Source organism: Malaya genurostris, chromosome 3 (genome assembly GCF_030247185.1).
Source record: "Malaya genurostris strain Urasoe2022 chromosome 3, Malgen_1.1, whole genome shotgun sequence".
Lineage (NCBI taxonomy): Eukaryota > Metazoa > Arthropoda > Insecta > Diptera > Culicidae > Malaya > Malaya genurostris.
Window position 1 is genome coordinate 19,595,857 of NC_080572.1, and position 72,089 is coordinate 19,667,945.

General features: G+C 37.5%; 1 protein-coding gene across 3 annotated transcripts; it reads left to right on the forward strand.

The window, feature by feature from the left end:
* Positions 1–8,805: 8,805 nt before the first annotated feature.
* Positions 8,806–53,800, forward strand: LOC131435318 (MOXD1 homolog 2-like). Of its 3 annotated transcripts, none has more exons than XM_058603054.1 (7): positions 8,806–8,857; positions 24,824–25,296; positions 46,372–46,527; positions 49,224–49,502; positions 50,277–50,462; positions 51,698–52,525; positions 53,020–53,800. In XM_058603054.1, exons 2-7 carry the CDS (start codon positions 24,985–24,987, stop codon positions 53,341–53,343), a joined length of 2,085 nt encoding a protein of 694 aa, XP_058459037.1. In that variant the 5' UTR covers positions 8,806–8,857; positions 24,824–24,984; the 3' UTR covers positions 53,344–53,800. The 3 variants fall into 3 exon arrangements, with proteins under 3 accessions (XP_058459037.1, XP_058459036.1, XP_058459038.1); XM_058603053.1 differs by having other exon boundaries at positions 8,808–9,501; XM_058603055.1 differs by lacking the exons at positions 8,806–8,857; positions 24,824–25,296; positions 46,372–46,527 and adding an exon at positions 48,205–48,682.
* Positions 53,801–72,089: the final 18,289 nt, after the last annotated feature.

A 72,089-nucleotide genomic window follows, 5' to 3' on the forward strand; every position in this document is an offset into this window, starting at 1 on the left:
TAAGTGTACTTTTATAGAAAAGCATCGCAATCGTGATTTTGTGATAATACTAACAAGTAGGTACAAGTTGAACAAAATATTTGCAAATTTATATATTTTTCATCTGAAAAATTTAAATATTTTCTTGTAACTCCGGAACCGGAAGTCGAATCCAAATAAAACTCAAGAAAATGGTGTGAAACTATAAGACCTTTAATTTGAATCTAATTGTGAAAATCGGTTCAGTCATCTCTGAGAAAATTGAGTGACATTATTTGTCACATACATACATACATACACACGCACAGACATTTCGTGATCTCGACGAACTGAGTTGAATGGTATATGATTTTAAATGCACAAAAATGTTTCACGAACAATTTCGTGTTTGATGACATGACCGGAACTACTGAATACAAAACTATGAAATTTGACAAAGTAATCAATACACTTCAAATTAGATTTACTCAATCTTTTAGTTTTTTTACTCACTCACAGTTGAAACAAATGAAACTATGTAGAAGCAGCAGTATTAAAGGAAGAAGTCGTATGAAATGCGTGGTATGTGAGCAATTCCAGAAATTAAAAGTAAGGTGGCAAGATCGGATCGGCATGTTCTGAGTTGGATGAAACTTTGCACAAATCTTTAGTATAAAAAACCACTTGTTATTCTCAGATGGAGGAACCAATTTGACTCAAAACTGATTTATGAAAAGACGTATGTATTTTAGCATAACAATTTTATCAAATCGTTGAAATTGAGAAACTGTGAATTGTACGAAAACGGTGTCCAATAAGAATTTCTAAAAAATCGATTGAACGTTCTAATAAAAATATACACTGGAAGATAAAGTCTGGAACTAACGCAGAAGGCGATAGCACCCAGTTCACTAGCAACTGCTTCTTCGGCATCACAATTTCCGAGCTAGTATTAGGAAAGAGCAAACAAAAAATCTTTCGCCCTTTTCAAAAGTAACTTTTGAGTCGGATTGGTCTCTGTATCAATGAAAAATTAATGTTTTGTTATATTGAAGATTTATGCAAAGTTTCATTTCAATCGGAGTGTGAAATTTAGAAATCGTTTTCTGAAATAGATAATTTGAATATGTCCTAAATATCTTGGACGGTTTTCTAGGGAAAAGAGTTTTCTAAACTTTTTGTGGCAACGTTGGTATGAAAACTTAATCTTTTGACCATAGATGAAGGATCAATTCTTACAAACCAGATCCTCTGACTGATGATAAATAGATGTAACACGAATCAAACGCATACATACAGCCTTTATTTTGTATCCGTCACTTTCCAATAGATGCCTCTAAAAGAAAGTGTTGTACGATTTAAATCGATCGAAATTATCACAATAGCCACGAGCATTGTAGGGTTATTGGCAAGAACAGAACGCGTCGCGAATGATTTCAATGATTCCAGAATGGTGATTTTGGCGTCAAAAGTTCTGATACGTCTTAACTATGTTGCAACAAGATCACGAACATGTTTTTATGTTCAACTGGTTAAAACAAGATGACGGCAATGTTTCTTCAAAACATAAACATTGAACGTATTATCATTTATAAGTTATTGTTACTTAAAGACTGTCCCAGAAAGTATGGACGCAACAAAAAACCGCTGCCATTTCGCAATGGTTCAGAATCTGTCAATTTTTATGGCTGCGCCCTATTGTTTACGCTCTTCTCTAACCATTTGTGCAGTTGTTTTTTCGTTTTCATTAGTTTGTTTCAAAATTCGTTCATCAGAACAACATCGAAAAATTGTGGTGCACAGAACGCGGACTGTCACTGAGAAAGATAGCAAAAAAGAAAGGAGTAAGTGGAAAAGCCGTGCTAAATGCAATCAGGAAGTTCGGTGAGGATAACACCTTTGAGGATAAACAGAAAAGGGAACGAAAAAAAGGTCCTGCTCACCCTCAGTTGGATAAACGTATACTGAAGGCGTTCGAGCAAAAAAAGGAGGTTTCAGTTCGGGATGTGGCCAAAAAAGTGGGCACTTCGAAGTCAAATGTTCTTTGTGCTAAAAAACGTTTCAATCTTCGAACCTATAAGAAGCAGAAACAACCAATACGTAGTCCGAAACAAGAAGCACCGATCAGGCCGAGTGTTCGAAAGCTGTACAATACGATTCTTTCTGGAAATTTGAACTGCATAATCATGAACGACGGAACATACGTGAAACTCCACCAGTCCGATACATCGATTGAAATCGAAGATTTTGGTAAGAAAGCTATGGTCCTGCAAGCAATTTGTAGCTGCGGTAAGATTTCGAAACCCTTCATCACCACTACTTCAATTAACAGCGAAATATACATCAAGGAATGTTTACAAAAACGACTTCTACCCATGATTCGAAGCCACAAGGATCCTGTTGTCTTCTGGCTAGATCTTGCTTCTTGTCACTACTCGAAATCAACGGTGGAATGGTATACTACCAAAAATGTCACTTTCGTCCCAAAAGACATGAATCCACCAAATTGCCCACAACTTCGACCAATTGAGGAATTTTGGGCATTAACGAAGGCACATCTTAGGAAACATGTCTCGGCAGCCGAAACCATTCAACAGTTCCAAAACGATTGGAAAAAAGTGTCAAAACTAGATTGCTAGATCTACGATTGATGTTTGGCGCGCAACGAGTTCAATAAATACTTGACCGTCGAAGGAAAGAATACTAGATCGTTGAAAAATTTGTTTGGCGTTCAACGAGATGTTTTGTGTGAAGATTTCACATACATATTTTTCAGTTTTCAGTTCGAACCAGTTGCTTAATAGGGTATCAAAATTATTGCTCACTAAATGACTGGCGCAATGCCAGAATGTGTGTAATGGAGTCAGATGAATAAATATTGGTCATTGTGATTCAATGAAAAGTTTGTGTTGTAGGAGCGCTAAGGTCAAAATAAGAGATTTTCCTTGCATATAGATATTTTCATAGACACAACTTATATATATATATATATATATATATATATATATATATATATATATATATATATATATATATATATATATATATATATATATATATATGTATATATATTTATATATATATATATATATATATATATATATATATATATATATATATATATATATATATATATATATATATATATATATATATATATATATATAGAATCGTATCTCAAAACGAGAATGAGCGACCGTTTGTTTCTTAAGAGTGAATCCCCACAGCAGCGTGCTAACCCGTTTCACTCTCGCACTGGTGTTTATGCTATGTTAAATGAACAATGCCGGTTTTTTGTTTTTGAGATGATATTCGTCTCTCTTTGATGGCACTGATTGAATCGTGTGAGAAATTGCTAAAAAGCGTTCTTTTATAAGATAAAATATGTTTATGCTCAAATTGGTAAGATCAATATCAACTTAAAACGTAAGCGTCGTCTCTCCAAGTCACAAAAAGTTCCTTCGTATCTAAAATATCTACTTTTTGGGAACGTACAGAAAAAGTTCTGAGAAAACATTATCGATGCTTAAAACCTGTACACATGTTCACATTAATTTTGGGTGATATTTCTTTTTTGGGCAAAACTGAATGTGTGTCGAATTCCGTTGATTGTAGGTTAATTATAATCAGCAAAATATTGGAGAGAAACGTTAACCAGTTAGTCGTTTGACAATTCTACTCTCCGAACATATAAATGGGAATAAAAAATTTTTGGGCGAGACGAAGTTCGACGGGTCAGCTAGTATCGAATAAAATTTGAATATCTAACACTTGTGAATTATTTACAGCGAAATCAAAGTGCGTCCATACTTTCTGGGACAGTATTTAATTCAAAAATATCTTTAATCACAGTTATATTTTAGCTACTAGTTAAAAACAAGTTTAGTTGCCGTTGTGAAACCAGTATGAATGCTCAAGCATGTGTGCAAATTTTTACTGTGAATTAATATAGCAGTAACATAGATATTACAAGATTATAATATACAATTTCTGCCCTGAATCAGATAGCTATCGGTTGGTTTTTGCAACGTAATGATAACAAAAATGCAACCTAGAGAACATACGTTGGCGAGAATATGATGAACACACCATGAAGTCACAAGAAGTGTAAGAAACATAAATAAAACAAGAATAATACTTTTTTCAAAACTATTTTTTGATAAAAATAAGAAATGGCAGAATAGTCTTTTTTTCTATGCACTATCATAGAAAATATCGGTATTGACTATCGATTGCGATAATATTATAATTTTCATGATATATGAAGTTGAAATAATGAGAATTCAGTGTACATGGATTAATTTTTAACATTGGAAACGTAGCGCAACAAAAAACAATTAATTGAAATTGAATTTCACTTGACAGTTTAAAAATATTTGTAAAATTTGTACACCGTGATATGTGTATTAGGTTTAAAATAGTTTACTTAATAGGTTAATAGGTTTTAACTAGGTAAAAATAAATGATTATCATGTAATGGAGAGATAAGTTATTAGCACGGCATTGCAACATAACGACAACATATTTTTACCGATTTCCAATATGTTGCTAGTCACTAGTAGAAACTGCGCTTTTTGAGTTGGTAACAATTACTCAAATTTCTGTTCGCAAACTTATCACAAAAAAACTTACAGAACGAAAATTGTTACTTGGGTAACTGGACTAAAACCCAGAGAAATTGGCAGAATCACTGCGAATGCCTGAGTCTCCAAGTCATGGGAAGTATTTCTCAAGTAAAAAAACCTGGTTCCGTAGCAGAAGGATGGGAAACCCCTGTGAATAGCGACCATATTGAAAGAGATTTCACAGTGTAACTAGTTTGACAAAAAGGACCATTTTGATAATTCTGCGCATAGAATGTCACGAAAAAAACTGCTTGACGTTAATACGACATGTTTTACTATGAGCAACTTTTCAAAATTTACCCTATACAAGAATGGGCAGAATTTTATCTCGAATATCTCTTGATTTACTTAGCCCAACAACATATTTTTTTCTACAAGCTCTCGAAAATGATCAGGAATTTGTGAATAAATTTTCAACAGCTTCTAATGGCTATAAATGTTATCTAAAGAACTAGAAAGATTGCTTCTTTGCAAATCGGAAATTTAAACCATCAGTGTAGTGCAAATCTAGGATAATTTGATTAGTTAGATTCCTAGTGAAAAATTCACAATAGTGTTTAGCCTCAGAGAATTACACAATTTGGCCCTTCGGGATGCCAGAGATTATTCCCGTACAGCCTTTTGATAGTTTCTTGCACTAAAATATTCAAATCCGAAATGAAATAACCGACAACAAAATTCTTTATGTTGCTATTTAGAATAATAATTGTATACCTGAAGAATTATGCGAAATTTCACTTCGCTATACTGGATACGGCCCAATTTTTAACCAGGTGTAGTTTGTAGGAGTACTTTCTTCTGATTTGCTATATACAATGCATAGCAGCGACTCAGAAGCCAGTCATTTCGACTTTGACTGTCGTTGTCAACGTGTTGATTATGGAACGATCCACACATCTCTAAGAGAAATACAAAGCGGAAGCAGCACGAGACTAACGGAACACATTTCAGTATCGCACCCACGGACAACAAGTCAGCCTGGAAATAAATGACGGAAGTCAACTCTCCATCACGAACGCCTTTATAAAAGAATCACCATTATTATATCACAAAGAACTATACATGGTTATTTCGTAATATGTAATTGTGTGTGAGAATGTTTAATGTAACTAATATGTACTTTAGTTTAGGTGTATCGTTTCAAATTTTGGTAGCGAAAAAGAAGAAAGCTTGTACAATTTATAGAATCGATCAACTAATTGATATTCGGAAGTATGAAGAAAGAGTGTCGGTTTTATTCGTATTCACGACATCCAGTTATGTCTCTGACATTACAACCCGCCTATTTTGTAACGAAGCTTTTAAGTCGAAAATTTGTTTTGAAAAACTCAACTTAAGCTCTCTTTGGAGATAAAAAATACTGATATGACATTACCTGGTTCTAATTTGACATGGCTTTATAACGAAAGTAACATTCTCAATTTAATACAGTCATGAACTCACTTTCTTCTTATATTATTCGTCTGTTAGAGACACTTAAGATATTTAATTCGCCTGAGTACTATTCCTTTTTATTCAATTACATTTCACTACACAGTAAAAATATAAGAAAGCTTAGAGGTGACGCAAATCCTTTGAGTGGTTGACGAAGAGCTATTTTACCTTTGCTTTCGATTATTTCATAATTTTGATTAGTGCTTTTTTCGAATTGCTAAACTTGCAAATTGAACACAATAGTATATACACTAAGGTTTCTTTTTACACGGGGGTTACGTACCGTGTTAAAAAAAATCCGTGTAAAATAAAACCGTGCATAAAAAAACCGGGTAGAAAATTGGACGTGATAATTCCAAAAACTTTGGTTTATTTGTTTGTTTTGTTTTTGTTAAAATATAACTGTTATTCATAATAAAAACTGAAATCTAAAAACCAGCCTGAAGTTACAAAAATGGTCTTGTCATGCTTGATAAAAACCCATTGGATGACACGTTAAAATTAGAACACTTAGGAGACGCATTGTCTGGTAGGTAAATTAATCTAAATGGTTTTTGTATTATGCATAAATAAACGATATAATATAATAATAATGTATTATGCATTACGATTTTTCTAAAGAACGATAATACGTTAATACAAATTAGAACGTTCGACTTAAGAAGTGTTAAAATAGAAAAATACAAAAAAATATATGTGAACACTTTAATAGCAAGTCCAATCTCCTTCAGCGTTGGCATGCCATCGAGGCATGCTTTGAGCGAGATTTTGCGCGTATTCTTCTGAAAACGACCTCCAAATTTTGTTAATGCGACGAACAAGCTGCTTTAAATTGTGTCGTCGGTTCTTTCCAAGTTTCATCTTCATTTGAGCCCAAACGTTCTCAATTGGATTTGCATCGGGCAACTGAGAGGGCCAATCCAAGGCCACGATACCATTTTGCTCCTTTGCCCATTCAAAACGTTTTAGCACATGTTTTTCACTCAACATCGGTTTCTGCAAAGTACTTCGAAATTTCAAATTATTTGCGATCAAATGTCTGCGAACAGTTCCGTACGTAATTTTTAGACCTTTTTTGGTCAATTTTGAAGCACCTTTGCCCAAAGTTGATGTCGAATTCTTCAAAAACACAAATTACTTTTTCGTCTTTTTCCGACAATACACCGACAGAACCGCGATATGGAAAGCCGTCGACATTGTCCACCTCTTTAAAACGGTTCGCCCACTTACTCACAAACTGTTTCGTCTTTTGCATGTACTTCGCCGCAGCAGCTTGGGTCATTTTGGGACCTTTCGGGTGCGAGCACAAAAAACTGCTCTGAAACGCTAAGCGTACGCTGTATTCATTTTAGAAAAATGCTGAGCGAAGGAGACGTTGACGTGTAATTTACGGATTACAAATCTGAGGACTGATTAATCATTTTATGGAACGACAGTCAATACTTACGGGAATTGTTGTATAAAAGATTATTGTTTATTACAGACAAACTGTTCAATTGTTTTAAATTTTTCTCAAAAAAATGTCAGAGTACTTTTTAAACTCTCATTAGAAGCCGTGTCAGTTGCGAAAACCGCGTAAATAAAAACTGTGTTAATTCCAGAATCCGTGTAAAAAAAGCCCTGTGAAAAAAAAACGTGTAAAAAAAGCCTTATTGTACTAAGAAATTTGCAGTTTGAGTATAGTATAAATTTTATTGTTTTCGTGCGCATGAAGTCTTACAAAAAACTTCGTTAACTCTTTAGTGCAAAACCAGTTAACTTAAACCTCATGGTAGTCGTGATGTTGGACGTAAATACCAGTTTTATTGAATTAAAAATATACTGCGTACGTCCATAGAACTGGAAGCTCATATGACGGACCTCGATAGTCAGTTCATTTATTTAATAAATTGAAATTTTTTTTTAACTTGAGGATATGTGATATATAGCACAATATATCAATAAGATCAATTATTTTGATAGACCGGCTAACGTACATAATGGAAGAACGGTTATTGAAAACATGTCATTTGGCTGGAACAAACACTCGTTTTATGTCACGGTAAATGTTTTTATTCAGTAATTCTTGGTAGATCGGATAAGTAGTTTGGTAGTGAACAATATTCCCTGAAGTGTGTCAAAGTAATAGAACGGAATACCGAATGTAAACGGTTAGATCAAAAACACTTTTGCCATGCGCACAGGTAAAACGGGTTGACAAGAGAAGAATGGCTGACGAAGGCAAGCAAGCATAGTGGGAATGAAAACAAGGCCCAGCGGGAAGTGCCTACGAATGGGCAAACAATGCAGAGGCGAAGACAGCCAGTTACGCATGGCTGACTATGCGTGGAAAGTTCGAACCAATACCATCCCAAGCGCCAATTTCGGTTTTGTTCGGCTTGGTTCGGTATTTCGAGAAGTGGGGGTAATAAACAAGACGCAAGATAAGTGTGACTGCTCGAAGCAGTACAGCATAGATTCCCCTTCTCCAGGCACTGTGAAAATGGTGGGAGTAGGTTCGTTCCCTTCGTAGCTATCGAAGTCGAATGAGTTCAACATTTTATTTAATCGTGTGCGTGTGTCATACAGACTGGACCTGCTGTATCATTGAAGGGATCAAAGTAAAATGCATAATGACGAACGAGGGAGAGTACGTGTGTGCAATTACAACCCGGTTGTTTATCGAGTCCGAAGGTTGGTGTGTTTGAGTGGCGTTGTGTGGTAACGACTGCAACAACACCATCTAACTTAAGGTTTTCTGTTTTGCTTCCTCCACTGGTTCGGCAAATAAGTTTTAGTTTCATCGTGACATCGCTAGAGTTAAGTTGGGTATTTGTTGCGGGCCGTTTTGTAGATTGTCGGTAGGTTTTCTGTTGCTCTTTCTATTGCTGGAGTTTCGTTGGATTAAGTGCAAGAGGAACTGAACCTAAAGTGTGCGTGTTTAAGATCGCTCGAAACATAGAAGCCTGTCGGTTCCGTGTGTGTTAACGTGCGACGTGTCCATGCATGCTCGCGCGGTATAGAGCCGGTTAAATCCAGGCATTGCGATGTTGCGAAGACGCGCTATCGCAGAAGGAATTGATTTGTAGTTAGTTGAATATAAACCAAATGATTGATGAATTTGGCTGCAGTGTCCAGGTGTGACTAAATCGATTACGGATTATGTCAGCCACAGGCGGAAATCAGTGGAGTGATAAGCGAGAAATGAGATTTGGCTCTGGGCTAGTGTGATAATGATGTGGGTAATATTTGATATTGTGATAAGCCAACCGATGACGAAGTGTTAGGTTGAGTCGAGTGATCAACCAAGCAAATATTTGAAGCGATTTGAGTTCAAGAGTGGGGTGCTAGCAATTGTCTAATATATAGCTCGAGTGCGTCGGGAAGAGGTTCCCTGTGTTTTATCAGTTTGATGTAAATATTGGATTAAGACTACAGAAACCAGCCTAGTTAAAAATCGTGGTGTGCTGTTCATTTCGAGAACTTCCGGTGGTGTCTTATCAAGGTTTGTGTTGCACAGAATAGTATGCTATTATTTTTTCCCATAGTTGCACAGGTGAACCAAAAGCCTGGATAGGAAACAATTTACCAATGCCATAAAAGTTTAAGCGTGGTTTTGCCATTTCCTGGCCTCGTAATTTGATAGCTGAAAGCTATGGAAGAGGGTTCACTTTTAGCTTTTATGAAGTTATAGATAGCATTTTTATGGCACGTTTACAACAGACGCTAGAAGACAATCTGGTAACGAAACTGTTGGTGAACTTGAATACATATTTGATATCCAATCGTAAAGTGGGCATAACAATTTGAAGATCTCAACGCTGGGTGCAAATGAAATGAAACAATGGTGAATTTTTAACAATTATAGCTATTGCGTACCTGTGCGAAGGAAAATTTAATGCTATACAATTTACGAATTTCAATTAGATTACGAAAATGGTTGCACTCATACGCAGAGAAGTGAAATTCTTGTACCAATGAGCTTCGCTATACGCTAAATCTGAATTCCTAGACCAGCACTGATGATGGTTGTAACGGTAAATGCGAGGAAGCAAATATGATGAATCATATGAAAATTAGTTGCTTTTCTCAAGAGCGGCGAAGTGTTGTGTGAAGCAAACAAACAAAGTAATAACACAGTTCGATTATTACCTCCTGAAGAGCAACTAGAGATGCTTGCTTATCCAATGCGCCAGCTCGAACAAAAGAACATTCCACGAGGCATTAACCTAGTTGGGAAGCCACGGGAATTTTGGATAAGTCATAGCTTCTAGAGGCGGCCACCCAACGATGGGGGTTGAGCGCAGTTCCACCGTGCTGTACCGCTGCTGAAAGTTATAATTTATGGACATCGAGATCGCTAATTTGCTTGTGGGAGAAAATGTGTTGGCGTCGGCGCATCTGCCGGGATATAAATTCCATGCCGACGGTGTCAGGAGCAAAACTGTCTCACACTCTCGACAGTGGCCGTAAAAATAGAGATATTTATGTTTTCATAATAGAAAGAATTGCTCGTCTTGTGTGATTAGTATGGACTCTGTTCTCCAGTCTATGTGTGGGAGGTGGTGACATTCCTTTTGGAACTGTAAACAAGTTGCAAGAAACGATTTTTAAATGAGTTGTTCGTTTTTTTTGACAGTGGGTCCAACCGACTGTTTGAACTTACAAATAATTTGCATAAATGTGCAAATCTCAAACCCAATTTAAATGTCATCGACTAGATGGGTTCAATCTTTTGTGTCGGTACGGCGGAAGATAAACATCATAAATATTATGAAATGGTCCATAATCTCGTTCAGACGACGACTCGTTTAGTCAGTTTGTGCCCACACGAGTTCGAAATTGACCCCCACAACCAGCTTTTTTTAAACAGCTGCAACACATTTGTTCTGTGAACCTCGCGCATTCAGTCCAAAATATTTGGTCTGACTTTTTTTTAGAAGTAGGTGTCGACCTCGCCACTTAGTTCGACTAATATCGATCATTAAAAATAGAACCTGTTCGTCATTTCACAACTTTCAGCACTACTCGGCTCTTGTGTCAAGTCAGCATCATCACCGTCATCATTTATTTTTTTCTTAAAGATGCATCTGCTGGCGGACTCGTGTATGTTATTCGCTAAACAACATTTTCGTTTCGGTCTTCAGTAATCATTTGGAGCCGTAGGATGCTAACCTTCGTGAATGAGATTGCAGTTACCAACTCCACCCCCTGTCGTGATAATAATTGATTCCACATCTGAACGAAAGGGAACTATAACTAGAGACACATGGCTGCTGTCGCAGCTCCGGCAAATATCAATTCAATTCGTCCGGTACGCTCGCTTTTTTCAACTCTCCGTTCTAATGGAAAGGGGTCCTTCCCGCGTGCCGTGTGTCATAATTCCGTACGAAGACGACTCCTATTTTTATTGCAATCATAAAACTCTATAAATTATTATTGTAGTTGAAGTGCGCGCTGGCGGCATCGGTATAAAATTTAATAAGTCCTGGAATTCATAATTGATCACTGCGTCATACGGAGACCGACCGACTGTGGTTTTACGACAAAGAACCCTCCTCTGGTCGAGTTATGCAGCAACGTTCATGGGATTGTTTTAAAACAAACAAAAGCCTTTTGCGGAAGAAAACAGGAAATTGAATTAACGTCACTCATATTTCGGTATTTTTAAGGGCGGTGATCACGCCCGACGAGATCAGTTAGTTGAGGCAGAAAAATGTTAGTGTAAATATTTATCTCTTGATCCCGGAGCAGAACGAGTGCGAGAATGAAACTTCGATGAAGAAGCATTCCTTAAACAAAGCACACTCCGGTGCTGGAGTACTCACGTGTTCTTCAACTTAAGCTGTTGATTCCTAAGCGGAGGATCTACCATATGGTCGGATAACATCCAGAAATTTGTATACGTGGTGAAAAAAAACTTACGATTGTTATTCTAGGGTTCTGGAAGGAGGATGAATAATAATCGACCGAGGTTTGCCGGTCGGGATGTACTTGTGCGAGAGTAACAACAGCGAAACACAGAGGGAAAATGACAGACCATAAAGATAATGAAAGACTTCCTTTTGTCGATTGCTGGTTGCATTTTGGAACTGCAACCACAACCGCATTCAAGTGGATACGAATGATGTAAACCATCAGAAAACTTCAAAGTGCAGAAACCGATGCAGTACGGCTGATGAAACTGTAAGGAAGTTGTTTTTGTGTAATGGAGTCATTTTGACTACTGTAATTAGCCTGAAAGATTAGTTACGACGGCACGAAAACTGTTTAGAGCCATTGGTACTTTACTTATAATTGTTTCTATTTTGCTTCAATAAATAATTGGCATATGACAGACTATTTATTATTAGATCAACGAAATGTCAGTATTTTTACCTTGATTAGCATGACTTAATAATGTTACACGCGCCAGCAGATTAGTCTTTTGAAATGCTTTCTCTGTAGAACTGCTTCTCTCTGGGAAGAAAACATCACTTCTACTGACATGTAATCGCGATTGCATTTCCCACTGGACCACCCAAATGGAAACCGGAATACGAATGAACTCACTGTATCGCATTACACAACATCTCGAACAAGTGTGTGCTTGCTCTCAAAGCGGAGTGGAATGGAGTTTCGTAACACGACGCCAGTCGTTCCAGTTTCAAACCGCATAAGTTGGTTTACTTGGAGCAAGGAAAGACAGAGCGAGATCGTAAAAATCCAGTTTGCGACTCGACCAACGCCCGATAAATCTCGTCGAGTTGTTATTTAATTTCGATTCGATTAGAGGCTTGGAAGGCGCTATAATTGGCACCTTGACGGCGGCTAAGATCTCGACAGCATGCGACACCATCAGAGTGATCGCCGGAGGCTATCCAAGGACGTTACGAACTCGTTGCATTGGGTGGCTCGTTACTGACAGCCGAATTGATCATTATCGCTTGATCATGTGAGGTTTGCTAATTCTCGTCTTTGTGTGATGGACTTGTAGTTCAAATTAATAGTACTGAGGAAACATTTGGAGGGGAGTCATGGCCTATACAATTAATAATACAAATTTCAAGATATTGCCGTAGCAATTGTCATGTAAATTGGAGCGATATGTTGTTAATTGGAATATTTTTGACACCTTGTTTCGTGGATCTGATTTTATTATTCGCATAGAGGGATTCGTAACCGCGACCACAAAACCACAACAATCGGGATCATGGTAAAGTCTCCGGTGTCACTCTGGGGAGGAAGTCTCACACCGGATTGCAAAATGAACGAGACCGGCGGTATGATCAGCATCCGAAAAAAAATTATCGCGTCCGTGTTCGATATAAATATTTACATAAAGGACAGGTATTCTTCCAGCATACCGACTGTCAAAACTTCATACGCCACGGCAGCAATTGTGATCTGTTTTGCTCGTTTTACAGCTCTTGCCACCGCAACCGCGCTGACACATGAATGCAGTAATTCAATACTTACCGAAAGGAGCTTTACAGAAAATTAAATTGTACCTAACTCAGAAAACAGAAGCAAAAACGGCCTAATCGTCATCCTTGAAAGTTCCACGAGCCCAGGCCATGCACACCAAGTGGAAGCAGAAATTTTTCTACGAAGTCCTGATTGAACCTGATGCCATCTTTTATTTCCCACATTTTGTCGCCCAATTTCTCCTGCAAGTTACTGCGTGGCTCCTAAGCCGAAACCGGGACTTCACTTGGCAGAGAATGTATTAAATTTCAAGGCAGCCTTCTTGGGTCGTCGTATCCAAACAACAGCAGCAGCGGTAACGCCAGCTTCCACGGCGTAAAAGCAACCAGTACGTGATCCGACGGGTTTAAGTGCTTTTGCTTTCTCACTCGCCTGGCATTGCTCTTGGATGCTCAATGTGAGACCTACGTTGCCGTGGCGTTCTTGATCTTACTGTTGGGATCTTCTACCTTTTCTTTGATGGTTCTTTCTTCTCCCTCACCGCATTAGTGCTTTAGTTGGCTAGCCTCGAAAGAATGCCGTTTCGATGGAAACAGAGAGCACGAGGAAGAAAACAAAATCTCGAAAGCGCAAATATATCTGGATCGATGGACCTCGCAGTGGACTGTTCACGAGTGTACGCGTGTGTGTGCATGGAAACTGGTTTTCGAGAGTTTCCAAAAGCGGCCAAATCACCGTTTAGTGTCAGCCCCGGTACACGGATCGGAAATGTTTGAATATTCGGTAGACCCTCTTCAGTGACTCATGGCGCTCGTGGTTGTTTAATTGATGGGCGGAATATTTTTGGCTTTTTCTGTGAACAATCCAATCAATGGTCGAATACTGGTCTGGTGGAAATTGATGTCTATTTTCAACTTTTGATCGGCAAAGTGGCCGTAGATTTATGTTTTACTCTAAAACTAGATTGTTTAGAAATCGGCTAATCAACGTCAGATCAGGAACTTATTTTATTCTCGAAGTTGATTAATTCCGGCACTCAGTTCACTAAAATACTCTGTGATTGAAATTTTACTTAGTTGATAAAAAGTTATATTCAAACATGTTTGAGTCGTGATCTGGAAGGGTTCTCGTATGTCAGCAAGACTTTTTTCAATTTTGGACGTTTCAACCTTAAGGTCATTTGCCTCTTCGGACCAGAAAACCTTTCTGACCCTATGTGCGGGGTTGGGAATCGAACCCAGTGTGTTTTGTGTGAAAACCATCGACTTACTTATCACGCTATACCCTTACCCCATGTCTGCAATATTGTTGAACTGGTCATGTAATGGTATTCTGCACGCTTAGAGTCGTATGAGAAGTTGAAACAGGTTTAATTCTATATTGTAACACGTAGGTTTTGCTATTTGGCCACTTCAATTCTTGGTCTTCGGTAATTGTGGCCATATGTTCTTGAATTCCTTTTTTTTGTTGTAATTCTTAAGTTTAAACTATCGAATTCAGGTATTTTCTAAGACTAGCATCTCCAAATTGTGATTTCCAAACTGTTTTAGTCGTCATATACAAAACAAAAATTCAACATACATATCTAACACAAACAATGGACTTTTAGACAAATGTAGTCAATCTAATTCCAACATTCAATTTCTGGTTTAAGATTCGCTAAACTATAGTCTTACAGCTGGTAACCGAGAAGCTTTTGCAGCACTTTTGAACACGACTAACGTCCAACCACAAACGTGTAACGGTCAATTTTGGTTCAATTTCTCGCTGGAAAACCGAGAAAATCGAACTCGTTGGTTCCTACCTGTCGAAACGCCTCTCCAGTGCGAGGGAATCGATTTCACATTCCAAGATTTTCTCCACCGTCATCGAGAACGAGAGCAAACAATCGATCTTTCGCCGGAGATAACACACTCGTGGTTTTTGTTATGTCTATCGACGATGTTCCCTGTACTGACCTCGGCTCTGAAGCGAGACCAATCTGCGTGACCGAAAATGAGCTAGTAAATGTGGTTACCATGAAGGCGATCACATCTTCTTATAACACTTCTCGTTAAAAAACAGAGTTCAGGTATTTGTCCAAAATTAACTCAGGAAAAACAACAAGGTAGACTTTGTTTCGTTTACACGAAGGCACAAGGAACGAAACTGAAATTTGGCCAGTTTAGTTTGATTGCAGTGAAGAATGACAACAAAACGGAACCAGGATAATAAAACGAAAAATGAAATATTTTCTTACATCAATATTCCGGCCCTTTGTATTCATAATTCTTTTGTCTGTTTTGACAGCACTCATTCATTTATTTATAGAGAGAGAGACAGAATACATATACTTTTTTTCTGGCCTCAGCGCTCCACTCCAGGAAAAAAGGACATTCCGTGCAGGACCTCCGTCTCCTTAGGTAATAACAACGCCCAGGAAAACTATTCATTCGGTTTGGCCAGCGAAACCCAAACGACCAACTGAATGTTTGTTTATGTTAAATATGATTTTCTGTTTACACGCCTTTATTCAGTTTGACTGGCTGCCTGCCTTCCTGCCTACCTTTTGCGATGCTTGTTTCGCATTCCATCAGGAAAGATGCGGTGATCATAAAATTTCACACCTTTTCTCATTTCCTTCGTGTCATTTTGCACACTCGTCCCACCCGTCGGTATTGTCGTTCTGACAGATGGACCTCAAAATATTGTCATTTCCTAGACAATAGCTGCTCGTTTCTCGGTTGCTTGCTTCTTCTACAGAGAATTCCTTTCTGCTGACTTCAGGCTTCTTCGTTTGCTAAGTAGTAAGGGGCGGAGAAGTAAGAAGAAATATAAATCAAACAAACATTGCTATTTTGCTTCAGTTGTACATTTTGCCAAAAATCATAGCTTGTCTGAATCGTACAATCTTTCATTCAAAGAAATATCTTGTCATGCTCGGACCAAATTGAATTCCGTTCCAAGAATTCTGACAAACTAGACAGTTCCCAGACAATGGTTGAGCATCATAAATTCCAAATCGGGAGGAAAAGAGACACACAACCAAAATGCTTATATTAATGAATCGAGCTCTCCTTTTTTCTTGTTTTTTTTTCTTGGCGAATCGAAAACTTTAAGCTGCTGATAATAAACATCCATTCTGATCATGCGAGCAACGAGAACTTCATTTGATTCCTCCACACCGTCACCAATGCGATGGGCGGGGATGAATCCGTCTGACTTTCCTGATGGTCGGTTGGGATGATTTATCGGTCAGCCGAACCCAGGAAAATTTTGAAGCTGCAACTGAGAAACACTCCCATTCAGTGGGAGAATGAAACAAGAGTCTAAATTTATGAAGTTATGAGGAACACCCTTTGTCTGATCTATACGAACATCGCCTGGGCTTAACCGGAGTACGGCCGAACGTTGATTAAATGATTTCAGGTAGAGTTTAATTACCGAACTCTTCCCCTTCTCTTTTCGATGGGCATAAAAATTTTATTTTTTGTTTAATTCTGTTCGAGAAGCGCAAACAAAATAATATAAACTAAACTCAAACCAGTTGTTTTGTTGCGCTAACGTGAATTTGGTCCCATGATAATTAAATGCACGAATGCTCCAGAAAAATGCGTTAGATTTGAAACTTTTTTTTTTTCTAGTGGTGAAAATCGTGTAGGACGTGCGTTAGAGCCACTTTTAATTGTAGCCGGTAATTATCCCAAATCGTTAAATTAGTTTCGAAGATCTACACCCAATCGGGCCTCGGGTGTCCGGTGTGAAACTGTTTTGAATAATTTTTCCCACTGGTTTTACCTTCAGGCAACGGTGGATGTTTCGGAAATTATCCCATATTAGAGCGATTAAATAATTCACCTTGTTAAAAGCGTACGACGAAAAAATTAGTGTCTGGCAGCTTAGATTGGTGACGACTCGAAGAAGGACAAAGAGAGCACAACAAAAATTACGACTATTTCAATAATTATCAAATAAGAAATAACCTTTTTCTTCGGGCGGCGCAGAACGGCTGGCGGGCTGAATGTATTGGTTTTGGTTGCTAGACTTTCAGCGCTTGTCTGACTCATCCAAGAAGATCAATCTTTTTTCTAAGAAGGCTTAAAGAGGTGAACTGTGGTGTGAAAGAGGTAATTGAGTTAGAATAAATCGTTGGCGACGGTGACAGGTGACCTTATCGAATGATGTCTAGTTTAGCGGATGCACTGCACAAGCCGGTTTTTCGATAATGGAACTGGGCCGTGACATCCTGAGACAGACCTTTTGATAGGCACAACTAGGTTTAACTCGTTAAAAATAAAATGCTCGGATGATGGCCATGATTGCTGACTAGTGGTGAAATGAGATTTTGTAATGAGATAAGTTGCGACCATCTATGTTATTGATTTTTTATACAAATTAAAAAATGAACAAAGATATCAATGAAGATTTTGGTGTTCAAGTCTTGCGATACCCTCATTTGATTCAATCAGTAACTTTTTGTATGCATTAAAACTTGAATAAAAATGGTAACAAATTTATGTTTCAACGCAAAGTGCCTTTGATTTTTTTTAAAATTTATGTTGTCGAGGTTCATTCTATTTATTGCTTAAAATCGGATAAGTGTAACTTGATTTGGAAAACCCATTTAAATATTTTTGAATGCAAAAAACGGATAAAAGTATTGAGAGCAAAAACGGATAAAAATATTGAGAGCAAATCGTTCAAAAACAAGGGGAGAGTCGCTAAACACAAACTATATTGTGCCTCTAAAAAACCATGTGATATACTGTGAATCTAAGTGTGCCACGCTGTGTTCCATGAAACAGCTACTTGTCAAAACTGAGCCCTTTGTGTGCCGCAACTGTGCAACTGTTTGAAAACGAAAGTGCCAGTATTGATAAATGCATCATCGCATCGTGTTAATGTGTGATTGGCACATTGTTCTAAGCGTCCTCCCCTTGTTCAAAAACTTATTTTTGCAAAAACCAAACAAAAAAATTAGATTGGAAAAACCGGACAAAAACTTGACCGATTCTTCCAAAACAAATATTTTTGTTCGGTTTTTGCATTCAAAGTTTTTACCGACTTTCACTAAAACTCGTGTCCGGTTTTGTTCTCAATGTTTTATTCGGTTTTTGCATTCAAAACGATTTTAATCCACCTAGCGGTTAGTAGATACCGGTTTTATAATTCCATTTTGACTTTCTCATATAGAAAGGTTATACTGTGTTATATATCACTGTGAAAACCGTCTTTTGAACCGAGGTCCGGAGGGTCGAACGTCATATATCATTCGACTCAGCTCGACAAACTGAGCAAATGTCTGTGTGTATGTATGAATGTATGTATGTAATTATGTATGTATGTGTGTATGTGACAAATAATGTCACTTGATTTTCTCAGGGATGGGTGAATGATTTTCACAAACTTAGACTCAAATGAAAGGCCTTATAGTCCCATAGATCGCTATTGAATTTTATCTTTGCCTGTCTAACGGCTCCGGAATTACAAGGCAATATGTACAAATCTATGATAAAATGCGTATTCAATTTTTTCGGAAATTTCTCATCCGAATTTTACAAATTAGGATGCAACTGTTAAGGTCTTGAATTTCTTTAAAAATTCCCGAAAAGTTGAGCTCGATCCGTTTTCCGGTTTCGGTATTATAGTGTGATTAGCAAAAATTTCCAATTTTATGAGTATTTTTACACAAGCGATGGCGAAACGAGATGCACATTTTTATAAAACTTACTGGTAAATTTATCTAGTTGGCGGACCTTATTAGTTGGTGGATATATAAATCTTCTTTGGGACTACTAGTCCACGGTTTCCGCTTCCGAACGTATCGGTAATGGTAAAGAAAAGCTCCAAAACAGGAACTCACTTCAATTTCTCAGCAACGGTTCAACCGATTTTTACAATCATGATTCAAATTAAAGCTCACATTGTCTTAAAAGAATGAATTTCATCCAAATACTTCATTATAGGGCGATAAGTATCAAAACTTTCAAACTATCATACAAAATGATGCTAAACCGGTACGCATCGGTAGGTGCTGGTACGGAAGAAAAAGAAAACGCCACCACCTAGCGCACAGCATGCTTAGTTCAATTTTGTATAGCGTGCAGGGTTGCCACATTTAAATCTATATTAACTTGACATAATTGAAAAGGTAATGGTAGTTTATACTACAGCATTTTTCCTTCTATTCAAGTTTGAAAAAAATTAGAGGGTTGTATTCAAGACACGACCGAGCACAATAACATTAAAAATGAAACGTTTCTAGGGTCTTCATAATTAATACAAAAATAAAGATGATAATGATGATGACACACTAGACTAAAAACATATTCAATTGACTAATTACAAACTTGCTCTAGTTTAAGCGCTGAGATTGTTAGCGAATGATAAAATTGACAATTAGAATCTTTCTTGATTATTGATTCTATTCAATTTTGATCCCTTTCCACAAATTTTTACACTGTTAAGTTTTTGAATAACGTCCTTTAACTAGAAGTCAATTATGATGAATTCAAAGTTACCCGAAAGCTCAATTTTAGATACAAACAACCTAAACATTTAAACCTGAACAAATAAAACTTTTATTTTATGATAATAATTTTCGAGAAACGTACAAACTTATTAATTTTATAAACAGTTAATTGATCCAAGAAAAGATTTTATTTATTTTAACGAAAGATGTTGTACCGGTACACTCAGTAATAGTGTAATTTTATTAATCCTTCTTCAAAATCGTCAATAATCTTCGGAAAATGTCGGTAAATAATATGGCAACAATACGAGGAAGGAAGCATGTGAAACAGTACGCATAAAATATTTAGTTATTTACATTGATTTTCGCTTTGGCATATTAGGAATATACGGAATGGATACGCAACAAAATTCCGAAATTTTGTTAATATTGTAACTTGATGTTATTAACATATGAATGAACATTGTCATAGTTACAACGCGTGTAGTCATCAGACGTTTATTGTTTTGAAGCAAATAATAATTAAACTTAAACTGGCGGTTAACCAAATTCTACGAGGGTTCCTATTCAAACAATACATGTAAAACCGCAGGTAAACTTACCTTGAGTTTATCTTTGATACTATATGATATTGCATCTAATTGAACTGTATATGTGAGCCTGTGGAACTCATTTATACTACTAAACCGAGGAGGCCGCTTTTAGATAAGTTTCAGAATTTAATTTTGAATCTTTTGAAGCGTTTAATTCCTGGTGAGACAACAACTTGTTCAGTCACATATAATGAAGAAGAAGTATCTATTTTTTTTTTTTTTTTTTTTATTCAATAATATAATATTAAGGCACACTGCTTAAGCTCTAAGATGCCAAGGGTATTTACTAATCTTAATTATCGTCTAACTTAAAACTAGAGTAGTATCATTATGTAATATAGTATCTGGCGATCGGTAGTGGCCGGTGAATTGAATTTAGGATGAGATGATTCCAGATGGCGATGGTAATTTTCTATGTTGGCCGCATTCTTCGGTCCGTGAGGGTCCGCGGGGAAGAAGTATCTATGATTATCATCATAACACAACTTTATACTGAATCCATTTTCGCGCCACCGTTTTGTTCGTATGGGAATGGAGATTTAAGTATGCAAACCGATCCGTTGACAAATTAAAACATTTTCAAGCTTACAATATTGAAGCTTTGGAATCATTTAAATTAGGATAATCCATTAACAAATCATCGAGGTATGCAATTGAAATATTCAAATAACGTCATCTCATAAGTTTAAGTTAAATGTTTCCGAATCGATTGGTTGTTGAATTATATAAATCCATCAACAAATGACTAAGTTATAAGCGTTTAAAATTATGACAGAAAAATGTTACGCGATTAGTTTTGCATGTTTTAAATTGACACCCAGCCTCGGGAAGCGAAGTGTAAGGCATTTTTAATGGCAAAATCGACCAAAAATTTGCTGAATACAAGGGATATTTCAAAAGAATCGGTAACCACGCTAATTCGGTTCTTCAATAGCTAGATGATATATAAGATACTCAAGCGAACACGGTGTTGCGCAGACAACAGGAAATTTCACCAACACATAATGCAAAAGCGACAATCCAGCGAGCGAACGCATACACAATCCAGTAATCAGCTCACTGGACGAGCTACTTGTTTCATTCACAGTCAAACATCAACTAGGCAAAGAAATATTGTGCAGCCTATATTTATAGATTTCTCTTCATACTACGCATAACGTTGCGGTGTTTTTTATGCATGACGCAAAGCCTCCTATGCCGAACAAGAAGTTGACGTCATTTTGCACAACGGGGATTGGTGGATGAAAACATAGGTCGATTCTAACCATTTTTTCAATAGTATGCTATTGAAATACTGAAACGACGTCGTCATACATGTTTAATACCGTTTTCGTTTATTGATCAGAGCAGCCCGAGAGCTGACCCAGAGTCGCCAAAACAACTTTTGAAGAGTTTGTTTTAGTAACCTGGTGTCGCTCTAGATCGGACTCCAATCGCGTAGTTTCGCTCTGATAATTTTCTCGGGTCGCACCACGCATCCATGCAAGTTTGTTTATTTCTTCTTATTTATATGAGTTGTTGTCTAGGGCGCGTAACACGTGTTCGTTTTACTCGGATTCAGAGTTGCCCGCGTGTAGGTTCTAAAACGAAAACGGTATAAGTTAAAAGTTTCCGAATCGATTGGTTGTTAAATTATAACAATCCATCAACAAATGACCGAGTTATTAACGTTCAAAATTATGACACAAAAAGGTTACGCGACTATTTTTGAAACTTTTAATTGACACCCGGCCCCATATAGTGAAGAGTAAGGCATTTTTAATACCAAAAACTCTTGATGTTTTGGAAAACATAAGTAATATGAGAAAGGCATCATTACACCACTAGGTGGTTTAAAAAGGGTTTTTACAGAAATATTCTTCGCTGTTTCAGATTTTCATGAAATTACATTATTGGCCGTCGATTTAAATGACAGCTTGAACCCTGCAATTTCGGAACTGCAAGTCGGATCGAAAAAAGAATTGTATGGAACCATAGCATTATTCCTTCGAATCTAAACGTGTGGCAATCGATTGAGCACTCGATCGAAATATGGAATGCAAATTTTTACACTCGATCGGAATAATTCGATTGATTCGAAATACAGAATAGAAATGATTCCGTCGTTTGCAGTGAATCTCATGTTGCAGGTATTTTCCTCGTATGCGGAGGAACAACATAAGAACGGTATTTGTCTCTTGTGTGGGCCAATTGGTGTTTTGCGAATTTACCTATTTCGATGGAAGAAAATATTGCAATCTGTTCCCGGAATAAATTTACTGATTCTAAAAAGAACATTCCTTCGATAATCCACTTTGCCGATGGAACTTTAATTTGCCGATAAGGGGCATAGTAAGCTGTGATTGAGATTAAGATTGAAAAACGTTTGTAAGGCTAGGCTAGAAAACAAATAACCAGGGGTACGTGTCGCTCGAGTCAATTTGTTCTGATTCCTGAAGTATCAACTTTTCTATTATGTCACTGTCTCCTTGATTAGTGACATATCTGGGTACGCGCATTTTACCGTTCTTCACTGATGAGCAGGTGAAAACAGTCGGTGAAAATGAATTTTTGAAGCGGAAGGCCTGAAATGATTTCAAATGATTTCAGTTCTAGAACCTATGTACTTAAGTGGTTTCCATCTACAGCATTGATCGGGTCCCAACCCAAACCATTCCGATCCGTATGTATATCTTCCCGATGTAAAATGAGACAATGCTCAGTACTGCGGCAAGGTACGTATCTACCACCAGACTAGCAGAAAGTTGAACCCTAATCGTTCAGTTTTATTACCTTTTCAGGTCTCATTTTCACCGGGTGCTCTTTCTGCAATCAATATTTTATCTGAGAACGTTGGCTGTTCGACTTGCCATCGTGCGTGGGTAGGTGGAAAATGTTTCCCCCATTAACGGAAGAGACTTCACCGTCCTGGGGCCAGTAGAGTGGGGCGAGATCTACCAAGTAAATCTGTTATCACATATTTAGGCTATCCAGCTTTTTTTTCTCTCTAACCCTCTCCGCCACATGAACAAGCGCATATTGAATTTCAAAACCGGAACGCACGCTTCTCACCTTCTCCGGTTGTCGGAACCATGCATTGGTTTGTACTGATAGGTGATATGGCGCGATAGAAGTTTGGATTAGCATTGCAAATTTGGGCTAAATGGAGGAAAGACTGAACGAGTCAGCCGCCCAGCGGCGTTTTTGAGAGGGAAGATATGTAATTTCCGCGCCGCGTAATTTGCCGTAACATGATATTCCTTTGTGGTGGGTACTACCAGCGCGAATGATGACTTTGAGGGTGGTGGAGATGGCATAGGTGTTGGTATTGGAAGTTTTCCGCAAGTATGAAACGAACGTCGACGGGGCGCAGCATCAGTCGATAATGGAAATCTAATATCTGAAGGAATCTGAACAATTCGAACGGTAGCTGAGCCTTCGAGAGTAGGGGCGCCAATACGTGGCTAGAAGCAATTACTGACGTGAAATTTATGGCCGGAATTTTGCTAATCTATTTTCCATCAGTGATTCTCTATAAGTTCCACCTTGGTATCGAATCGCGCTACCAAAATCACACAAAGTTGTACGGAAAAGAAAATGAATTTTGCGCAAACTTTTTAATCCAACTCGCAATCTTCCCTAATTCGGTTCCATTAAACCCACATCCTTATGTCACACGTTCGTGTGCGGTATTGAAAGTGAAGTTTTCTCGATTTAGCCGGTTTGGGTGATGGTTCTGCAGGCGCAGAGTTTTAACTTTCATGTGCGACGTCCTGGCACTTGAACAACAACCAGCAGCAACGAGTTTCAGATCAAATTGTTCAAATTATTCTTCTACAGTCAGTTGAGCTTTAAAATCTCGTGTACTCATCCGGTTTTTTCTTCTTTCACTCACTCCCTCTGACCGTGTCACAGTTGAAAAGAATCGAGTAAGACATTTTACAATCCTTACAAAGAACTGATGTGCCAGCAGAAGATGAAGAAGCATTTTGTACTGGGGGCTGGAGGAAAACTTATCCATGTTATCCGCGTCGTCGAAGCGGAAAGTTGCAGTAAAAGTTTGCTCTCTCGTTCGATGTTTGTGCTACAGAAAAAGCAATGGTATACCGTTTCCAGAACAAAGACGATGCAAGACCGACCTGGAAGTAAAAATCTTAAAAGGATTTGATTTGACAGATTTTGACAAATTTGACGAGCTTCTACTAACATACTGAGCTGAACTGAAGTAGACCGCCCGTAATTGCACTTAGCGATTGACCAAATGAATGAAAACGCTTAGATTGACGAGCTTCTATCAACATACTTATCACAAAGTCGTTCGCTGTCGTTCGCCAAATTTGAGCAAAGATATTTTGAAGATCACTAATCCTATCATTATCTATTGTTTTTCGTTGCAGCTCTCCAACCAAGTGTGCTGTAGTGCTGCGAATAATACCATGATGAAAGAAAACCTGTGAAATTGGTGAAAATTGTGTCTAAGGTTGAATGAAGCAAATGTGATATCAGAATATCTAGATCAATTCGATAAAAGCAACACACAAAAAAAATCTTCCGCGAAATGAGCTCAACCAAAGTGCGATCGAAGCGGCCATGGCCATTGGCAATGACGACAGTGACGGTACAGCTCTTCCTGCCACTTTTAACGCTGCTACTGGTGGCTCCGATTGCCGTGAGTGGCGCCCACTGGGATCACGCGGTCGATCTGGACGAAAACTATCGTCTGCTGTGGAGCATCAACAACCAGGACATCACTTTTGAAGTGCAGGCGCGAACGCTGGGCTACCTAGGCTTGGGATTCTCCAACGACGGATCGATCTACGGTGCCGACATCGTGATCGGTTGGGTCGATAACGGACAGGTTCACTTCCAGGTAAGTGCTAAGCGAGGGCTGGATGAGAGGCAAAATTGCGTGACTGGATGTGATCGCGCGTTTCCGTCGAAGGGTCGGAGTTTCGTGGCTCGATTTCGGTTGAGAGAGTGGAGATAATCATTGGGTTTAGAAAGTTTTTTGAATTGACGGGACGAAAAAGGGATGACGGCCTCTTAAGGGGACCCACCTCGATTTGTTGATGTTATTTTTTCAAAAGAAAAGTGCAGGTTGGGAAATAATATAGACGTGAAGATTGTTATCTGTTTGGGTTTTTTAGGGGAAGAGAAATTGAAAGGTGTTCACAGTATTTTGTCTTGTTGGTTCAAGCTAATCTACAAAATCCACCCACTGATTTAAATTTATGCGTGCAACGATTAAAATTTATTATCTCACTTTATGGCCACCCTTTAGTAAATTGCACGTAGTCTTAATGGATGATGCTAATGACTACTATTTTTTGAAACAGGATAATTGCTTTCAGATTTTTATTTATACTGACTACCAAAGTAAGCTGTTTACAAATTATCATGTAATAAACAAAAACATCGAAACTTTTTCGTTTTCACTATTTTTAACTTTGCTGACAATGTGCTATACCAGTCCAGATCCCATGATCGTACATTTTACTAATCCCACTTATACAGAAATTTGGCACAAACATCCCCATTAATTATTACGCTCCAGATACTCGGTGCAATGTTCCGAGGCCAGTTTTTATGCTCGCTGGGCGCGCCCTCGATGCACGCACTCATACAAAACAAAAAACACAGCATCTTTTGGCATAGTTTCTCCGCTCGCGGTCGCAAATGAGACGGAAAAAATAATTAATTTATTCATGAAATAAAAGCTTATGATCGCACTGGTGTGATGCTCGGTTGGCGTTCGGGGCCAGAATCGTAATCGTCATCAGTTCCTAGCCTTGCGTTTACAATTTAATTAATGTGCTTGAAAGTTAAAACATGAATTTCCCGCTAGAAGAAGTGACTGCATTGTTTGTCTTGCTGGATAGATCAGATTTGCAAACGAAGATAACGAACGTTATTGTGTGTGTGTGTGTGTTCGTTTCCTACTACCAGAAAGAACCACATAAGACGAGCCTATTTTGTGTTTCACCTTTATATATATATATATATATATATATATATATATATATATATATATATATATATATATATATATATATATATATATATATATATATATATATATATATATATATATATATATATATATATATATATATATATATATATATATATATCAACAGGTATCATATACCAATCGATTCAGCTCGACGAACTGAGCAAATGTCCGCGTGTGTGTGTGTGTGGGGGGGGGGGGGGACGGTTGTGTGTGTCTTGTCCACAAAGTGGTCGAGATCTCAGAAATGGCTGGACCCAATCTGATCAAACTAGGTTTTGAGATTGGATGTTACTTTTTGAGTTATACGAAGTTTTATATCGAAATTTTTAGTTTTTGACAGTACTGTCACACTTGATCTTGAAAACAGAATATGTTTCTAAACTTTGATTCCCCACGGTAATAGCTGTTCAACAAGCCATAGATTGTAAAAATCCGTCCATTTTCAACGGAGATATCGACATTTTTGGGTAAGCGACTTTTCCCCCTATTCCAGCAGTAGGAGTTTCGAGCATTGTATGACAAAGCACTGCTTGGGAGCAACGTGAAACACGATTTTTTATACTGTTACATACATTTGTTCCTAAGTACCAAAAATGCTGTGTACAGCATCCTTTTTCATGACATTTAACTTAGTACCAATTTTAGCATGGTTCGTTTTTGGCAACATAATCGTTCGAATATGACATATATAAACCAGATGATGGCAGAACTTTCGAGTTGAAAGCAATTCCATAATTATATTGTTTTAAATTACTTACAGCAATAAATGCTGGAAGAACATAACACCCATATACCATTCGAGTCAGTTCGTCGAGATCAGCAAATGCGTGTGTGACAAATAAATTCACTCAATTTTTTTCGGAGATGACTCAACCGTTTTCTACAATTTCGGATTCATATTTAAAATCGTGTGCTCCCAAACAAGGTTCCTGAATTATGTTTGTTTCCGACCTCTGGTTCCGGAACTACAGGATGATATGTGAAACGAAATTAAAATTTTGTAACTTATTTTTCTCGTAAATGGCTGAACCGATATAAGATTCAAATGAAATCTAAGAATCATCTAAGATTCAAGGAGGAAAGGTTCAAGATTCTATAAAACATCTTGCTTTTCAGTCAGATCCAACTTACGGTTTAGGTTATACAGGGTGATTAGTATAAATATATCTATTTCACATAAATTAACCATTATTGGGTTAGCAGATTTGGACAGTCGATAACCAAATGAACTTATTTCAGTTTTAGTGGTATTCAGTTTTCAATTCGGAAGGTACCCAAAAATTAAATTCGCACTACGATTTCTCAAAGATATCTACACTGATTTTCAAACATTTTGAAACAAATGTAAACTATATAGCTACTCAGGTGAATTTATCTGACTTCGGCTACACCGACTTTCGAATTCCGGTTCCAGTATCGAATCGTTTCTTAAAGCTCAATCGTTTTCTAAAAAAAAAAACAAATCAAATTTCAAAAATTCAAATTAAAAAAATCTTATAGTCCCATACAAAATTAATAAATTTTATCCAATTCTGAATTCCCATTCTGGAATTACGGGAAGATAAATTTTTAAAATTCAAACCGATACAGAAGATGACAATCCCGAAAAGCTTTAAAGGTTGGACTCAAAACTATTGCAATTTATTCGTCATTTGAGTCCTGAATAGCGGCTCTGGAAGTACCTTAAATTACCGTAAACTCTAAAGTGGAACTTACTTCGACATATCATGGAATGTTTAGTCGATTGTCACACTTTTCTATTTAAATTCGATCCGATTGGCAGTTTCGACATTACAGAGGAATGAGTAATTAAAATGCAAAAACCAAAAAACATGCGGATTGATAAAAAAGAAGATATCATCTCACTGCTAGGTGGATTAAGCAAGTTTTTCTTCTCTCTCGTTTGTTCGATTGAACATCTGAGATAAGGACTTTTTGTTAGTTATTTTCTTCGACAAAATCTTTTGATTCGTATTATTTTTTTGCTTAAAACGAATAGGCTTTGTACCTCTTAAACTTGGCTCTGCAATTAGTGGGCGTACGGCTTAATGTTTTTCTTGAAACATGACAGCTCAGTAGTCGGGGTGGTCAGGGTGTCGGGTAGCGGTAAATGTCGATAATCAAACACCCGTACATCCCCGATTTCGTTACTGTTGCTGCCGTTGCTATTGCCCTACAGACACGGGTATAACACGAGAAAATTAATGTTGCGATTTTTGTCTCGCTCTGTCGTATTGTTCATGAAATAAATTAGCATTAGCGCTAAGTACTATGTGCTAGGAACGAATAAGTGCCCACGCGAAAAATTCTGAACACCATGTTTTTGTTTCAAGTTTACTTGTATTTTTTTCTTCTTGTCGAGTCAGAGTTTTCCTCTACTTTGCACTTTGAAAGCCGCAGGAAGCAGCAAGGGCCTGCTGGACGAAAAATTAACACTTGTACTCGACCCAATCGAAAACATGTCAAACCGGCACCCAGAAGAATACTTGAATGATCTTAATATGCGATCGAATTCCGTGAGGAGGCGTGGAAGATTGTCGAACAGCGTGTTTTTTTTTCTTTCGTGTTTATTTTGTTTGTCACACAATGAAATATGAAATTGTGTTGGTTTCGGTGCGGTTAGAAGGATTGAAAGTTAGGTTCCCTTTCTGTCTAATGATATGCGGCAAAATATCGATAGAGGTGAACTGTTAGCAAAATGATGACTGGGCCAACGTCATTTATCCTTGTCAGGCTAAAACCCACTTGCATAACTTTTCCATTCTAGGAAAGATGACAGCTAAGTTTCACCGCAATTAACTTTTCCTAACCCGAGTCCTAATGTGGAAATCAAACATTTGCAAGAACAATAGAAATTTACTTCACTCCATGAGTGAGCAAGCACAATTCGCATTGAAACAGTATAGAAACACTGCCACAAACACACAAAAACTTACTGATTGTTACGGAAAGTTTCGAATGAAGTATTTTTCCTGCTCTTTGTTAGCGGTTGCCGCTGCCAGCAATTCTCGACGATGAACTTATATTTACTCTTACTGATTTTAACTTGCATCGTTTCCGTGGATGGTTACAGAAACCTAGTAAGCCACGTTTGATAGGATCAGAATGAGATTCACGTCCTTTGTGGGGTTTTCCTGATTCGAATGAGTGAAAGTTGATTACTTATTCGGATGAACGAATCGATTCAGACGGATTACGACAGTCAGATGATCGATGCCTGGCACAACTCTCTTAGTTACTTCAGACGACATGAAAGTGCCCATAGCTGTAGGCAAATCCATAACCTAGCAATTATAGAAACAAGAAAAAAGGCTGTCATTAGACCACGCAGTAGCCCCGCAGGGTCGTCCTTCTTAGCGGGGTTTCTCTTAAATCAGTAAAAAAAGTTCGACTTTTATTACCCGGCAATAAATCAAACAAATTAAAGACAGAAGAATTTGCATTCAGTTTCAAGGCCTTCGACTGCGTAGCAGCAAAGACAAATGGAAAATAAAAATGTTACCTGAGGCAAGGATCGCAAATTTTAGCATTTTTCTGTTTTTTTATCTCCGATTCCTTTTGCATGATTACCGAGCTGCTTCTGCTAAAGCGGCAGAGAGGAAAAAAACCAGGATACCTCCTACCAAATTAATGCTTCGACTGTTTATCGGTTTCCTGGGGAAGTTTCAGGGCACCGATCATAAATCTATATTTGTCGGCTGAATGTTTGTTTGGAGGGTAGTGCTTTCGCAATAATGTGCATTTTTCGGTTTCCTTTTTTGTGCGTTTGATGTGCTGACGAGGTGGAAGCATTTTTGGCTCCATGGTAAATGGAATGGTGGTGCGTCCTTTTAGAGGAATTTGAACTGTTACTCAGAAATAGCAATATTTACTGTCATAAATCAAGAAACAAAAAACGACAGTGGCAACATAGATTTGGTGTTTGAAAGTTTACCGCATCAAACGGAGAGTGGTCACTAAATTGAGTAGCTGTGCGAAATGACCTTCGTATGCGATCATATGTTGCGGCTAGTTTTCCGTATATTCGGAACAGAGATAACAAACGAAAAAGAATCAGTCATATTTCTAATGCTAAGACTTAATTACATTCACTGAACACTCGTTGAAGACAAAGGTAATAAATTTGATTAGATGAAATTACTTTCACCATTACTTTTACCATGAACCTACATGAGTCAAAGGAACGATCTCTAGCTAAAATCTAATGATATTAAAAAAAAATCATAACTCCTAACTTTTTTTTGTCAGATCTCTTCATTTCCCATCCATAAAACTTCCCGAACATAACATCCTTCTTCACTAATTAGTGCAATCTGTGGTTGCCACTTTCGCAAAAATTATGTACTGAAATTAATGCAGAAGGCAATCAAATGCGACACCGCTCAATCCGGGCGGGAGGTGTCATTAACTTCAGAAAAGGTATTAAACATAAAGTAACAAATCGCTTTCCCATTAATGCTTAGCTCCGCATTCGTCTCGTCCATTGCTCATTTATTATTTACAGTCCCGGGCCAGTCTGTTTGCTCCAACTCCGTTAAAAATGTTCAGGTGACCATGAATCTCCCAGTCACATGCAAGTTGGCTCTTTGCACGGTTGCAATTATGATTATGAACTTTTTTTTCTTTTTCCAAGTGATGTGTGGTTTAAGAGCATCCTTTTGTGGTAACAAGAGTGAGAAAGAGGAAAGAAACGGTAGCAGTTGCGAGTTACATGCTGCTTTTATGGGTGCTTTTTTGTCGTATTTATTTTCGCGAAACGCAAACCGAGTAATTTTGGAATGCTTCGGCTAATGGGTGCAAGTCGTAGCAGACCGTCAGCAGCGATTAACTGATGGAGTCGGTGGCAATCCACCGGAAGGGAAGGGCAATCTGGAAACTAATAAAAACAACACGATGCGATTCTACGTGGGCTTCGGGTCGCTAAAGCGGATTAAGTTTGCGTTTCTTGCTTTTATAAGTCCATTTCCGGACTTGCAGCGTGGAATTGTGAAGTTCCTATTTAAAATAATAATGTTAATGGCAAATATAACCATCTCGGGCGATGATGTTAATAACCATAAAAATAACAACAACCGCGAAAGAGATTGAGTGCACAGCCGAGTTTGCGCGCACAGGGGATTTGCATTTATTTGTCGACGTTTCTTTAACAAGCCTCTTCTGGCAATGCTCCGGGTCAAACTTTGGTTGGCATGTTTTTGACGAAATAATTAAAACCTACCACGGGCCAAAGGACTGATGTCGGATGAAACCGCGATGTAACGTTTATTAACGATTAACTTGCCGGTAGACATTGTACAAGGAAAACCATGTGCTTCCAGGCATTTGAAACAGTTGTAGGAGGATATAATCCTTTAGCCAGCCTTTTTTTCCCACCCAGCACATTTCTTCCGGAAATAGTAGAACCTCCGGTGTGGTTACCTGTTAGCATCTTTTTCCGTGGCAGTTGATATAAAAAATTTAATATTTTTCCGATGTTTTATTTTCGTCAATATTAAATCGCTTGGGACAGAAAACCTTCTAGATCAGAGAGGGACTCTTAATCTAGTCGTTGAATATATGAATCTTTTTGTAACGCTTTGTTTGTGATTTGCCGGTAATGATATAGCAAAATAAGTTAGATATACCAGAAAAATAGTCTTGTAGAATGGTTTGAAGAATTTAAGGGTGTTGTGGTTGTTGTAAAAATTCCCATTATGAAACATCGTACTGAACGTGTATTTTGACGTTTCTCTAAGTAGTGTCAATATAAGATTCTTTCAAATTTTTGAGATTCGGCTATTTGTTAATGGGATTATATGAAAGCGATTCGAAATCCTTTTACCTGATGACAAACATTAGCTGCATTGATGTTTTAGCAGCACATTAAATATCTTTAGCTTATTTAACACCACACCTTCCATCGCATAGTGCACACTTCAGAAAAAAATTCAATGCCACCCACTTATCTATTCCGAAAAAAGGCAAAAACTAATCTTGAAGCCTGCACTTCGCAGCACTTGCGACTGGTTGTTTGCTCTCTCGGAAGCTAGCAACCACAGACCATCGCGGCTCAACATCCGACGATTTCCACTCAACCAGACTTTCGAATCGCGTTTTTGTTCTAAGCCATCGCTGTACACATGAGCCATATCAGCAAAAAACAAACAAAAAATAATGCTATCACTATCCAGTCAACTTTCAACGCAATCTCACACGTAGCTGACCGTTGCCACCTACTCTGATTCGGTAAATTCGTTCGCTAACTGCATCCTCGCACTTGGACCAGAAACTGTAGCACTAGTCAGACACCCTTACCGTACTATAAAGCATTACAACAAAAAGGACTGCTACTACTATTATTGAAAAAAAAAGAAATTTTGCTTTCTCTTCTACGGGTGATAGAAGTGAACGTATGTGTATGCAAATTACAGAGCGCCTTCCCTGTTTTGGCTTTCTTCCTAGTCGGGCGTACCTTGGTCTGACTTTTATGATAGTCTTTGGTGATTGGTGTTGGTCTACGAGCATTTGCTCGCTTACGAGGAGAACAATTGGAAATAGCAACTGTCGCAGTCGACTCGGTCCTTTCCATTCATCGAATGGACGAAATTTGATTATAGTTCCCTTTTTCTTTACTGGTTGGAAAATTGCTACACATCACTCACGTACTGATCGTTTCCATCTATAGAAAACGTTCTATTTGAAATTCATCAACAAGTCGAGCAGTTGCTGGGTGCTGGAATTGTTTGGTGCGACCGTAGGAAGATAAGTTCTGTTCTTCTTTTCAGTGGAATGGCAACAGTATTTTCCAATTTCGTTACCAGACAAAATTCGTCCTCAAAACGTCAGTTTGCAGATGGACATTTTCCATCTGGAAGGGTTGTCAAGAGTTTGTGTTTGCAGAAGGTTGTTCCGATTGCGGGAAAGTTTATTACTGGGTGGGATCCACACAAAAGAAATCCGGTGCCAAACTTGTTGACCAAGTAATTTCCACTTTAAATAGCTTTTCCAATTGAATTCCTGTGCAGAACTGTAATCCAGCCCAACTCACTGACGACGTCTGTCGAACTCAATCTAAATGCAAATGTCAACCTCCCGATGATATCGGTTGCGACAAAGTTTCCTGGTCATCGACATCACCACCCTTCAAGGACTACACCTGTTGGTTGGTCTCCGAGGAAAAACATTTAAATCTTTAATTGTTCTAACGGGAACACAACTCGCATTGAGATGCTACTCGGAAGCACCCTATGGGAGCAATCTGGGTCACCCACTCGCCAAGCAAAGTGCGGAACGCGTAGGACAAAAGAAATGGAAATTTCCTTTTTTACGACCTGTTCTTATTAAAAATTCCACCGGGCGGAACATCTTTAAAAGTCGCGTGATTCTACTCCGACGATTACGACGATGACGACGAGCACGAAACGGCACAGATGGCCACCATTATGCGGAACATCGCAACCGAACTGTCGCGTCGGGAATTAGTCGGAATGGGAACTGTGGGTGGTTGGTTGGATTGCACCAAGTCATCCAGAAAGGCTTAAGATGTGCCAGGTAGTCGTTGGTTGGTGAAGGTTTTTCATAAATATTTCAAAATCGTTGTTTTATCTCTTTTTGCACAGTTTATGCGCGGTTTGCTTTTTTTCCGCTCAGTACGGCAAAAAAAAAACAAATCAAATATGCAGCGGGCTGCGACGTTAGATGCCACGCTTGGTAAGTGTGGAAATTTAATTTCTGAAACTCAGGCAACGAAGAGCGGATGATAGTATTGATAAACCTGAAAATATAGATATTTTTGTCATGTGTCGACAATCGATCGAGTGACACCCATTGTAGTTCAAAGGACTAGTGGCTATCCTTCTGAGAAACTGTCCAAATCTGAACACTCAAGCACAGTGAACCATACCCGGAAAAGAAATTTCGAGCGCACCGTGAAATTACAAAGATAAACAAAAAAAAATTTTGGAAGCGCACCAAACAGAACAAAAACATCGGAGTAAGCTGGCGGGAAACGGAATAACAAGTTATGCAAATTATGATTCGTACACTGCTTGCTGGTGTGCACGTTCTTATTTTTATTTGTCAGTCTTACACTTTGTCCCTGTCTGTTTTGGTACCCGAAACTCCTCCCCTTTCATTTCTCAGTGCTTGAAGGCAACGGCAAGTAACGAGCTTGTTAGATTTATTTAACTGATTCTGTGACTATGCTACTGAAATTTCCCGAAAATTTATCATAATTGATTTCTCGTAGGAAGCCGTTTCACCAAACCTGTCGTTCTAAATTTCTGACAAAAGCTCCAATTGTCAACCAACCTGCTGAAGCGGACAACGACTAAACAAAGATTGTCTCAATCAATTTCGAGGGGTCCCTTCGGGTTCGAATTGATTCGAATCGAGAGAAATTTCACTCAATTGATGTTCACGGCTTTTGACGAAATTGGTTTGAGGTTAGAGGCCATGTGTGTTTGTGTAGCAGGTCTGCATTACGCTACCAGAGTGAGGATGCTTGATTGCTGTAATCATGATTTTTATTATCAACGATTTAACCTCAGGCCGAATTCTTTCGGGATCCGAAACGATGTTGAAGCGCGCGAGTAGAAATAAATTGGCTCAGATAAGCATTCCCGTTACAACTATTCAGCGAAAGTTTCCATTCGATGCTAGGTTCAAATATACACGAGTGGTGATAAAAATCGGTGGAATTTCGATTGCGTTCAGAAACGCACACACTCAATGATGCTGGCATAATGTTTGTTGCTGTGGTGGTAAGTTTGGGCCTGGAAGCGTGCTAGAGTTGAAGGCTAAATCACTCTGACGATTGAAACCAATTGAGAGTGATTTCGTGGTTTACGTTGATTAATTTGGGTCGCAGACAGCAGTAATGAAAGAGAGCATTGAAACTTGAAGGGAAACTGAACAATAAAACAACTTTTTTTGCGTACTGTTCAGTTGAATTTCAAAAGGTAAATCGAAGATGGAATATTCGGCCATACTCTAGAAACGGAAGCCGCCTTCTGTCATGGTGCGGAATGTGAAGGGGAACTCAAATAAACTTCAGACGCTAATGTTCGTATACTGTTTGGAACACGTTTAGCAAGTTTATTTTTCTGCTGGAACCGGAGAATGAGTCCGAGGGATTGAATAAGACCGAGGAAGTTTGGGTGTTTCAATTAGGAAATGGATATATTTGCCGACAGTTTTTGGGACCGAATGTGTTTTTAGGTATCTAATTGAATCTTGGTACTGGATTTAAATCCTAATCAATTTGGGTAAAGATCACAGTAACTTCCTTGAAAACATTTGTTTGTGTTTTGTGTGAAGCTAAATCTATGGTTGAGATTTCCGATTCCAGTAAGCAATTGCTAGGCGATTTTGTTTATTTATAAATTTTGTAGCTTTTTCGGTTAGACTACTCCGAACTAGAAGGGAAATTGTGTCTCTTCTATGAAGTAAACACGATTCTAGCTACCAGCAAAACATCATCCCTTGCTCACCCCCTAGTCTCGTATGAGCGAGTAGAGTGGGATAATAACAGTAGTAATAATAATTTGCCACTCGCCGACATGCACACGGAATGCGCCATTGCTCCTTTGCCTAGCAAGGATCGTGGCGACAACAAAGGCGATGAAGTTTGCCGATCCGCCGAAAAAGTTCTTCTCTGACGGAGAAAACACTCGCCGAATACTTGTGCTTTCTCATTTGTTGATTCTGTGCCGATTTTTGGTCGCCGTAATAGTCATAACCATTGCTGCCGCGTGTTTCTCGCACAGTTCCGGCAATGTCACAGCTGGATTCGTTCCTTTCGATAGGGTTACCAACTTAGCCTCATCAGTGATAGACTAAATGGTGAATGATGGATGAACAGCCCGATTTTTCTTATCCGAGAGAAGTAGAACGATGGAAAGAAAGAGGATAATGTTCTTGTTTTGAAGATGGCGCTTCGTTCCAGTTGTTGTTAGTAGAAGATGATGATGATGATGGGAGTGCTCGTCGTCATCATAATCAACTGACTTCTTGTAGTAATTGTTTCGCGTCGCACATGTGCGGTGTTCTTGGTAATTTCTATAAATTAGAGATAAAATTCTAGCATTTTGAGTTTTGGCCAAACTAGTGAGCAATGTTAAGAAAGAAATGGAGCATGGCGTGAAGAAAACGTTAATTCAAAAGTTTTCATAGCAGATCCAGTTGATACAGTTGAGGAATGAAAAATTTTGATCTGGTTATTTATAAACAACACAACTGTCGGCTAACAGTTTCATAATTCCAGTTGACAATTGAGAGATGTAAATTTTTCGTGTACAATGAACAGAGAACAATTGGTCTGCTTTTCTCTGCTAGCGACGATTTGACTGAATAAAAAATGTTGAAGTATCTAGAAATTCCACCAATCGAAAAGTAGGTATGGATAGGTATCCTGAATTATGAATTTGATGATTACGATATCCAGAAAAAAACGAAAATTTTGATGACAACGATTTCGAGGTTGGTTACTTGATACTAAAAACACGAAATGTGTAATGTTAGGCTGACTTCATTGTGCGTAAGGGATAATATTTTAAAAACGAACTGAGATCAACTGAAGTCACCGATTGACAATAGATGATTGCTAATTGGTAGTTTACTGTTTCAACTTAACTGCTAACAGCTAAAATTTTATAGTTTGGAATACATTTGATTGTTTCGAGTTGACAGTGGGATAGTTGTTTATTGTTTCTAGTTGACAGTTGGAAGATAATAGTACAAAATCAATTGAATCATACTTTTTATGCATGATGCCCCATAAGAATACAGATTCTTCCATAAGCTTTAATACAAGCTACTTCAGCACCATTCACTCAAAGTTCATACGATGTTGGATGTTGGCAAATATCGCATTTAACTACATTCTCCCATGCAGTCATGATGGCAAAAATACGATGCCTTTCATTCAAAATTATCCCATTTAACTTTGGATACAAGTGGTCGTGAAGTGCTGCTCATCATGGTGTTCCTGTATGAGACTTCTTTGGCTTGAAGTTACATCATACGAAGACGACAGTGACTATAAACATCACAACATTAAAGCTAAATAAAAAATTTAAAAACTTAAAAAGGAAAAATGAATAATGACGGTGCTTTTGCGGTGTCTCACCACTCCACACCACCAGCGACCGGATATAGTGGGGTGTTTGCGAGGTGGCAGTGTACCTGAGATTTCAATTAAAACAGTTTATTAGATTAAGTGGATGACAATGTATGCTTCTACACGCTGAGGACTTCTTTTGCTGGTGTTCCCGCATATTCAATCACATCGGTGATAACACGAAAGTCTTTGCGTGTAGAGGCAAACAGTGTGAAAATAATTATTTTTAATTAGGAGTACTCTCGTTGGCTGTTTCTTCCATCAAGCTTTTGCTTGCTTTTGGTCTAAATCTCATAGGATTCTTTGTCCATTCCGCCAGATGGGTCTCACACAAAAACATCAATCTGAATTGATTCTACGCAAAATAAAAACACAGCCAGCTGATAGGTTCTCTTTGATTCTCCCTAACGATTTGAATTTTGGAAAATAATGTACCGGTAGTCGGACTAGGATAAAATTCAGCAAATCTGTTATAAGACTATTAATGGTTTGTTTGGTTACAGGCCCTCATGGTCTGCAAAATGAAGAAAATCGCTAGCCAATATAAATAGGTGGTTCATGAAAAATAGATTCTTGAAATTGACATTTTTAGATTAAGTACACTACCTCTGCGACCAGGGGTTTGATCCGAATAAAAATTGGGATATATGATATATGACCTTTCATTTGAATCCAAGTTTGTGAAAATCGGTCTATCATCTCCGAGAAAAGTGAGTGACATTGTTTTCACCATCACCATATCATCCTGTAATTCAGGAACCAGAAGTCGGATCCAAATCATATTCAGGAACTTTATATGGGATAACACTTTTTATTTGAATCTAAGTTTGTGAAATTGGTTCAGTCATCTCTGTGAATAGTGAGTGACAATATTTGTCAAACACACATACACACACAGACATTTGCTCAGGTTTTCAAGCTGAGCCGAATGGTATATGACCCTCCAGGCTTCGGTTCAAAAGTCAGTTTTCACAGTGATTGTATAGTCTCTATATAAGAAAAGTAAAAATATTACTCAAAGACAGGACACTAACACGTTAACTGTAACATTCCTTTAGTCGCAGATGTTGATCTAAACTGCTTTCTTTCTCTCTCTCTCTCTCTCTCTCTCTCTCTCTTTATCTCTTATCATCTACACTCTTATTTAATCATACCAAAAATCATTGTATCTAGCACATAATTCCGGATACCATCTTAGCTTCTCTCATCCCTGGAACTGCTCTACAAATTTCACCTAGAACATTTCTATTAATTAGAGATAAAAGCTTTTCATTGTCGTTTGCAAAATATAAAAATAAGAAACCGAAGACATAAAACAAATGAGGGCAATGAGATCGATTTCATTATTTATTACTGTCGCAAGGGGTTTAAAGTAAGACAATTTGGGGTTGTCAATATTTCGGTCTATGATGAGTGTGAAGAAAAACAGACTTTATATTTTGCTACATCTACATCTACATCTACGTTTCTAAAAGAATTTCAAAAACTTTATGCCAAAAAAGCATTTTCAATGTATCTATTTTTGATATATTTTGATCAAAATGCAGTTTTCAAAAGTATATTGAAAAGAAAGTTATTGGTTTTCATTGCCAAAAGAATGTGCAACTCAGACAAAGTAATGCGTATCTTCCACGAATGACTATTTCAAACACAATATGAATAGTATGATATCATCAGAAGCCAAATACGTCCTACGTCCTCATTGCTGTATAAATAGGTATGTGGAAATTCAAATAAGTAATGGTTAATCTAAAATGTTTGTAGTTGTCACTGGTCGTGCGTTTGATGTTCGTAATTTCAATTTAACACTTGGTGGGACAGTTTCACGATCGACAGGATTAGCTATCCGCTTCAGTGACTCAATACTTTAACACCAAAGCCACGTTCTCTTCATTGTCATATAAAAATGTCCCTTTCTCTTATGGTCACCACAAAGCGTTCAGCATAAGCTTTTTTATGGTCAGAAAAGCCACCAAATAATTATCCGACGATGATTCGGAAAGAAAATTTAGTTTTGTACTCTGGTCCCAGAGCGAATGATGGTGAAAGGCACAAAACGAAAGGATTAAAATATAATTAAACTTGAAAAATTTTAACATTTCAATCTTGTTGAATATTTCGGATGCGCATCACCGCTGAGAATGTCACCCCGATTATCCACCGGAGTGTTCAGATTACAAACGAAGATAACATAAATTCTTTCCCAGGGCCTCTGTCTATTATGGTTGATATTGTACGGGAAAGCCGAAAGTTTGGACTCAGCTTTTCGTCCCAATCGACCAAGATTGCCTTTCGAGGATAATCAGAGCCTAGTGTTACTTTTGGTTCTTCTTCGCGAAATAAGCTTCCATCGTACTGCTGCCTGAAAAGCTTTAGGTCTCGGCGATGAATTGGCAACAGTTGAACAACACCGAGCAAGATTAATCGACAAAAGTTTGACCGCACAAGAGCACGGTCATTATCATTATCCTTAAAGTAGGCGCTCTTTACTTCGCTCATCAATCCGAGTGAAGTAAGTGAAATGAGCGGTACTTGAGACTAATAGTCAGCGGGTTCTGCTCAAGCGTTATTCGCTGGTTATGTGATTTATGTTACACTCAGTTTTTTGGTATAAACAACGGGCACTTTAGCGATCAACGAGGGGTCAACGGATTCAAAAGAGCTGGTATTGTAGCGGTAGTAAGCTGAGGGGTGTTTTATCGTAAAGATTTACAACATTGCTCTTTAAGAGGTCTGCATTGTATTCGGTACTGAAATATTGACAAACAATTAGAAAGCAATAGGCTGTTAACAATCGTTCGAAGCATTCCGTACAAGTGATTTTGCCAGCTTCCCATGGGTGCTGAATGTGAAACACAAAGAAACTTCTTCGTCGCGTACCTTCTCCGCACGTAAACTATCGGGAAATTTACGACATACAGTATGTCCGCAGTGCAATACTTATTTTCTTTTCTAGCAGCACTATATGTAAGTACTCACATAAGCATTTTCAATTAAGCCAAATTTTAATTTAATATTTGATTATTAGCTGTAAACATTAGCGAGCACCACAAACATCATATCAACTCCAAAATATCTCCGGGGAAAAAAGTTCACTACTTCTCATTGCATTCCGGCTCCCCTTATGCTAGTCAGCCATGTTTACCAGCTACCATTCACCAGTCACGTAATGGACATCGTCCATCATCTTCTGTACATACACTTTCCGTTAATATCGGGATCCAAGCTGTTTGCCTGACCCAAATTCTACTCCTTCCCAGGCATCAAACAGACAGTAGACAAAAGATGGTGGTTTGGGTTGCGAATGGCAAGAAGCGCACAGATCAGACAACTGAAAATTAAGTCGCTACTTTTAGTGCAAGTCAGCGGTCAATGGACAGTCAACTGAAAATCAATCTATTTCATGGCTCTTCACCTTTTGCGTTTGTCACATAACACTCCGCAAGGGCCCTCTCCCCTCTGGGTTGTTTTCATCCAACAATATGTTGGTCTGATTAAGAAAGAAAAAAAATCCCGCTACAATCAGTCGCAGCCGGGTGAGAAAAAAAATTGACTGAATCGGGACGCAGGAGCTGAAATCGATCGTGTTTGGTTGAAATCAATTTCCTCTGGTTATAACCTTTCCCGACAATTTCCTGGACCGATTGGAGAGCGCATACCGAATACTGAATAATACATATTTAAGTGTGTGTGTGTGTTTTTTTTTTGAACGATGAGGTGAATGCACCATCTACCTGGCAGTTTCTTGTTGGTGCGTTATTCCATGCGTTCGTTAGTTTTGACACATGAAATGATAAATCTGATGATCTGACATTTCATTATCTATTTTCAGGTATTACACCTACAGCACACTAAAATACCTACATCACACTAAAATATATCTTCCGTAGAGTTACTATTTCAGAAAGTGGATTGTCCACAGGCTTTAGTCGTAACTAACATATCCATAATACTCGACAAAATAAACATCCTAATTTATTGCCACTGGAGAAGAAGCTTTTAACTATGTACATCTATTTTTAATGATTCGTTGGCACTCGTTTACAGGTTCGTTAGCTTCCCTATCCTTTCATTGTATAATACAAAGTATCGAATCCACATCAGCCATCGAATCGTTATAAACTTGAGCGTCTAATTAATACACGATCGATGAAGTGATTGAATTCTGTTCGCTTGAAATCATCAATGGACTGACTGGAGTGACAGCACTTGCGGAGGAAATTCTCCAGGAGCATCCAGTGAGTCGTAAAAAAAATTCTGATCTCAGTGAAAACTTGTTAACTGAACTTCACAAGGGCCCATCCATGTGGTCATGCTTACGCATATTTCAAGCAAATTTTCGCTGTGAACTCGAGCACCCCACACATTTTTATATGCATTTTGTTATCCCGCTACTAGTTGCTGAGTAAAAGCCTAACATCGTGTCGTAACCATATCTTTGATCTTTCTCATCCTCGTCCTTCGTTGGTTTGATGGGAAGTCTGCGTGTGAGTGTATGCGAATTAATTAGCGAATCACTCCACCCTCGTACCATCTTTTCGCGATGGACTAACCGCGGTATATGGTGGCGGGTATATGTATTCTAAAGTAGACCAGTGCGCCGATCAAAATTGTCAACATGCGACTAAAGCGTCTTTTTGACCAGCGGTGGCGGCGAATCGGCGTGACGCCATTTCCTGAAAATATCGTCGACGGAGGCGGCGCGATTCAGCGTAATTAATTATAAACATATTATTAATTTTAATATTGATTCACACAGGACAATTTCTCTATTTTATTGTTTTCTCGACAATCAACAATCCTAATGTTTATGTGATCCATTAAAGCCAACGTAGTGAATAGAGATAGGTGGATGGTTTCGAATGCATCGAATTAGAGGAGAAATTGAGATCAACATAAGTGCGGTTATTTGAAGATGGTTGACTTTTTTTTATTTCGAATATAGAGGTTTTAATGTTAAGGTCAGTCGCCTATTCGGACCAGAAAATTTTTTGAAAATTACACAGAATTTTCATTGTAGTAGCTACTGAGGGGAACTTAGTTTGACGTTGCTTCCAAAATAGAAGAATATCGGAATTTTCAACTTGATTTGGATGAGACGTAGATATGTAGCCTGTGACTTTCTGTTCAATCGCTGAAGTTGCGTTGTCTGTTGTGTCTGAATGTTTCAAAGTTAATCCAATAATTGATATTTAGTGGTATCCTGAGCCTTCATTTCAACAGTTGTTTCATGGGAGTTGATATCTTGAAATCTTATATTATCATTTATATATTTTACAAGAAACTCAATTTTAGTTATTCCGTGAGCTTTCAACTCATTGCCAATACACGATAGACATAACTTTTGTGCGTAAGGTAACATTATTCATTTTCATGCCAACTATTGAAAGATATTTCATTAAAATATTTACGATATTAAATAATGCTCATACCTGTAATAAAATGATAAGTAAAGGTAATGTATGATCGGCGTCTAAAACCATCAGTCCATAAATCAAAAGTCAAGGCATCAAATGGCTCTGAGGCCGCAATATTGGCTTGCACTTCTTCTAGCATAGCATTACACATATCGTTTGAAGAGTTTCATCTACGCCAACTATGCCCCATTTCTGAAATTCATTATTTTCGTGTGTATTCAACATAAATACTGAATAATTGAATAAAAGAATGCATCTGACTCGCATAAAATCCAGCATCCCTTCATCACAAATGACACTAAATGGTTTTAAATCACGACAAAACCAAAGTGCAAAATCTCTGGAAAGAAGAATAGACCACCTTATCGTTTTACCCAAAATTTCTTGCAGTCGAAGAAAAAAAAACTGTAAAGTGAAGCATACTTTTTTGTCGACTTAGTTTCACTAATTCCATGATCCTCTCTCAGTTGAGGCTGAGTAAGATTCAATAGAAAAACTAGAAAATATAGAAATGAATTAGAAACTCAATTTCGACACTTACTTCCCAAATCTGTCCAAAGTAGTTGAAACAGTGTTCAGGTTAGAATCATTATCGCAGAGCTCCGTAGTATTTTGCTTAGAACATGATTTTTTTGCTTCCGCAAAACACAATGAGCAAAACCCTTTATCGGTAACAATATAATCAAACTTTCCATTCTTCATGTACTAAAGTTTTCCGAAATAATTCCATGTATTACTTGATTTTTTTACACAATGTGAGGTGTCAATTGTAAGATCCATAATAGGAATTTCGTTTAAATTCAAAATTAACGGTATTGCGTAATTCAAGTTTACAGCGATTAACTTTCGAAAGAAAATATGAACACACTCATCCACAACTACTTAGCATGGTAAAAAAACTACTCAAAATAACTGGGTATTACAATTTTTTATCATTAATTTTTACACGATGGCACTACTCATGAAATATTGATAAATAAAGTTCATCTTTGACACCTATCGGTGGTTTGATCACCCTGGAATGCAGTGGCATGACATGAAAATCTTATGAAACGGAATGGAATGAACATGCAAACAAATATTTGCCAGTTTTCAATCGATGTTTACCAGCTCATTTTATGAGGTTATTTCAATTTCGTATAAAACCTAATTGTGTTTTTATCGTGACGTCAAAATGAACAAGCATTCATCCTTGACAGTTCAGCAGTACTGCCTCCATGGATTTTGCCCTATGTCTGTCTTATGTTAATTCACTGTAGAATTTTCAAAAAATCGAAAATTTTTTTTTCACTGCAAAGGGTCATGTATGATCTTAAAAATAATATTCCAAAAGATGAAAAGTGGGAAAATTTTCTAGACGTCTTAATTTCGACTTTTACCGCGAGACTCCGACTATTAAACGACTTTAAACGCGTTTATCTCAGAACAACGTTTTTTAAGCTGGCTGGAAACACAAGTCAAGTAAATCTTGATCAATTGATTCAAAAATTGTACAGAATATTCTCGATAGTTATCTCCACAGAGGTACGTAGGGGTTTTTGAAAATTCTGAATAATTTTTTTATGAACAATTTTGTGATAAAAAAATGCGGTTTTATTTTCTACTACGTACCACTATGCACACTGTAATATGAAATTAGAAAATGTTTTGTTTTTTGTTCTAGATCGAGAATTTCCGGCCGTCAAAATGTAGTACTTTCGCGGAAATGCCGCCAAGCCGCAATTTTGTTTTTCAAATTTTAAAACTGGTCATTTTTTGTACTTATACAAAATTGCTTTATACAAAATTCGGATCACTCCATTTTTTGGATTCCAAAATTATTCCCCAAAAAAGTCCAGTGGTATAACCCCTTAAGCCAAGTTTCCTTGCGAGTATGAAAACAGTACGGCTGAATTGTCAAATAAATTGAGGTTAGCAGTGACAGTGACACCTAATAGTAGGATTATTTTCATTAGTATCGTATTTACACTGTCACCGTAAAGATACTGCGACGATTTTTTTCAGAAATACGCCAGATCTACTCACTTCATAGGCTGGGATAATGAATAAATTGAATTTTAAATGCGTTTTTAGATAAGACTGCTGAGGCTCTTGTTTAAATTGAAGGGTAATGAGTGGAAAAACTAAGTATATCTTTTTCGTATACTTACGTATGTAATTAACATAAAATCGATTTAGCGCTCAAATGCATTCAGATATCGAAAATAATATCAAATTAACACCCGATATCACTGAGAATACTATAGAATTCATTTCATACAAACTTACAAATCTGATTAGAAAACAGTTTTATCAAAACCCTGAGTTACAGTTATTAGAAATGCATTTCTCACCTTATAAGTAAGTAATCTGGAATTTGCGTAGACAGGTAATGTGTATTTAACTCATACCGTGTAATATAATGAAAAATCAGAAAATATCAGTCTATTTTTATACAAACTTTCCATAACATAACGACATTTAAATATATTTTTAGAGGCGAACCAGATTATTGGCACAATGACTCCAAAATAAAAATGTAGAGGTTCTGCTTGTTTGAAGATGATCCTTTCAGTAAGAGCTGTCAAATCGGCAGGAAAATTTTCAATTACTTCACATTTTTATCGATTTCTTATAAAATGGGTAAATGCATTTGAAAAATCATAGTAGAAGTAGATGAAAATGTAACGTTGACCTTGTGCGAAAACTAACGTTTATTCAGAATGAAGCATGAAACTTGGTTTAATATACCATTTTCAAATGCCCGGAAATAACAAATAAAGTATCCAAAATAAATGGTACTCGATGCTAAAAAATGTTAGTTCGAATAAACCTAACCTTACTTATTTTCTTTTACTCCAGGTTTACTTTTATTGCTGATATCTAGTTTTACTATTGAATAAACGAAAAAAATGTTGCAAATCACTACGGCCGATATGAAAATTTTCGGCAGAACCCTCCTTTTCTTGGTTCCATTTTTCATTTTTAGTTGTCGCTACCGGTAATTCAGTTTTGCGATAATGTGCCAATAGCTCAAAACCTTTTAAATAAAGACAAAAAATAGACTTTGAATCAAATGACATTGGCTTCGGTTGACAGCGGTAGTACTGATTTTCAGTATAAGTAGCCGGAAAATGCTTTAGTGATTAATTTTCAATGAATTTTCATGAAACCCGTAAACAATTTTCCACATTGATAAAATTATTTTTTTCGGTTGAGGTAATATAATCGGCGGCACGATTAAAATGTGATAACCGGCGCACTGGTCATTGTTTTTTTAAATTGGCGGCGTGTCGAAATTATCGGCGGCGGCGCACAGGTCTATTCTAAAGTTGCCTGTTCCGATGGAAACGCTATGCGAGTGGGCAACCAAGTGCCAGAATGATCTATAGAGAGAACGGAGCGATTACTAATCTAATTTCTCTGGTCTCGTTACAGGACCGCCACTTCAAGATGAACAGTAACGGAGAGCCACACGTGGATCCCTCTCAGGACTACATCCTGCTACTCGGGTACGAGAACGCCACCCACACGGTGCTGAGATTTCGCCGTAAGCTGGATACCTGCGATACCAATCAGGATGTTCCCATTACGGTGAGTAATTTAGTTTTATCGGGCTTTGCTTGTTGACTGATCAGGTAAAATTAAATGTGTTGTGTTCTGCTTGGCCGGGTAATTTGGAGGAGTACAACTGGGCACTTATTCTTTCTGTGAGAGAGTTTTGGGTGGAGTGAATTTTACATTGGCTGGAGGGCCAGCATTATGAGCTGGTTCTAGCTCGCCATTCAACTGGTAATGTTGGTTGAAGTGGTGTACAAGCTCCAGTGAACATATTGCTCGGTACACAATCTTAGGAAATATTGGGTTCTAATTAAAGTAATGGATCTGGTGATGATTTTTGCTAAATAAAATATAATAGCAAATATAGCAAAAATAGCAAAAATAGCAAAAATAGCAAAAATAGCAAAAATAGCAAAAATAGCAAAAATAGCAAAAATAGCAAAAATAGCAAAAATAGCAAAAATAGCAAAAATAGCAAAAATAGCAAAAATAGCAAAAATAGCAAAAATAGCAAAAATAGCAAAAATAGCAAAAATAGCAAAAATAGCAAAAATAGCAAAAATAGCAAAAATAGCAAAAATAGCAAAAATAGCAAAAATAGCAAAAATAGCAAAAATAGCAAAAATAGCAAAAATAGCAAAAATAGCAAAAAAGCAAAAATAGCAAAAATAGCAAAAATAGCAAAAATAGCAAAAATAGCAAAAATAGCAAAAATAGCAAAAATAGCAAAAATAGCAAAAATAGCAAAAATAGCAAAAATAGCAAAAATAGCAAAAATAGCAAAAATAGCAAAAATAGCAAAAATAGCAAAAATAGCAAAACTAGCAAAACTAGCAAAACTAGCAAAACTAGCAAAACTAGCAAAACTAGCAAAACTAGCAAAACTAGCAAAACTAGCAAAACTAGCAAAACTAGCAAAACTAGCAAAACTAGCAAAACTAGCAAAACTAGCAAAACTAGCAAAACTAGCAAAACTAGCAAAACTAGCAAAACTAGCAAAACTAGCAAAACTAGCAAAACTAGCAAAACTAGCAAAACTAGCAAAACTAGCAAAACTAGCAAAACTAGCAAAACTAGCAAAACTAGCAAAACTAGCAAAACTAGCAAAACTAGCAAAACTAGCAAAACTAGCAAAACTAGCAAAACTAGCAAAACTAGCAAAACTAGCAAAACTAGCAAAACTAGCAAAACTAGCAAAACTAGCAAAACTAGCAAAACTAGCAAAACTAGCAAAACTAGCAAAACTAGCAAAACTAGCAAAACTAGCAAAACTAGCAAAACTAGCAAAACTAGCAAAACTAGCAAAACTAGCAAAACTAGCAAAACTAGCAAAAATAGCAAAAATAGCAAAAATAGCAAAAATAGCAAAAATAGCAAAAATAGCAAAAATAGCAAAAAAAGGAAAAATAGCAAAAAAAGGCAAAATAGCAAAAATAGCTAAAAAAGATAGCAAAGATAGCAAAAATAGCAAAAATATTAAAAATAGCTAAAAGTACAAAAATAGCTAAAATTACAAAAATAACAAAAATAACCAAAATAGAAAAAAAGGGAAAAATAATAAAAATAGTAAAATAGAATTATTTAGAATCTATGTTCCTGTTAAGTGCTTTTATCATAGCGAGAATAAAAACAACAAAAAAAACAAATCCCTTGATGTCCTTCGTCAAAATTTAGCCACGTAAAATTTCATCTTGCGCACGATTCGTTTCTCGCTAAGGAGGACATTACACTGGTCGGCAGCTACTGGACCTACCCACTCTCCGACTGACCGACCGAGAAGTCAAAAACTTCACAATTGGTTTAGTGGTGCTGTTGGTGTAGGGCGATGGTGGAAAAGCGGCGACCTGGCTAGCAGAATTGCACCAGCCAGCCGCACTCTGAACGAGAACGAGGCAATGATGAATTTATGCAAATATCAAAATTGCGCTGTTATGAATGCAAATTTAAATTATAAAACGCTTATAACGAGCCAGCTATGGGGGAAGGCCTCTGGAGGCATTCACTCAAGCATCGCACGGAAAAGCCCAGCCAGTTTCTCGCGCGCCGGTGATGGATGTGAATGGCGGACGATGTTTAGGTTTTGCCCATAAGGAGTTTGATGAATCTGTGCATAGCAAGTGCTTGCGGTGTAAACGTTATTACCGGTGTTACAGGAATCTGGGCGGTGGTGGCGGTGATTTTGATGGTGGTAGGTTACTGGATTTACGGATGAAGCGGAAGATGAATTTCGTTCGGGTTTGATGGAAAAAGGAAAAGTTTTGAAGGTTTCTGTAGATTTTCTGTGGTAGAGTGGCTCTGTGCTGGCTGGTCAGGATAGCTGGAACATAAGGTTTCGGACCACTCTAGACGGTTCAGGCATCGGAAAGTAATGTAGAACAATTGCTTCATTGAGCAGCCAGCTCCGGAAGGATGATGGTTTGTCTATCATATACTATTTATAGTCTAGTCGAAGCATAGAGAGCAGCGTGCCGCTCTGCTGGCAAGAACAGATTTAAATAAATTTACATTTGAATAAGCTGATAATTGGAAAGGAATAAGTGCCAGACTCCGGAACAGACCTAGTCAGTGACAGTGCACGGTAGATCGTGGATAATGTATGCAAGCACCGAGTCGGTTGAACTGTTATTTCAACTGATGGTGGTGAGCGACGAGACACCGACGATGACGACAACGACAAAGTGTTCAATTTCCCATTCAACAACATTTTCTGCTTTTTCCTCTTATTTCAGAACGACACCATCCGCATCATCTACATGTACCACAATCGGGATCCAAAGAATGGAGCTCAAGCCATCGGAACGTTGCCGGATCCAAACGAAGCTTTCAAGGATTCGGTGCCAATTTTTCTCACTCAGCGTGTAAACCAGGTACCAATCGATTTGGACTCGCGGACCCGTATCCTGGAGTTGCGCAATAAAGATGTCGAGATTCCGATGGGTGACGACAATCTTCGGTGGTGCAAGATGTTCAAACTGGATCAGTTCGTACGGAAGCAGCATATGATACGGGTAAGATGTGGTCCGCAGCTATCACAGAGTTTATGTGTGAGGTTTCCTATGAACTGGGCGGAAAAAGAAAACAGATTGAACAATAGAGGAGCGAGGAGAGCCAATATAACAGATTTCATTTATTCAAATCAAACCACACTAGGCGGTAGAAGGTCTCTTTGTTCTTTTCAGTTTCGACTGTAGATAAGCCGTATTCCAAACCAAACAATTGCAGTAGTTACATTCGTTCCTTCTTCCGGCACTTGTGGGTGGGATGCCCGTAAATGGATGATGGGGTTCATGGCATATAAATGATAAATTGTATGGTCTATTATGAAGTTTCCACCTATTATCTGTCCCTGCCAGTTAAGCAATATGCCGATACTAGCGACGAAGTTAGCACACTTAGTTGTGCACATGAACGTCATCCTAATGTGGTAAGTTTGTGAAGTGGTGGGAGAAAAAATATTTAAAAACTGTCTAGATTTCGCATCGATAGCAGGGTTTATTTCAAACATATAACGAGTGCAACACTTTTCATTTGACTTTTTTAGATAAACCACGAACAAAGCTTCCACGCCAGATTTGTAAAGATTACTTAATTAATTATCTGAATTTCCACGAATCTCGGCACAATTAGAATACTTTGATTTCTGCGGCTCTCCTCTATCCTCCACGAGGTGAACATGAAGAATACAAGAAACGACATATTATAAGATTTGTATTTTTCATTTTTTTGTGTTCCTCGAATCCAACCACCAACTGATTACCACATTTTATTCTGTTTATTCGTAGTATGAGCCCGTGATCGAGTCGCGTTCCAATCTGCCTTTCATGAAGCACATCGTTCTGTACGAGTGTCAAGGTTCGACACCGGAGCTGGAGATCATGTCTCGGGAGAATGGACGATCCTGCATCAAGTCGGAAAAGGAACTGCTGACCTGCAACTCGATTGTGGCCGCCTGGTCCCGCGGTTCCGAGGTAAGTGTCTCCTAATTGAATATGTTGATGACCTGATGACCTGGACAGTCAGCGGCATGGAAGATAAAACAAGCATCATCTCATTCATGTGTGATCTCAAGGCGATGTAACAATGTTGTCTTCTTTGCGCTTTCATGATCAGTTTTTCCTGTCAGGTGTGACCCTCGAGACTGTGCGTTTCCTATTCTGAATTCGGAAATAGCGCCAATGCCTGCAAGTCCGCCGTTCGAAATTTTTATCATTGTTTTCATTCAAAATAATCTTTCACTATTATGAAATGTTTATTGCTATTCTTTTATTTTTTTCTTCTGCGACACGGATGGACATCAATCTGTCATCTGTCGCTCCGCAACTATCAAAAAAATATGCTGGATAATAGTATTTTCCTTCCAACCGAGTCAATCGAAGTAATGGGCACTGATGGGGAGGGGCTGATGGTCTTAAAAAGCACACTAAAGCGTTCGCTTGTAACAAATAAAAAGCAGCACAATGGGTGTAGATACGAGTGCGGAAGAAGAGTGAGCAAGCACGCCTCTGATTGGTCGTTTGAAGCTGTTTTGGAATAATAATTTTTCCGGTTGGCACCCATTATTCATTGTTTGAACGATTTTTGAATTTTGATTTTTTTTTCAATGAAACTACGGTTGAGGCTTAGATTTCAGATGAAGGTGAAATGTGTGAAATTTGTTCAGATATATGAGAGGCATTGACAAAGGAAGCAAAACGGAATTTATTTCAGAATCCGATATGCCTCCATTGTAATAATGTGAAATTTTTGGTCTGCCTTTGCAGTTCCTTTGTATATTCGTACATGTTATCTGGATAATTTGTTTTAAGTCATGATGTCTCCTGGAAATGGTGACACTTTGGAGGTTTCAGCTTACCTCGGAGAAGAACCGTATTATTCATCGTATAATTGACACTAGCTATCATTTTCTTTGTTTTAGCCTACCCTATCGGGCCAGCAAATGTATTATGTCCCGAAGAGCAAAGGTTGAAATTCGAATCCAGATATTTTAATCAAATGATCATATATTTGTAATGATTTTTCATAGAAATTATGGCAATTTTTTAGACAGAAAATGAAATGAAATTAAAACCGCGCCATTCAATTTGATTAAAATCCATTTTGTTCCATAGTCACGTCTGAAATACAAATCTGGTCTTTCACCCCATCTACGAAAAAGTACATTTTGTAATATCACTACTAACTATATTCGTTTTCTCTTACTTAGGGTTTCACCTTTCCACTGGAAGCTGGTTATCCCTTGGACTCATATCAGGCTCGTTTCTACATGATGGAAACGCACTACATGGGCTTCCAGAGTAACTCGATTGACATGCGACCTCGGATGGACAACTCCGGACTTCGACTGTACTATACGACTATCCTGCGGAAACACGATGCCGGAGTGCTCTCGGTAGGTATCCAACCGAATTGGCGTCATATCATCCCGCCTGGTCAGGAGCGTGTGGTGTCCGAGGGTCACTGCATCGAGGAGTGCACACAACGAGCATTTCCCCGGCCAGGAATCAACATCTTCGCCGTCATGATGCAAACCAACCACATGGGCAAACAGATTCGACTGCGACAAATCCGATACCGTGAAGAACTGCCACCGATTGCTCATGATTTGAATATCGACTCAAACTATCAGGAATTTCGTCGATTACATAGTCCCGTTAAAGCATTGCCAGGTGATCGACTGATTGCGGAATGTTCGTACGACAGTACTACCAGAAAAACCATTGCTCTCGGTGGTTACACATCCCGGGATGAAACCTGTCTGGTGCTAAGTCTGTACTACCCTCGCCAAAAAGAACTCACTTCCTGCCACTCGATTCCTAGTCTGCCAACAGTTTTACATGCCGTTGGTATCAACGAGTTGGCGCCAGGAGCGAATCCAATCCGGATAGCATCTCCGGCCGAAATTGCCGGAATGACCTTAGAGGAACGCCTGCTTTCCTACGACTGGAGGGTAAACTTCAACACCTTCCAATATGTGATACGAAAAGGTGCATTTAAACCTCTCTGTTGGAGCGCTCGTAACACTCCGATTCCGGTAAGTTCAATTTTCGTACCTAAAAAGTTCAGCTTATGAATGTATTATAACCACTCGGTTGTCTCAAAAATAATCTTGACTCAAATTACCCTACGAATTGATTTCTGCACTGACGACAAAGAAGTGAATTTCTCTAACTCGTCAAAAATCAACTAAATAAATATGCTTCCCTTCAAAGGATTCTTATTTAGGGAAATACTTTTCCTGCTTTCGGTTTCGTGTTTCCTCTACAGCCATTTGCAAATCACTAAGAGGATTATTTATAACAAAATAGTTTGCAAGTACTTTATAAATCAATTTCATGCAAATATAGTGGTTTTCCCAGGAACCGCTTTTCGCTTTAAACTATTCAAATCCGATGCGGTTTCCGCCCAACTGAGTATGCTGTAGAAAAACTTTGTCCCCTGGTTCCAACCGAGCATAGATGGCATTCTATCATCACTAACGATTACTCGTCTTTTCTTCTATTCCTTTCCATATTTGCACCCAAACAGGGCACGGATAACATGGACGCATACGCACCGAACCTAACGCGAATCTGGCGCCCGACACCGACGTGTGGGGGCTCGGCCAGTAGTGGCAGCTCCGGCAGTGGTTACAACAGTGTCAACCGCTTTGTGACGGAGCGGGAGACCAGCATTCCCAGCTGGACGCTGTTGGAGGAGGATGACAGTAACAATGTGATCGAAGGGGCAGCGCGAAGTAAATCGATTCGCAGCTCGTCGGGGGTGGCAGTACTCAGCTCCGTTTTGGTCGTCTCCAAGGTGGCACTGTTTGTGATCTTTATTAGCACAGTTAGGTTAACGGTGCTAGTGTAGGGCGGGGTAGACATCAGTAGGATTGCTTATCGTGTAGAGATCATGGGGAATCCGCAGGCCCCAAGGAGAGACCATAGAAAAACAAGACTGCTGTGTTGAGAGATGTAGGAATAACAGGGCGACGGATAGTCCACAAAACAAAGAAATATATTGTACTGTACAGATTTAAAATTTAGGAACAGGTAGCTCTGTTCGCTTTTAGGAAATCGCTAGTCATTTGAGCAGATTTTGTTACGTAGTAGTTAGCTGTGAGACGAAGGATCCGACTAAGAGGAATTATTTAAACGAAATATTTAAAATAGATGGAAGCGTTGGTGAAGCTTTCGTGTTTTTACCACTTTTGATACACTGAGCCAGTTGTTGATGCTGTATATTTTGTATATAGACTAGAAGATGCAATGATTGTATAATTGTGTATATAAATAGGACTAATAATAAATTACAAAACTTAATGACAGCTACGATTGAATTCTTCATCCGAAATATTTTTAATGCAATATATTTCAAGTTTCTTAAGATAAGTGTTTATTCGCTAATTCTTTTGTAAATTTTATATGATCTGATGACTTTGGAAACATTCGGCATTCATTCGAGACGGCTATACTCTGGTTGACTTAAGATTTTCAAATAACTGTTCTTAGTACCTTATACGACGTTTGCTCTTATGTTACTGAGGAAATTTTTACATTTACTTTGTGGTTTGAAGTGAGGGTTCATCAATATGTAGTAAATCTGTTAGTTTTCCAATAACAATAAAGGGAAAACCTCTCATATTTTCATTGTGTCAGAACTTTCTGTTGAACTGCTAACACCAACTAACGGCTCAACATAGATCACAGACTAGACATAAAGTTAATGCTATTTAAAAATTTTCTTAATTATCAATCCGCATGTGTTCTTTTTCATCAATCCGCATGTGTTCTTGTATGAATATTCGTCGGTTTGATTAGTTTTCAAATTATTTTAATAATTTTTTTCAGTTAAATTAATAATAATTTCTGGTTTTCTTTCACATTTTTGGAAAATTTTCAGTATCTTAAAAATTTATTCCTTAAAAATTATGGTTGGTAATAACGAATGCGGAACCGGGAACTTAGAGTGGGTATATATATACTATAAGGTTAATCCTTTTAATCTAAGCGTGTGAAAATCGATTAAGCAATCCATGAGATGCCGAAATGAGTTCCACTTTAGAGCTTTTGATCATTATTTATGGTGCTTCCAGAATAGGTATTCAAGGACCAGCATAACCTAAAACGGTTCGTTAGGCCATGAATTGACATAATGAACAAATTTTAATTGGTTTTAGTTGAACTTTGAACAATTTTTACTATGTTTGGTGTCGTCAGTCTATAACAGTTTGAATTTTGAAAACTCATCGGATAAATTTCACCAATTTTATTTTGGACCATAAGTCTTTTAAGAGGTGGGTAGGAGCTCAGTGGACAGGCCCAAGAGTTTTGCTTCGATTGACTTGAAAAATTGACAAAAACAATCTTGAAATGTGTTATAACAAAATGCAAATAAAAAATACGATTTTTCGAAAGTGTTAGACCCTACTCGCCTCCTAGAAAAATAATTGTTTTTTTCGATTTTATAGATAATAAACTCAGACACATTTTTCTCGAGAGCACGTTGTAAAAGTAAATCTGTATCGGAATTAAAAAATTACTTAACCAATTATGTTCAAACTTCGCACACATTTTATACATATAAAATACTTAACCACTACATTGTCCTTTTCGTTTTTTGTTACTTACGCATCGATACGTGCTGGTACGGAAGCAGAAACACTATCGTACACAGTGTGCTTTGTTCAATTTTGTATAGCCAGCAGCGTTTCCACATTAAAATCTATAATAGCTTGGCATAACTGTTTACGAATTGTAAAGGTTATAGTAGTTTATTATCAAATAAAGTTTCTGATATTATTTAGGTTTGAAAAAAAAAATTCTTGACAGAACCTTTATTGATGTTTTTGAAATTATAAGTAATACTTTCTACTTTTGTTCCGAAAAAAATCCTCCAAAAAAGGATTATATAATTTATATAATTTGTGCTGGTGTTTTCGAGTTACCATCATCATATCACCTTATTTCATTGCATTATCTGATAGACAAGAAGGTTCTTCGTATTACTATCCCACACTGGAAAATTTTATTCTCCATAATATTATCCCTTTCCATCCGTGTTTGCGATCCTACGTTGAATAAGTTTTTTAAGGAGTGTATCGAAAATAAGCTATCCACATACATTTGTGTTGTACACATGTATTTGTGATGGTTTTTTATGCTCATATCACAGCATGTTGTGCGTTTGGCTGTCAGCTTTCGTTTGTTTACTTGTTTGTGCGATTGAAATTCTGCATTTTCAAAATGTCGCGTATTGAAAAGGAAGTGAAAATTAAGGTTTTAATTAATAATTAAAATGATTGGCTGTTTGGTTCTTTCGCGATGGACAACCTGGATAAAATTTGAACTTTTTTATCGTAGCGGATCTACTTTTCACTACCAGTTGGGACCAGTTCCAGCTCATCTAAAATTTATCTAGAAGGGTGGTGATGAGAGTTCTATTTGAACTGCTTTGAGCACTGATGAACTGAACGCTAATCGTGAAGCAATCGAAAAAACCTTATATTAACCTTTCTTAGAGACTGATGAACCGATTTCAACAAACAAATAGCAAATAAAAGGTCTTATGGTCCCATACAAAACTTCCAAATTTCATCCAGATCCGACTTCCGGTTATAAGGTAAAGTGTACTACAAACTTGATATCACCACATAAGCGGTGAAATAAAAACGTGATAAAAACCGGAACTGGCCTCGTAATTACTCTAGTTGGTAGCCATTATTAATAGACAACCAAACAAAGCAATTCCGGCTATTTTAGTTGCCAGTTCCCGATTCCGGATGCACCGGAAATAGTGGTCATATACACCAAAAAGGATCTCACTCACTTTTCTCAGTGATGGCTTTACCGATTTTCACAAACTTATGCTCAAATGAAAGATCCCATCCCTCTTTCGGATTCGATATCCGGTCCCGGAATTACAGTGTTGAGATTGTTTAAATATTTATACCGTCACTGAAAACGGCGAAGAAAAAAACATGAAATAATTTCTAAACTTGCCTCAAAACTATTCCCAACGGAAGTCATTCAGCTAAAAGCTAAGCACATCATTACGGCCGGGTTGCTACAATTCAAGTCAAATAAACTTAGTTCCAACTAGTTACTAGAAGCATAGTTGTGATTGAAGATATGCTTATAAGTTATACACCCCTATTCTGCAATCCGACGGATTTGTGATACGAACGAATCTACACTTTCGTTCGAGTTCGAATTTTGCATTCTTTATTCCGTTTGACTTGTGTGATTCGTTCGGGAACACTTGAAATTTCGAACACCAACCATCAAAGCTGTCAACACTACTTACACGTTCAATATTATTTATATTATTCATTTCTTAGTAAACGAAACCGTCACACTTGTATAAACAAATTAGAACGATTCTAAACCGAACATAAGTAATACGCACGCAAGTCGATCGAGTAATGTTCGAAAATTTAACAACTTGAACGAATGAAATATGAGTTCATACCCAACTCGAACGGAATGCAGAATGGAAATTGCACATTCGATCGGAATATTTCGAATCGATCGACGTATAGAATAGGGGTGATAATTATATCAATATGACAAAAAGATGTGGTGATTGGAAACCTAAATAACTATTTCGTAACTAGTTATGTTTTGAAGAAGCATTGTTGTCATCTTGTTTTAAACAGTTTAACTATTTGCAATATAATTTGGGCTTATTCGAATCTGAACTAGTTGCGGAGTGCTACTTAGGTCGAAAGCGGTGGCTTCTCACATGTAACCCCCTCGTTGCTCAGTCTACTCAAAGCCAAGCTTCTTTGCCCTAGTTAGGTTCGAGCCAAGTTCCATTCGGCGATGTAACCCTTTCGGCGAAATGATATTTTATTTTCGGTGAAACGTCATTAGACGAATTGGCTTTAAGCCATTGAATACATGGTAATCCTTTTTTGTTCCTTATAGTATAACAGGTATCTGCTTATAATATCATTCATATATTTATTTTCGTATGCAGTTTTTCTTCCATCAATTGATAAAAAAATAGTAGTTTCGGTTCATTGGTCTAGATTTTTTAGACTTGAATGTTGTATTTATTCTTGGCTCAATTTTTCATACGGCTTGTATATCTGGTTGTACTGAAAAGTAGATGGAGGACTTATACCATTCATAATAATGAAACAGGAGAAACTAAAGTTGTTCTAAAGAATCTAAAGATAAATTAAAACGAACAGCTATAGCTTCTTAAGCAAAAAGTCAAAATTTGCTTATCGAATCAGTTTTGATTATTCACTGTTTCAAACAAACTGCCGCTTCTGCAGTGTGCACATTCTTTGAGCTACACTATTGCTGGGAAAATCCGGGAAGATCGTGGAAAACAGAGCACTTCCCCATTCCATGCGGTCGCCCTATCCGCTCAGCTAAACAAATATCGAAACATTATTTGACTTGTGCGATGTTTCGTTTTTCATTCTAGTCCAACTTTTTACTCCCAACATCCATTCAGCTCACAAACAAGCAATGCCAGCTGTCGCACAGTTCGGCACAGAAAACTACTTTTCATTCCCAAATCGAGTAAACCGGGAATGGGTTGGAAAATTGCATCGCTTGGCAAACGTACCATCAGGAGAAATTGCAAGTGACAGCAGAAGCGAAAATTCAAATCATCGCCTTTAGCGCGGTGCGACTATTTGAAGGTAAGTATGCTAAATCGACTTTTTATTTGAGTGACAGTAAAAAATTCCTTCGGTGATTTTTACCATAATTCGAACAAAAAAAAATATTGAAAATCCTACCCTAGCGGCAAATGGATATAAATCGTTTTACATAAATCAGTGAGGTGAACTTTCGGGTACTCGGTTTTCTGTTCCGGTTAATTTCATTACGTTTTGATTATGTAAATAATTTCATTTTAGAACATTTGGTGTACAGAATGTAGTAAAGTCAGAGTTCTACATGCGGCTGTAGGATTTGATCGGTTTTTCTATTGGAACCGTGTTGTAAAAGTTTTTATTCTTTTCGCCACAACCATTAATATTTCGTGTTGTCGAGCAATCGATTTAAGGAAGGATCCTATCTGAGGAGCATTTCACCAACTTGAAAATAACGCTAAATCACAAATCTGCGCAAATCAAAACACCCATGTGAAACGATGGTTATAGTTTGACCGAGTAAATAATGTTGTACGCCCAGACAGTCTTCTATCAATAGAGAACGAAGTGCTTCCGATAACATAAATCACTCCGGAAGCAAAAGCATCTTCGAAAGCCCAATTTCAACGCACACGCGCTTGTGACCAACACCGGATATTCGACTCGCGTCTCATTTACATTTTTGTCAACTGTGATTTTTATTCGTTCACGGCTTCATTTGAATTTCATTTGCAATCTAAAGTGCGCTCTTGCTTTCCTGCTTGACTACCTACCGTCACGATCCTGCTGTCACCGATGGGCGCCCTTCCATAGACTATTCGATGGTTGGAAGTGGGTGATACTGAAATTGGACTGCTCGAAAGACCCGTTTCGTGGCCTTATCAGCAACGATTTCTGTCATTCTGACCCGTCTCGGTAAACGGGGATAGGACAATTTTCAATGCAGTAATGAATAAATAAATGAAGCTTCCTCCAATCTCCTCACACCAAACCGTGATGGCTCCTAGCACTACGACTTATGTACCATAAGACGCCCGCAAACGAAAAACGATGAAGTGATAGCACTTGGAGGAGACTTTCTTATGAAATAAATGGCGATAGATGATCGCGAGGACATAATTGAAACGGGATGTTATCAGGGTTATTATCGAATCAAATGAATTTTCGTTTTTCTAGTTTTATGTCAGCTCTGATATGGGTACTGATTTTAGAGAAGTTTTATTGCAAATTGTAATGATGTACCCAAAATCCTTTTCAAATATTTGAAACTCGTTTTTTCAACCGAAAAACTGTTTCACATCTCTTTTGAATTCTTATCGCTGTAAACAGACAAGGCTTAGCCTTGGTGCTGGCCATGTACTTCACTTTTGAGATGTTTATTTTTACAATATCTGCCAACTCGACGGAGCACATTCCTTAACACTGCTAAAAGCGATCCACTTTAACTGGCTTGTTTTCGTCTACATAGAAACAATTCTATTACTTTACATGGCACTCCCGTACCCGAGTAATCGTGACAGCAACTGCCGGAACAAGGACGTGACGCTTCTGTAGATTTCCGTTTAGTTTCCTGTTCGGGCATTTGTTTCTTCAGAGGACATTCGATCTGATAAATATTTCAAATTGTCTCCAAAATAGACATTCTACTTAGTGAAATGGCAGCAGAAATAACAGCAGGACATTTCAATTTGCTTCATTACAGTTGAAATTTCACAATATTTTAACCTTCCCTATGAGAACGTCACGGTAGGTTGTAGGCTTTAATGGAGCGATACTGAAAATCCACTCTAAGGCTAGCGGCAGTAAGCGTTCAACGACGGTTTCAGGTTGTTCTGTGGCAAGCCAAGTGTGAAGAATGTAAATTCAGTGAAATTTCAAGGACGGCAGACTAGCAGCCTTTCTAGTTGAATTTTGTGGTGTCTTTGCACTTGGACTTGGACTTGGACTTGGACTTGGACTTGGACTTGGACTTGGACTTGGACTTGGACTTGGACTTGGACTTGGACTTGGACTTGGACTTGGACTTGGACTTGGACTTGGACTTGGACTTGGACTTGGACTTGGACTTGGACTTGGACTTGGACTTGAACTTGGACTTGGACTTGGACTTGGACTTGGACTTGGACTTGGACTTGGACTTGGACTTGGACTTGGACTTGGACTTGGACTTGGACTTGGACTTGGACTTGGACTTGGACTTGGACTTGGACTTGGACTTGGACTTGGACTTGGACTTGGACTTGGACTTGGACTTGGACTTGGACTTGGACTTGGACTTGGACTTGGACTTGGACTTGGACTTGGACTTGGACTTGGACTTGGACTTGAACTTGGACTTGGACTTGGACTTGGACTTGGACTTGGACTTGGACTTGGACTTGGACTTGGACTTGGACTTGGACTTGGACTTGGACTTGGACTTGGACTTGGACTTGGACTTGGACTTGGACTTGGACTTGGACTTGGACTTGGACTTGGACTTGGACTTGGACTTGGACTTGGACTTGGACTTGGACTTGGACTTGGACTTGGACTTGGACTTGGACTTGGACTTGGACTTGGACTTGGACTTGGACTTGGACTTGGACTTGGACTTGGACTTGGACTTGGACTTGGACTTGGACTTGGACTTGGACTTGGACTTGGACTTGGACTTGGACTTGGACTTGGACTTGGACTTGGACTTGGACTTGGACTTGGACTTGGACTTGGACTTGGACTTGGACTTGGACTTGGACTTGGACTTGGACTTGGACTTGGACTTGGACTTGGACTTATTTCTCGAATCCGTTTTTCAACTTAAGCAAATCTTAACTCCATTTACCGGATTTAATCAATCTCCCGGAGCAAGAAGAAATGAATATTACCTGCGAAAGAGTAAATTAGATCGGATTGCAATGAAACGATGGTAAAAAACTATATTACACTGATGACACTTTTTTTCTGCTTTTTGAAAATATCCCTACGACTATAAGCTGAAGGTGGAAAACTTAACTGTTTTTATAGATCACGGAGTAACCCAGCACTTGAATGAATGTTAAATTCGTACCAGAGACTACTTCGTTTTTTTCCGCTCTCGCATTCCACTTACCTCCTGGATCAGTGAACGAGTTATGTCGTTTTCGCTTGATACCAAACCTAACCCAGTTTCCACCCTAACTGCTGTCAAACCGTTTGTTTGAAGCTAGTTTCGAACCTAGTTTTAACGTTGTTGAACTGAAAATCGAGTCAGTTTCGAACCTGGTTGTTATATCAGGTTTGCTCAAACCGCCGTTGCTAAGCGCGAAAACAACACAGTTTCGTGAAAAGTGTTTGTTTGATGAAACTACCCTGGGTCAGTTTCAGTGTTCTCAAGCGAAAACGACATTAGTTTACCTACTTAAAATAACTATTTATTGGAATATGAGTTAAAATTAAATTATTAAGATTTAAATTGGGTATTCCGCCACAAGTGGTGACTTTTCAGCCCTATTATAAACAGGACATTATTTGCTTCCGCAATTCTGAGATTTTTGTGTAGGGAAAATTCTAAACCTACTTGTATTGTGTATTGGGGAAAAGGAACTTATATACTAACTTACTTACTAATACAGAGAGCGAATCGATTCAATTGAAGATTGCATCGATTTTTGTCGGAATTTGCTTATAATATTATGTGACATTACATCTAATGGTTCTATATTTGTGAGTCTGTGTAACTCATTTGTACTAAACCAGGGAGGACGCTTCAAAATCATTTTCAGAATTTTATTCTGAATCCTTTGAAGCGTTTTCTTCCTGGTGGAACAACAACTTGACCAAATTGGTACTGCATAAAGCATGGCTGGTCTGAAAATTTGTTTATAAATTAACAATTTAGTTTTAGACAGAGCTTTGAATTTCTGTTTATAAGAGGATATAAACATTTAATATATTCATTACACTTTGCCTGGATTCCTTCGATGTGATCCTTGAAAGTGAGTTTTTTGTCATACGTTAAACCTAAGTATTTAGCTTGATCAGACCATGTCAATTCCAAGCCATTCAATTTGAGAATGTGATTATTGTTTGGTTTAAGAGGCTTGTGAGGAAACATAATTAATTGCGTTTTTGCTGTATTTGGTTTAATTTTCCATTTTGACAGATAATCACTGAAAATATTTAAACTTCTTTGTAGGCGACTGCAGATCACTCTTAGATTTCTACCTGTGGCTAACAGACTTGTGTCGTCACAGAATAGCGATTTCTGACAACAAACGGGTAGATTTGGAAGATCAGAAGTGAAAATATTATACAAGATTAGAGCTACGCTCGAACCCTGCGGAACACCGGCTCGTACGGGTAGCAATTCAGATTTACAATTCTGATAGCTAACCTGAAGAGTACGACCAATTAAATAATTTTGAATCATTTTGATCAAATAAATAGGAAACTGGAAATCAGACATTTTTGCTATTAAACCTTTGTGCCAAACACTGTCGAATGCTTTTTCTATGTCTAGAAGAGCAACTCCAGTGGATAACCCAGAAGATTTATTTGCTTTTATCATGTTCGTAACTCTTACAAGTTGATGAGTAGTTGAATGTTCATGACGAAATCCAAACTGCTCTGGTAAAAAAATTGAATTCTCATTTATATGAGACATCATTCTCAACAAGATAATTTTTTCAAAAAGTTTACTGATAGAAGAAAGTAATCTAATTGGTCGATAGCTTGATATTTCTGCTGGGATTTTATCAGGTTTGATGATGGGAATTACTTTAGCGTTTTCCATCTCTTAGGGAAATAAGCTCATGAAAAACACTTGTTGAAAATTTTAACCAAGAGTCTCAAGGTAACATCGGGAAGATTTTTAATAAGAATATTAAAGATTCCATCATTACCAGGAGCCTTCATGTTTTTAGGTTTCTAACAATTGACTTAATTTCATAAAAATTCGTCTTAGTAATGTTATCTTTTAATAACACTTGAGTTGAAACATGATCATATTTAAGTGAGACTTCATTTTCAATAGGATTCACAACGTTCAAATTAAAATTGTGGACACTCTCGAACTGCTGAACAAGTTTTTAAGCTTTTTCGCTATTTGTAAGAAGTATTTGATTTCCTTCCTTGGGAGCAGGAATTAGTTTCTAAGGTTCCTTAAGAACCTTAGAAAGTTTCCGAAAAGGTTTAGAATATGGTTTAATTTGGTCAACCTCTTTTGCGAAATTTTCATCTCGCAAGAGTAAATCTATGCTTAATTCCTTTTTGTAAATCCTTTGACTATGTTTTTCATCGTTGATATTGTCGTCGACGAACATTCTTCATCCGAATGAGCAGTTGAAGAATGTTGTCGATGATAAGAAAATTTAATTTAGTTTGAGCTGTGTGAACTGAAAGCTCAAACTTTCTAGCTTCGATAATGTAATGATTCAAATTATTTATTGCTGTGTCGATGTCCGCAAAATTTTCTAAAATAATTTCATGATCCACATGATTTTCAATGTGAGATCTGGCTCTTGGTTGAATATAGAACTAATTGGATTGATTATAGCTTCGTTGGAAATTCTGAATGTTACAGGAAGATGATCTGAGTCAAAGTCAGCATGTGTATTCGGTTCACTACAAATGTGACTTTGATCTGTTAGAACTAGATCAATTGTAGAGAGATTTTTCACGGAAGAGAAGCAAGTCGGATTACTGGGATGAAGAACTGTGAAGTAACCAGCTGAGAGTTGATTATGAAGTATTTTACCATTACTGTTATTTTACTTACAATTCCACTGGACATGCTTAGCATTTAAGTCCCCTATTACGAAAAATTTCGATCGATATCTTATAAGTTTTTGCAAATAGCCTTTGAAGAAATTTAATTGTTCGCCGGTGCATTGGAATGGCAAAACGAGTTAGTTTAATTTTACGATGAAATGAATATTGCTTTCACGCTACTCTAAGATTACTGGGGGTTCAGATAAACATAATCAATTGTTAGCAGCTATATTTGAACGAAAGTAGTGTTTTATTTTAAATAAAAATTTGTGATCAGGCCTTTTCGCGTACAAGCTTTACGTGGCTTATCTAATCACCAATTGCTTCATCGTCGGTGTTGTGTGTGATTTCAGTTTTCTTTTCGTTTTCCTCGTTGATCGTAGTCTTGTTCTCGTTGAGAGTTGCTGTAGATGCATGCGCCTTGTACATTGGTTGCATTTCCTGGTTGATTGGAGGCTAAGTTGTTAACTTCAGCTGGTGTTCTTTGTTCTATAGGGGGCTGATACTGATGGTGGTTGTAACAGGTGTACTGGGGTTGGTTGTGGTTGGTGTGAAGGAAGCACCGTAACAAGTGATTTGCACGGGATTCTTGTATCCTGACCGAAAGTCACATATAAAGGTATAGGCCTCTTCAAGCACACGCGTAACAAAGGTTCGCCATTTAGAATACTGGGGAAAAAGTTCTTCCACTTTTCTTTTTCGATAGAGAGAATCTCTCCGTATTGGGATATAGTCTTAAGAATATAAGGATCGATGACGCTTGAGGGAAGATCATACACACGCACTTCTATAGCACTATGTGCCATATATACTGGAATGTTGTACTTAATGTTTTCGTGCTCCACATAAGGCACATTGTTATTGTCTTGTGCGAATTGAATTGCATGCAACTCTTTATAAAACTGCATGTAAACAACATTATTTGTCTTATTTCATTGAAGTAAATGCACACGTTTAATGTCAAGATGCATTTGCTCCTTAAGCAAACCTTCAAGTTCTCGTATCGAAAGTCGAATTTTGCACTGCCTGAAGTCAACAATAATTGTATTCTTTCGTACCGGCGGTAGCTTTTGTTCATTTGGTTTACTCATTTCGAGATCGTTCTATTGTTCACTACACAATACTGTACTTGGTTTCTTCCATCCTGAACGTAAGCGGTTTTGTTTCATCGACTGACTTGAATGAGATGTGAAAGCGAACTCGAAAGTAGTGTTTGATAAATAACTAATGAATTTCTTAAAGGAAGAGAATTTTGGTGCTTCATATAGCGAATGTTCATAAAAAAATAATTCCTTTGTCGTTTCGCTAATTTGTGTGTCCTTTTCCGTTAATAGTTTTCGATATCAATTTTTAAAAGAGGGGATCATGTAGAACTGCCAAAGGGGTGCCAAACGAGTCCGCAATATAGAAAAATGGGAACCATTGGTAAACGTAATTAAAAAAAAAAAAAAAATATATATATATATATATATATATATATATATATATATATATATATATATATATATATATATATATATATATATATATATATATATATATATATACCATTGGTAAACGTAATTAAAAAAAAAAAAAAAAAATATATATATATATATATATATATATATATATATATATATATATATATATATATATATATATATATATATATATATATATATATATATATATATATATATATATATATATATATATATATATATATATATATATATATATATATATATATATATATATATATATATATATATATATATATATATATATATGGGGCATTCAACACAAAATCAGTCAAGTAATTTTGTGAAAATATTTGATTCTAGTCAACATTCGAATAAAAATCTGATACGTCATCACTAGAATCAATATGAATGATTTAAAAAAAAACTTTTTAAATCCACGTAGTGGTGTAATGATGTCTTACTCATATTACTCATATTTTCAGAAAAATCAGTAGAAGATTCTGTCAAGATTTTTTCTTTCAAACTTTTATAAAATCAAAACGTTTCTATGTGTATAAACTAAACTTGTAAACAGTTTTCTCAAGTTAATATATATTTATAAGTTGAACATAGCACGGTGTGTACTAGGCGGTGATGTTTTCTTCTTCCATACCAGCACCTAGAGATACGTACCGGTTCTGCATAATTTTGTTGACAGTTTGAAAGTTTTGATTCTCATCGCCCTAAAATTTCGGAAGCGAAAGTCGGATCTGGAAGCTATTGCACAGTATTATTTAAGACACTGAGAGCTTTAATGACTGTTTGTGAAATGTTAACTTCAATTTAGTTCCGTTTTTTTGAGTTTTTCTTCACTATTACCGATGCGTTCGGAAGTGGAAATCGGGGATTAGTAGTCCTGAAACAGATTTATATATTCATTAACTAACAAGGTCTGCCAACTATTCAATTTACCAGTTAGTTTTATAAAAAATTCGCCATCACTTAACGTGCTGTAATACCGAAACCGAAAGTCGAATATGGATCAACTTTTCGGGGACTTTTCAAAGAGTTTAAACACCTCTTGTTTGCATCTCATTTTGTAAAAATCGTTTAAGAAATTTTCGAGAAAATTGAGTGCGCATTATGTAACTCCGGAAACGTAAATCGGATAAACATAAAATTCAATAACGAGTTATGGAACACTTTTCGTTTAAATCTAAGTTTGTGAAAATCGGTTACGCCATCTCTGAGAAAATTGAGAGTTTTTTTTTATTTTTTCGTGCATATCACCCTGTAATTCCGGAAACGTAAATCGGATAAAGATAAAATTCAATAGCGTACTATAAGACCGTAAGATCTTTCGTTTGAGTCTGAGTTTGTGAAATTCGGTTCAGCCATCTCTGAAAAAATCGAGTGACATTATTTGTCATATGCACACATACATACACACATACATACATACATACATACACACACAGACATTTGCTCAGTTCGTCGAGCTGAGTCGAACGTTATATGGACCTCCGTTCAAAAGTTGGTTTTCACATTCTATTCAAAATGTTTCTCTTCGATTTTTGAAAGCAAACAAGGGATTGTTTGTGCATCAATTAGTATAACATAGAGAATGAAACAGTTCTTTGATTGGTTAGGCCATCCATTGGAAAACGAAATGGTTCACTATTATATGTACTTCCAGCACAGGAACCCGAGAACCGGTATAATCGAAATCGGTTCGCACGACCACCAATTAACATGGCGTACAAACTCTACCAGTTTTTATTCTAAACGACGATTTAAATTTTTGTTGTATCTGAAAATATGTAGTATTTTTTGGTAGGACCATTAGACCATTCATTTGACCCTAAGATTGGGAATAACGGTTATGAGTCCAGTTTAGAAAATTTTTGTTTCGCCGGTTTAAGTGACGGTGTACAATATTGAACACACTTTTCCCTATAACTCCGGAACCGGAAGCTGGATCCGGTAGAATTTCAGGAATTCCGTATGGGACCGTGAAACCTTCCATTTAAATCTAAGTTTGTGGAAATCGGTCAAACCATCGCTAAGAAAAGTGAGTGAGATCCATTTTGTAATATATGGTCACTATTTACGGTGCTTACGGAACCGAAGACCGGGAACCAGGACAGCCAGAACCGGTTTGTTTAGTTGCATACTGATAATGACTATCGATTTGTGTAGTTGTGAGACCAGTGTAGAAATTTTTTTACGTGTTTTGTTTTGCCGGTTTATCTGACGGTGTGCAATATTGAACACGCTTTATCCTATAACTCCGGAACCGGAAATCGGATCCAGATGAAATTCAGGAATCCCGTGTGACTTTTGATTTGAATCTAAATTTGTTAAAATCGGTTTAGCCATCTCCGAGAAAACCTAGTGAGATTATTTGACACATACCCACAGCCACTCATACACACACAGACATTGCTCAGCTCGATGAACTGAGTCGAATGACACTATATGACTAGTTACTAGTCGGCTTTTTGATGAATAAACAATCAGGATGAACAATCTTTTTTAAATGAATAAACAATCAGGATGTTTTTTGAAATCGCTTATTAGAAAGCTAAGGAAAAGATGCACATTTCATGTCTTGGACGAACTTTTGTATCTATATTAGATTTTTCAGCACTTTTGAAAAAAGGCTCTTTTTTGTAAACGCGGAACTTCAAAAAATCATTCCTCAGAAATTCCACGTATATCGAAATAAAAAACTACGTATCGAATGTCTTTGAATTCTTAATCGAAAAAAAGTAGATTGAAAAAAAATTTGATGGCTGATTTTGTTCATATATCAAAAGAGAAATTCATTTGTACGACAGTTCAGAGCCGGTGAAAGAGGTAGGTACGGTGGGTAATACTACCCACCCGAAAATTTCAAAGGTGGGTAATTTCCCACAAGTAATTTCGAACGGAAAACATTAATAATATTATTAATACTAATTGGCCCGTGCGAGCTTTCGCAACGTGAATGTAGGTTTGTAGGATAGTACAGAAGAGTGTGGGAGAACGAAGTATCGAAAAACCCGGCGCATAATCCGCAGTGGAATCGATGGAACAATGGTGTTTAGATCTGTCTCAGGCCAGCTGACCTTTTGCTATCCGGATTACCTACCGACGCGGTGCGAACGGATGCCTGTAGTCAATGTGGTGTTGTGTTTTGGTGAACTCGAGTTCGGGCGCAGCCTTTGGTGATTTGGGGCAGTAACCAAGGATGGCTTTTATCGTATCAAAGAACGCTCACCAGCAACTCTTCACACGATTGAATCAGTGCCATCAAAGAGAGACGGATATCATCGCAACAACAAAAACCCGGCATGGCTCATTTAACATAGAATAGAGAGCCAGAACCAGTGTGAGAGCGAATTTCTCTCGATGACATTTCTGAGAATCAAAGGTTAGCACGCTGCTGTGGGGATCCTCTCTGAAGCAACAAACGGTCGCTTCTTCTCGTTTCGCGATCCGATTCTATACAGGCAGTTGATAATTGCGATAGAATCATTTTACTATTACCGCTTATTCTATCTATGTGCATATAACCTTTGTTTAACTTGTGTCTATGAAAATGTCTGTGAATGCTCCACACAAGGGTTTTGAAATATTGAAACCTAGTATGAGAATCAAGTTGAATCATCGATTTGATTTTCTGCGATAATTGTCAACTTGCGATTCTCTCTTGGGAAATTCCACACAGCAACGATCATTATCAGACGGTAATTTTTTTTAAGGGGCCGTGAAATACTCAGAGTATGAAGTGGAGCGAAGAAATGTAGAAAAATTCTCTCGCGGTTCATGCATTGAGCGAAACGAGTTCTTGTAGCATCTTCTACCGGATTGAAAATGTTGTATACAATATAGATAGCAATATAGCAGCTTCTGTCAAATTTTCGGCAATCACCAACACTGCTGGTAATAAAAAAAAATCTAGAAATTTAATGGCGTTTTCGTTTTTTTAATTGCACTACACCGGTGAAGTGGCTTGCTAAAACGAACGAAAAAGATGTAAACATAAACAGTATCCCTTTGCTACGAATGAAACTTGAATCTTTCTTATGAGCACGAAGAGCAATTCCAATGGATTTATACTTGGTCTGAAATGGGAACTGAGCAAAATGATATCCATCACAGAATAGTAAATAAAATCATTCAATCACTATTAAGTGGAATTAGAATAATTGGGAATAATTAGAATTGGGAAATACTTCGATATAGTGGATTGTTTCCACTATATGTGCAAAATTACCCATCTGGGCTTAAAATGTTTCACCGACCCTGCGACAGTTCGAAACATTCAATACTCATTTTCCAGCAACTCTGAAACCAGAAGTCAGATCCGGACGAAAATCAATATAGAAATTACGAAATCGGTCGAGTCGTCTCAGAGAAATATATGAGAGTTCCATTTGGAAATGTTTGACGACTACTTTCGGTGCTTCTGGTACTAGATTCGTAAATGTGGACAAAATATGTAGACGATGTTTGTGAATAATGACATCAGACGTCCCCCCCCCCCCCCCGCCCCCCCCCCCCCCGTTGGGATAGACATCGCACTTTGGCGCTAGCAAATGTTTTACAAAAAGCATTAACTTTACGACTGCTCAGCGGATTATGTTGATCCGTGGGTTTGAATCAGCAGTTCAACAAAATGTGTTGATGCACTGATGAGTCGAAGACGAAACGTAAAAATGGGAAACAAGTCATGTGCCTGTTTTTGATTTTAATCAGCATATTCTTTAATTTAGTTATTTATCTCTTTCTTGGAAAAAGGAATCGTATCCGCAGGTTACATGTTCGACTTTGGGAAGTGTGTTTTCTGTGTCAACGTGAAAAGTTATTCAAAATGTATGCTTACTTCTAATTTGCACTCGCTTCAAAAAAAATTTTAATGTATTCATCGTTCAGTATAAAATTTTTCCTAATTATCCGATTTACTGAACCTCGGTGATTAAAAGTCGATTTTAATACGAATTCGGATTTTTTTTTATAGTAGGGGAAGGTGTTCGGTCGCCGGCAGTGTACGATTGCCGGCACCCCATCGTAATTTTTGACGGAAAAAACTTGGAATACCGGCCAAACCAACACCAAAGGCGCCACCATCCAAATCATCGACCTGGAGAGCCAAGGTGAAGTCACCTTCAGACAATGACGACTTTTGTCCAAAACGCTTCCAAAAAGTAAAAATTCATTTTTTCTTTAAATATCTGCAATCTATACTTATATTTTTAAATTTTTGGTGAAATTTATCGCTTTACTAAATTGATTTATTTTAATCAAATGAATATACTTAGTTTCTTAATCAGTTGTTAGCTAGGGACCATAGCTTTATATTGATGTTTAGATATCCGCATAATGTGCACTAAGTCAGAAGTTATGAGCATAAAATAAAAGGATGCCGATAACCGAAAGCTCTCCCCTACTCAAGAGCTGTTTAGATTCACCGCATAGATTTTGTTTTTTTTTTATTAATTTTTCTTGATCAGCTTAAACGAAACCGATCTGGTGAATCGGTAGTAACTCCGTACAGTGTTGATTGAAATATTTTTAAAATAAATTTTGAAAGTTTTGTTTGAATAATTAACTACAAATAAAATAGATAGTAAAGATAGCTGTACCGAGCTGTGGAACGGCAAATAAAGTTTCCAAAGACTTACAGTTTCTTCTTTAATATGATAGATTCGAAATATTATGTTGAACATCAGTTACTAGACAGTCTTTGTTATGATAAGCCATCAAAATAACACATGGTAAGTTCACACCAATTTATTTAGTACATCATTATTTGAATAAAAATAGAATAAAAAAAAAATAAAATAAATTGGTCAGCTATCTTATTATTTTAAAACGAATCCCACTACTTTAAAATTGATTTTTCAGTTGACTGAACACAAACTTAGTTTCTGCTAGCTCGGCAAGCACACACAGATATACTGGAACCATTTAGTGAAATGTACTGCTTGGGATACTGTTGGGAGTTTGCTCGGTTTATTCGCAACATAAAACATTTGTGAACAAGATTTCACCATATGACAAATGGGGTTGTGCGAATAGGAACTTCATATATTCCAACCAAGTTTTCACAATGGTTGCACTGACGAGGACGGGGAAAGTTACTGCACAAATTTTCTGCCTTTTCTCGATAACTGCTAGACCTCAGGGCATTCTTCGAAGCCTCCCTTTCAAAGAATCGAGGATGCTAGCGTGTGCATCGGAAATAATTTGTACGTGTATCTTTTGTGTATCTTTCGAGCATACCCAGCGGATGTCCATCCTTCGGTGTGATAAAGTTTCATGACAAAATTCATTTCTACGTATATGTCTGACGAAAAATGACCGGACGAATTACGTAGCTGTTTTGTGTTCGTCTAAAAGTTTTTTTTGGTTTGACGTGTTCTGAAAATGCGCCATACACCAAACTTGGTTATTATACAAATTGCTTTGGCCCTGTTATTTACACACAACCACAGTGAATATACATAATTGATCGTTTTGTATCAAAATCTGAAAAAAAGTGTAATAATTAATGAAACCGCGCAGAAAATATTTTCCAGAAATAGTATTTGTTGCATGGTTTCTCGAAATATATTTTTTTCTTTCGCCGCGGTTCGTATCCCCGTAATAATTGGTAATTGGTAATACATAACTTGTTTCAATCCACATTACTTGTTTCAATCAACCTAGCGCTACTTTTCTCATAATATTAAAACTTGTCTGGTACCTGTTAATTTGAGTTGAGTTGAGTGAAAATGTCATATGTGTTTATTTGGTCCTAAACTATCTTCATCTGCAAACTAAAGAAGTTTTTCAGCCAA

What these genes read in the sequence shown, in the direction of transcription:
- LOC131435318 (XM_058603054.1), top strand. Translation starts at nt 24,985, where the DNA reads ATGAGCTCAACCAAAGTGCGATCGAAGCGGCCATGGCCATTGGCAATG. An exon ending in GGAAGCAGCATATGATACGG is followed by an intron (nt 49,503 to 50,276) that starts GTAAGATGTGGT and finishes GTTTATTCGTAG; the next exon opens with TATGAGCCCGTGATCGAGTC. An exon ending in CTCGTAACACTCCGATTCCG is followed by an intron (nt 52,526 to 53,019) that starts GTAAGTTCAATT and finishes GCACCCAAACAG; the next exon opens with GGCACGGATAACATGGACGC.